This window comes from Helianthus annuus, chromosome 13 (genome assembly GCF_002127325.2).
Source record: "Helianthus annuus cultivar XRQ/B chromosome 13, HanXRQr2.0-SUNRISE, whole genome shotgun sequence".
NCBI classification, from domain to species: domain Eukaryota; kingdom Viridiplantae; phylum Streptophyta; class Magnoliopsida; order Asterales; family Asteraceae; genus Helianthus; species Helianthus annuus.
The window spans coordinates 91,342,609-91,414,697 of NC_035445.2; the positions used below are offsets into that span (position 1 = coordinate 91,342,609).

At 35.9% G+C, this 72,089-nt stretch overlaps 5 protein-coding genes across 15 annotated transcripts; 2 read left to right on the forward strand and 3 right to left on the reverse strand.

The window, feature by feature from the left end:
• Nucleotides 1–19,757: 19,757 nt before the first annotated feature.
• LOC110898584 lies at nucleotides 19,758–21,700 on the forward strand. Its single transcript, XM_022145382.2, has one exon. It carries the CDS (start codon nucleotides 20,187–20,189, stop codon nucleotides 21,498–21,500), a length of 1,314 nt encoding a protein of 437 aa, XP_022001074.1. The 5' UTR covers nucleotides 19,758–20,186; the 3' UTR covers nucleotides 21,501–21,700.
• Nucleotides 21,701–27,728: 6,028 nt separating this feature from the next.
• Nucleotides 27,729–29,703, forward strand: LOC110898582. The gene is made up of 2 exons (XM_022145379.2): nucleotides 27,729–28,756; nucleotides 28,834–29,703. Exons 1-2 carry the CDS (start codon nucleotides 27,784–27,786, stop codon nucleotides 29,577–29,579), a joined length of 1,719 nt encoding a protein of 572 aa, XP_022001071.1. The 5' UTR covers nucleotides 27,729–27,783; the 3' UTR covers nucleotides 29,580–29,703.
• On the reverse strand, nucleotides 29,635–32,002 carry LOC110898583. 2 transcript variants are annotated; one of them, XM_022145381.2, is made up of 5 exons: nucleotides 31,761–32,002; nucleotides 31,079–31,136; nucleotides 30,785–30,990; nucleotides 30,582–30,707; nucleotides 29,635–30,105 (listed from the first exon to the last, which is right to left on the reverse strand). In XM_022145381.2, the coding sequence occupies exons 2-5, from the start codon at nucleotides 31,116–31,118 to the stop codon at nucleotides 30,013–30,015; spliced, it is 465 nt and encodes a 154-aa protein (XP_022001073.1). In that variant the 5' UTR covers nucleotides 31,119–31,136; nucleotides 31,761–32,002; the 3' UTR covers nucleotides 29,635–30,012. The 2 variants fall into 2 exon arrangements, with proteins under 2 accessions (XP_022001073.1, XP_022001072.1); XM_022145380.2 differs by having other exon boundaries at nucleotides 29,636–30,105; nucleotides 30,782–30,990.
• A 10,394-nt stretch (nucleotides 32,003–42,396) lies between these two features.
• On the reverse strand, nucleotides 42,397–47,868 carry LOC110898581 (beta-galactosidase 8). Its single transcript, XM_022145377.2, has 16 exons — nucleotides 47,626–47,868; nucleotides 47,408–47,503; nucleotides 46,745–46,857; nucleotides 46,587–46,653; nucleotides 46,407–46,499; nucleotides 45,912–46,055; nucleotides 45,631–45,825; nucleotides 45,310–45,516; nucleotides 45,074–45,235; nucleotides 44,272–44,471; nucleotides 43,985–44,094; nucleotides 43,791–43,900; nucleotides 43,496–43,705; nucleotides 43,210–43,418; nucleotides 42,801–43,128; nucleotides 42,397–42,703 (listed from the first exon to the last, which is right to left on the reverse strand). Exons 1-16 carry the CDS (start codon nucleotides 47,794–47,796, stop codon nucleotides 42,596–42,598), a joined length of 2,523 nt encoding a protein of 840 aa, XP_022001069.1. The 5' UTR covers nucleotides 47,797–47,868; the 3' UTR covers nucleotides 42,397–42,595.
• Nucleotides 47,869–59,907: 12,039 nt separating this feature from the next.
• Nucleotides 59,908–63,817, reverse strand: LOC110898610 (myosin-6). Of its 10 annotated transcripts, XR_004877486.1 has the most exons (13): nucleotides 63,710–63,816; nucleotides 63,548–63,634; nucleotides 63,211–63,321; nucleotides 62,863–63,041; nucleotides 62,403–62,466; nucleotides 62,203–62,292; nucleotides 61,780–61,836; nucleotides 61,264–61,406; nucleotides 61,010–61,155; nucleotides 60,774–60,930; nucleotides 60,554–60,649; nucleotides 60,372–60,425; nucleotides 59,924–60,133 (listed from the first exon to the last, which is right to left on the reverse strand). XR_004877486.1 is itself a non-coding variant. In XM_035982060.1 (10 exons), the coding sequence occupies exons 5-9, from the start codon at nucleotides 61,796–61,798 to the stop codon at nucleotides 60,611–60,613; spliced, it is 504 nt and encodes a 167-aa protein (XP_035837953.1). In that variant the 5' UTR covers nucleotides 61,799–61,836; nucleotides 62,203–62,292; nucleotides 62,403–62,466; nucleotides 62,863–63,041; nucleotides 63,211–63,813; the 3' UTR covers nucleotides 59,924–60,133; nucleotides 60,372–60,610. The 10 variants fall into 10 exon arrangements, 3 of the variants coding, with proteins under 3 accessions (XP_035837953.1, XP_035837954.1, XP_035837952.1); XR_004877485.1 differs by having other exon boundaries at nucleotides 59,908–60,133; nucleotides 63,211–63,634; nucleotides 63,710–63,817; XR_004877487.1 differs by lacking the exon at nucleotides 63,211–63,321 and having other exon boundaries at nucleotides 63,710–63,815.
• Between the last annotated feature and the right edge of the window lie 8,272 nt (nucleotides 63,818–72,089).

Here is a 72,089-nt window from a genome sequence, read left to right on the forward strand (position 1 = left end):
AAACAATAATAGGCAAGGTTTTATTTAGAAGCTATTACAGCATTTAATATTCTATTAACCATGGTTTTAAATAGCCATTGCTGGTTAATTTATTAATCAAGTATTTATTCAGGATCTTTATTATAATCCTATATTACTATTAAGAATTAACATATAACTTAGTCACGAAGACAGTGTTAATCTATAACCTGGATTCTTATAGGATCAAGGTATTAGGGTCTGAATCACAGTTCATTACCCTATTCTAGACAGTGAGTTGCAGACTCCAACTGTCTCTTAGTCCCTAGGACACACACACACACACACACATATATATATATATATATATTACCCGTAGGCACTTCATCCCCAAGGGATGGCAATTTACTTACAGGGAATTTTAAATTAACCCAATTTTCAAAGATGGCCTATGTGACTTTTACTGCGTCACAGTTTGCCCAACATGTCAACATACTTACAGATGTCAACAGAATTTGGAATCTTTTAGACAGGTTCTACCATCTTGGCCATGTCTGCGACGATACGTGGCTAGGTTTTACCCCTAAGATTCTCTTTTTAACGCAGATCAATCCTAAGTTGAGACGTTAATTATGGACCCGAATCTAATTATGGAGATACCATCTTGGCCTTGTCTTAAAATGACACGTGGCTAGGTCTTGTCCCCTTTTAGATTTTGCCATTTTATATTAATGGTAGGTCTTCTTTATTTTAGGAAATGTTATTTTCATTTTACTTTTTATTTTAAGTTTATTCATATACTTATTTATAATAACAATCATGAAAATTTAAATGCAACATTCCACTAATAAAGATTTAACAGTACAAACACTTGCCCTACACGGGACTTCTACAAATAACATGCCCACGCAGGGGCGAAATACAACAAATAACAAACACACAAACAAACCCACGCAGGGGTCAACTGAAAGACATGCCCACACAGGGGCAGAATACTAAAAGACAAGCTCGCGCAGGAGCTGAGTACAGAAACATAAAGTCCACGCAGGGACTGATTACAACTAAGCAAATAAACAACAAAGGTCTTCAATGACCCCTTCTCTTGGACTTCCCCTTTAGCAAGTCTGACAGACCCTTGAAGAAGCCTTGCCGCTCCCTGCGGTCTTCTCGAACTTCTTGTTCGACCTGGTTCAACCTATCAAGAACCTCCTGCTGACGTTCCGGCGGGATAAGCTGTGGCTGCGGCGGCTGGTACAGTGGTTGAGGAGGTAGTGGTTGCTGGTACACATATGGAGGGTACCCGGTAGTCCATGGACCACCATAGGGCCCTTCAGGGTGTCGAGCGTTGTAATCCCACGCCTCCTGGTATGGGTCCACATTAGCATAGTCGAACTGGGTGTGAGCCGGCTGCTCAAAAGGGTTGTATGCCGCTGAGCCGACGTAAGCAGGTATTGGGTTGTCAAAACCCAACGGAGGTGCCATAGGCACTGAGTTGATCTCCGGAATGGGGTTCGATGGACCCCCCATTTGTGGTTCCTCTTCTTCTTCCTGGAGTGGCGGATAATGACTGCCACTCGATGGTTGGGGAGTGCTGATGCGGACTCCTCCTCGCACGGACATCCGTGCGTTTGACCTTCTCCGCCTCGGTGGCTCCGGAGGTGGTTGTTGCTCTACTGGTGGTGGTGGTGGCGGAGTGACTGCCACGAAACGAGAATCCTAAGAAGGATCCTGTTGCTGTTGCTGCTGCTGCTGATACGGAGAGGAGTGGTGAGAGGGGGTAAAATACGAGTCAATGTTTCGGAACCTCTCCTCGTAGCTGTCCGGACCACGATAAGGTGATTCGTGAAATGAAGACCCATCTGAGATCTCGATGGGGTGGTTTGGTGTTCCGGATGCTGGTTCCACGGGGTCCGTGTCTTCATCCATATCATCAGCATGGTTTCCTGAGAAATGATCCTCAGGTCCTAGTGGGTTGAATCCCTCGGGTTCTTGAAAGATGTTGGTCGGGTTGAACCGGCTTTGGAAGACTGGGGTTGGGTCGTCAAAGGAATGGTGAGAATTGGACCTTTTCAATGGTATGAAAGAGGGTGGTTGATCATTGGGCTCATTCTCTGATTGGGGCCCAAAGGAATGTAAGTATGAAGGTGAAGAGCTGAGGGAGACTAACCGCCTCCCGGGTTCAACATAGAGCCTCCACGGCTCTTTTGGGCTCGTACTCATCGTAATGGAAGGTGTTCGCCGGTGTGAGGGCCCGGCTTCATGATCGTGGCTCGTGAAAGGAGCCTTTCCTCGTCCGCGTCTCATACGTGGCGGCATGATTTAGACCTGTCAACAAAATGATACAACAACACATATATATAAAAAATAAAATAAAGACAAAATGAAATAAAACAAAACATAGTTTGTCCTATGTTCTTTGTCTAGACTCAGAACTCGAGGAATGTGCATTTATTTAACTGAGATTAAACACAGTAGGCTAGTGTTTAATTCACTCAGCGTTGGCTCTGATACCAACCTGTCACACCCCTATTTCCACGTGTCACCGGTGGGCCCGGTGGGGGATTCCGTGACGTAGTTGATATCGTCATAGTCAAACATACAAAATTATATATGCACAGCGGAAGCAAAGAAAGATTTATTTCAACTAAAAAATATTGTAATATTCAAGTATCACAAAATAGTCGAAATAGATCCACAGGCAGATCCAAACAAAAGGAAACTTCATTTCAACAGACTTTATGCATCCTAAGCTTGCGAGACTTCTATGGATGCTAAGGAGTGACCAGCCTATTATGCGTAGTACCTGCACTTAGCCTTTTTGGAAAATACGTCAGTTTACACTGGTAAATACAATTTAGAGTTAAACGCCATTTTAGTCCCTGTGGTTTGGGCCATTTTGCCAGTTTAGTCCAAAGGTTTCATTTTTAACCTGTGGGTCCAAAAAGGTTTCACAGTTGCCATTTTAGTCCACTGGGTTAACTTCATCCGTTTTTCTGTTCACGAGAAGGCCAATTTGGTCATTTTGTATGTAATTCTGTTAACTAAAAGGGCAATTCAGCCATATAAAATGACCGAATTGGCCTTCTCGTTAACAGAAAAAATGGATGAAGTTAACACAGTGGACTAAAATGGCAACTGTGAAACCTTTTTGGACCCATAGGTTAAAAATGAAACCTTTGGACTAAACTGGCAAAATGGCTCAAACCACAAGGACTAAAATGGCATTTAACTCTACAATTTAACTGACTCATTTTGAAAATGTTTAAAATTGATTTAAATGCTCGTGGCATAAAAACTTTTTATAACTTGGGATAATTATTTGCTTAATAATCTTGTAAAAGAATTACATGTTCATTATGCGTTCAGTGGCCCGGGTCGTGCCGGGTTAAAGATTAATAGACACACCACTTAATATAATTCCGCCGCAAGACCTCTCTCGACCGACGATTATACTTTAATGAAATGCACTACGGGTGTACGCCTACACCCGTGTGCTAAGGTCGTGACCATTCTTTGAATGATGCCAAGGATATCCGGGACATGGTCATTAAACCCCCAAAGGCGTTAAACAAACAAAACAACATTTTTAAACGGGTTAATTTGACAACACTTAGCCATCAACTGGTTAAGGTCAATTCCCCGACCAAGCGGTATTTTATATACCGTACCCCAAGCCCGTATAGGGAAAATAAGTTAAACGTATTTACCTGAGCAAAGTATAAACCAAATATAGCGAGTGCACGTAGCTTTTACTGGGCTCCTAGATCTGGAAATTAAGGTTTTAATAACCTATTAGAATTCTAACGGGTCTTAAGCTTAGACCGGTTAGTTATAAAGGAAGATTACGGTTTTAAACGCACAATAAGGCAAAAACCGTTTTAGAATGTGGTTTTGACCCAACAAGCTTGCATGCTTGTTTAATATGGGTAACATAATCACATTCTGGATTTTGAGACCAAAAAGATATGGTTTGACCCGTTTCGGCTAAAATGGCCAAACTAGTCACATAAGCCGATCCGAACGCGTATAGTGCGTAACGAGTAACCATAAGAGTCAAATACAAGTTTCTGAAGTCAACATGCTTAAAATATGTTGTGGTATCAGAATGATACCTTCCATTATGCCCCAAATGGTTTTAAACCAAAACTATGCCTCAAAATGGCGTTTTGGTCATTTTATAAGGTGTAAAAAGGGTTAAAATAATAACCTGAGTTACAGGTCTGATTAAATTAGTAAATATACTTAATTTACTAAGTAATAACAGTAGGGTAGCAAATCTATGTGAAATTTATTACCTTTAACCTTACTATGCACCGTAGGGGCATTTTGGTAATTTCACATGTGCCTAAAAGGTAAATTCTGGAATTCTGAGTTCAAAACATTTGCCTACTGTTTAAAATATAAAAATTCACTGATTACATCAGTCGGTTCAATCCCTTAAGCTTAATAGGGTTCTAATGCACACTTATGCGTTAAAAATGCTTAAAAGGCGATTTGGAGCCAATTCCGGGTTTTCTGTAAAAAACTGATATTTTTAATATTCCAGAAGGCTCAAAATAATTTATTTATCATAACAAATCAGTAGAAATTTGTTTGAGGTCAAAAGGATTTGTAAAACTCATTTTATGGCTTAAAAGGGCAAAACCGGCATAAACCGAATTAATCTTAGAACACTAAGTTATGCTCAGCCTAAAAATAAATAAAAATCTCCAAAAATCCCAAAATATTATTTTATAACAGTAGGTAAGAATTTTGGTATAAAAATTTGGGTTTTGATAGGCTATATGTAATTTACGCCATTTAATTAGTAAAGAAGCTTTTAATTACGCCATTGAGCATAACTCTTAATCTAGACCTCAAACTGACCTCAAATTTTGGTTGCAAGTTTATAAATCAGTAGGTAAGGTGTCTACTCTTTTACATTTTCAAAAATCACATTTTAATGTCAAATGGGCATAATGGTCAACATATAAGCGCTTAACGGAAACATGCATGTGAATATGATATCTAATGAACCAAGTTGTATAATCTCAGAGAGTTATACTAACATGCAAATAGGTCCAAAAGAAGCTCTAAGGCAATCCTAAACTTGGCTTAAACGGGTCAGACTGATAGTCAAAGCAGAAGTCAAACTTTGCGACTTTCGGTTCCAAACCGAGCCTAAACTGAAAATTGTCGAGTTGAACATGTTGAGACATGTTCTTACATCAATTACCAAGTTATTTTACTGATCAAACAGGTTGCATGTAACCTACATTGCTAATTATGTATTAAATCGCAAATAACCTTTCTGTTGACTTTTTATAATAAGCTTTGACTCGACAATTAACATAGTTAGAGTGGGAATCTGAAAATACCCTTTTAGGGGTTTGTTACCCACATAATTACCTACTTAAAGGTACTTTTAATTCGTGATTTGACAGAGCACATTTTAATTAATCACGAAGTCAAACCTTAATTACGACGGTTTGACTTTTAGCTAATTAACTAGGCTAAAACGAATTAGGAAGGGTTAAGGACACTTACAAAAGTCCTAATTGAGATTAGAGATAACTAGGAAGATGGCTTGAAGTCCAGAGAGCTCCAGAAGTGAACTTTTGAAAGTGGGTGTTCAAATGGTTACAACATGAAGTTCTTATATAGGCCATTTAATCTCATAAGATGGTGCCACAAGAGTCTATGATTGTTACCAGATGAAGACAAGTGCCCCTATTGCATGAAAAACCATTGGAGAGGCCTCTGGTATAAGAAAACAAGAGCTTTAAGTCGGTTAAACAGGCTGGACAGACACCTGCATGTGTTTTCTGTCGCTGGCACCCTGACGCGGCCCCCGTGAGCCTGTAAGGGGGCTTACGCGGGTCGCCTGACCTGTCTGAACCAGCCAAACAAGTTTTAAACTTTGCATTTTCAGTCCCTGGTCCTTTGTAACGTGGTTTTAAGCTTCTAAATTGCCATTTCAGCCCTCTAACTTGATTTTTAAGGGTCTTGGGACTTTTACTAACTTGGTTAAGTCCTTTACTAACCTTGTAACCACTCATAAGGCCTTAGAATTCAACGTTGACGCTTTTAACTCCTCGTACACGAATTTGATCATAACTTTCTCATACGATAACGAAACTTTATGAAATTTTAACCATATATTCTAGTGAGTATATTTTATCGTTACAAAGCTTTGGGTCTGCCAAATGGTCACTCAGAGGTATACTTTGCACATGTTGACACTTTTAGCCCCTGTAGTTTGTAATTCCCCACTTTATTTCATCTTTAGCTTCGTATGATCCATGATTTATTCATTGGAAGGTATAAACATTATGTAGGGCTATTTTAGAATATATTTATCCATTGTTGACACTTTGGACCCTTATATTCACATAGTTTCCCCGTTTGTCAACTTTAGTCCCTCCAAAGCATTCTTTCTCACGTTCAGAGCTTGTGACACGTGTTTATACATTATTGGGCATAAATTTTCAAGGTGTTACACGTAAACACTATCGAAAGGAACTGTCAAACTATAAAGTGAAAATTCTGAAAAGATCTTTATACAGTGTAGTTATTCTCGACCCACGGTTCTAGTATATCGCAGTTCGAATATATATGTACTATTTTTGCTCATCCATCAAACTACATCCATAAGATGTTATATGGATAAAATTCATTTGTTGAGTACGCTAATGGTTGTCGAATTGCTTGACATATGGAAAGGATTTTATTGTCCCTAAGAAGAGGATGGATAAATAATTGGTCCAGAAGTACCATACTTAATTGCGAGCAGAACAATGGTGTATCTTGTAAACAAGACGACACCTGATATTGCGTTCTTGATAGATGTATTGGCAAGATTAGAGTTCCAATTTAATATGTTGCACTTTTTTTCCCTTTACTAAGGTTTTCTGTTAGACTTTCTTAGTAAGGTTTTTGATGAAGCAACATATAGCATCAGTTTATCTTATATACACTGAAGTACCGACTTAACATCATCCTGGAGGATGTTGTTAATTATGTATAATGCGCAATGCACTCTTTTTCTCTTTGCTACGGTTTTGTCCCATTGGGTTTTTCCTAGCAAGGTTTTTAACGAGGCATAATTACAAAGCATATTAAATGATATGGGATTCGAGACATTATATTTTTCATGGGAAAATATGGAGTCACAACTATCGGATTATGATAATGAAGGATATCTATTAGACCCCCACAAAGCTCAATCTCAATCTAAATATGTTACTAATGGAAGTCAATGATTTCAACATATTTAAGACAGGTGAAGACTAGAGTCAATAAAAGGAAGCCGAATTGTACTATTTGAAGACAGTGCAAGCTGAATCAGAAGAAGTTGAGTTGTACTATTTAAAGGCAATGCAACTTGAATCAAAAGAAGCCTAAGCAAAGAAAACTACATCAAAGATCAAGTCAAGCGATTATTACTGAAGATTGAATTCCACAGACTAAGAGCTATATGTAAAATTGAGGGGGAGTAATATACATGTACTCTTTTTCCTTAACTAAGTTTTGTCCCACTAGGTTTTCTTAGTAAGGTTTTAATGAGGCAGTATAACTGATCCTGAAGTGTCAGTTAATATCGGTCCTGAAAACCGAGCCAATATCTTCCAATGTATAATGTTGATAGTATATAATATAAAATGTTTGAGTGGGAGTGTTATGAATGCAATCATTTTATGGCCCAACCCAATGTTTATGGGCTTTAGGCTTTTAGGGATTCTATTGTACTAGTTTATATATACGATGCATATGTCAGATGAATGAAATGATTGAATCAGTTTCTCTCTATTTCTCTCTTGTTTTATCACATTAATCAATTTTTTTAAACGGAAAAGTTTACTTCTACCCTATTTAAATAAATGAAGAAAATATTAAGTTCATTAGTAAGAAAAAAAAAACAATTTTCTCAAATAAAGCAAGTGTCCTAATAAGGTAAGTAAATAGCTAATTTGGCGTCCTAGTTGTAAAAAAAGTTACGTTTATGCCACATCATCAATTTTACGTGAATGAGACGCTATATTAGTTATTATAACACAGCTGGCATGCTATATCAACCTACATAACATGATGGTATTTTTAATTTACAATTTTATTACAATATACTTCTTTTGTTTTTTGGCAGGATATAAATGTAGGCGAATACCTTGGTGTTCATTATGCATAGATGAGTGTTATTTGTTTTACTAATATTGATGATGCATGGATGTATGTGGCTTGCCAAAGTTAAAAGCAGAGACATAGTTAAACTTAGATAGAGATAACAGTGTGACAAGTAAAATAGCAAATGGTTATAGATAGATAAATATTTAGACATTTATCAATTATTTGTATACTTTACATTTTAATATTTTTATACTTAAATTTAATTATTATTGTTATTTTTTATTTAGTGTCGTACATAATTTAAATGAAATTCATAATATAAAAATATTATAAAATCAAAAAGAGTAACTTGTCTACATTGTTCAACCGTTGTTTGCATCATTTAAATGGCTCAACCCGCAAAGTTCGCGGGTGGATACCTAGTTTTCTTAGATAACAAATCCCATATCGATGAATTTCGTAAATCACTTCCTACTATGCCTATTATTAATATGTGGGCCAAAATTGTGTTGGATTAATCATTTCTAAATTGTATATTTGGTGGGTTATCATATGCTTACAGGCCCATTTAGATACACATGTTGTGCTAGAGTGTGCTATTGAAAAGCTTGTGTGTTCCATGGCCATCCAACTCTCAATTTGTCCATCTGGTTTTGTACCCACTGTTTCTAATGCCAAAGCCGAACCACAGAAACCACAAACTGTTGAATGATAATTACTTATTTTGAACGCCAAAGTTAAAATCAATAATTTATTTATTATTATTATTATTATTATTATTATTATTATTATTATTATTATTATCAGAAGTAAGGGCAATTTAGTAATTTTACATGAACTTAACTGAGCAAATTAACAGATATTCACTCAGGGGACTATCCGAGTAACAAACGAGCAAACCACAGGAAACATGCATGTAATTTTAAAAAGTTTGGGACTTGAAAAAATGGCAAACCACAGGGACCATCCGGGCAATTAACCCTTAGCAATATACTTAGACAAATAGATATTGTACTCAAAGCTTTGAGAGTTTTTAAAAAGAAAATTGATATTACACTTTTAACCCAAATCTATTAGACCTTTTATTTTTAACCCAAAAGTTTTCATATATTCAATAACCTCACAAATTTTTTACTTTCAACTTTAGTCTCTCACACTTTTCATATTTCACAGATTTTTCGTTTACGTCTCATTTTAAATTTTACAAGTTAACATTGTAACGCCCTGCTCTTTTGTACTTTCAATTTATAGAAAGTTTTGTTCGTATTTCTATTTTTGGAAACTTTGTGTTCTTGTAATCGTTCCTTTCTTTGTAATCATTATCAAACCGAGACTTGGATCATTAATGAAGCTTGTATTTTGTTACATTTATGTTATACACACTCTATGTAGGCTCGTATGTTCGACTTCGTGAATCAATCAATGTCTAATCGTTATTTTTGGAAACTATGTGCTAAACTTGAAATTAAACTAAACTTATGCCTTGAACGTGTTTTGAACGAGAATGATACTTGGTTATGACATTTATACGCTTAAATATACTTTGGTTATGATCACCATGCTTAACTACACCTTATACTATGCTTTTATATCAAAACAAGTCCCTAAACTCTCAAGTTTGCACCTAAAGGAACCAAATACAAACTTCAGGGACTAAAGTGTAACAAAACGAAAGTTGGGAGACCCATACCCGCCGCGTGACGCCTAGGACCCTCGTGTCACGCGAGGCCCTTGTTTCGGAAGATTGTGTTTTCTTGAGTTGTTGTGCACGAAATCCCATTAATCTAACCCACCCAATCACCTTTAATCCACCTCTAATCACCTCCAATCACCTTCTAACTCTTCCATTATAAATACCCACCTTCTCCAACCCATTTGACACTTTCACAACTCCTAAATCTTCACTAAACTACTCTCTAATCAGCTGAGAATCTGAGTTTTGGACAGATTCGTGAAGACTTACAAAAGTGAGTGTAAGTTGCTCATTTCTCAACCAAACCACTTGGTTCTTCTTCCTATTGCTTTGTTATGTCCTTGGGTTTGAATCCTTGGTTTTTCCTTGGAATAATCATGCTTGGATTTGCCCTAAAATGGACTGAAACTTTCTGTTTTGTTTATTATTAATCAACAACTTGTTATTTCTCATCCAACTTATGTCTAACACATCTCACACCAATGTCCTAATGCTTACAACCTCTCTTATGGTTGGTTAAGCTTAAAAACATGGTTGAGACACTTAAATCAGAGGATTAAACGTCATAAACTTTCTGTTTTGTTAGGGTATTTAACCCACGAGTCATGTCAAGCTTAGACTTTGATGAATGAGTGATTGTGGAACAACTTGGGTCGTTCCAACATGAAATCCTCACATGATTTGATGATTTCTTTTAGTTTAGATTATTTACATACTTGTATTAATCCTAGTTCTTGACCTTCCTTGGTTGTCTTTACATCAAGTGAAGTGGTGAACGTTCAAGGGGTCCCTAAATGGAAGCATGTTCTTCCTACCCCATACATGACATTCATGAATAACTCGAGGTGACTAAACGAAGATCTTAATCTTCTACCTCCTACTTGAATTATTGAACTTAATAATATGTAATACTTAACTTAAATATATATACACTCATTCGAACCTTTAATATTAAACTTGTGTTTATATGTTAAGGTAGTAGAATACCATCTAAGACTTAACACTCCAAGTATGATTCTAATGGGCTTACTACCCATGAAATACGATATAACCCTAGTGGTTACGTAGTGTCATATAAGAGTGTAAGTTAAAGATGATTATTTTGATATCATACTTTATGTTATGTTAAACTCCGAATTTATAATCTTCCGTTGAACGCCAAACTCACACACCTACGTTTCCTTGTGTAGAAGGACTAGGTGCTCCAACTTAATCCATCCACCAAACTCGCTCGCGGGATTTCAAGTGGGAAAGCTTGCAACCACCGTGAGTATACTCGATCCCTTTTTCCCCTTTTACACTTTGGGATGCAACATGTATGACTATGCAAACATCCTTAAACTAAACTAAACTAAACATACTCAATCCTTATACAAACATGAAACTAATGTGCTTTACTTATGATTCTTGTATGCTCTATTTGAACGATTTGGAACGTATATGCTCATTTACTTTGCTAGCCCACCTTGACAATTATAGCGCTATAGGATTTACGCACCGCCCGTTAAACTTGGGGTATTATTAAGTTAAACATTTACCATCCCGCTATCAATTGGGATTAGGTTATTTTATGCGTTGGATTCTTGGGTTTGATCATAGTGTACGCCAAAATTGCATGCTAGTAATTCACATATTATGAATCATGTTGGATTTGAGCCTTTTATTCTATTATGCTATGTAAACAAACTTGTATACTCGCTCATTGCCTTTGCATTGAAACTCTATTTTAATACATGTTGCAGGTTGATTAATGAAGTATGGATGATTGATGAAACAAGTTTAGGGTGGACTAGATACACACCTTTAATCTATCTATCTTTTGATGTTATGTTGAAATTTGAACAATGTTGTTATTTCCATTTTACATGTTGTATGACAATTTAGCAATTGCAATGAAATTTGAGCTTAATTAAATATTGTCACATAGTGTTATGAAGTCTCTAGCAATCTATACACACTTCGTCTCATCCCGATATTTCCGTCATCGGTTGGGGTGTGACAAACATGAAGTAACGTGCATGTGTGGTTCAACGTTTTTACGATTCGTTTTGCGCTTCGTACTACATTTTGCAAGTTAGCACGGCTCAACGTACGTGTGTAGCTTAACATTTTTACGTCATCTGTTTCTTTTCTAATTAACATTTCTTAGAAAGCTCAAGCGGGAAAAGAAATTTATCTAATTAACATATTAGAAAGCTCAAACCGAAAAGAAAAATATTATTTATGTTGAAATAATAGTTTGACATAAGCTTTCTAATATTTATCTAATTAACATATTTTTAAAATGATGGTGGTTATTTGGTGCGGTATAGTGTAAAAAACAAAGGAAAGTGGTGGTAGTGTTGCCTGATGAGAGGGGGTGTATTTCAGAAACGATTACTAACAATACCAAAAGGGGTCTAAAGACTCGAGATCCTTTACATCAATGTTTCCATATACTTTCGAGCTATGCAATTGAACCACTTTGAGTTATCTATTTATAAATTCTGCACCTACGTTGGTTCCAAATTAACTTCCAAGTGAACTTTACTTAACACATACACACATGTTCACTTGTTGTTGTTGCTACTGCTGTTGCTACTGTTGTTGTTGATGTTGCTTTTGTTATTGTTGTTATTATTCATATGTTATATAGTTCAGACTCTACACGTTCACTTTTTATGAAATTACATATATTTATAATTTTACATATTATAATTATAATTACAATTAATATAGTTGTTTAACTCGTTTTACTCTTATAACTTCTAAAATATAACATTTTATAAAATGAAGAATATATAACATTTTATAAAATGAAGAATATATTGTTACGGCGAGCTTATTTTTTCTATAATCTGACCTAAGTTTCATTAGAAACGGAGTCTTGTCGAAATATAATATATTTTATTATTATCATTATCTTTATATGGTCTCTTATAATATTAAATACTCGTCTAAATACTACCAATTTCCAATGATCATCTTACTCGTTATTTGCTTCTTAGACAATATATGAAATATAGATTTTATATATTATTAGTTTTGACGGGTGGTAGGTGGCATCGGATAATACCTAATCTCACCCGTTCACGGGTCTCTTCGATACCGTTCTTCTTGCTCGTTGTTCGCAAAATACCCCAAAAAGAATTGGCGGGGTCCCACGCGTTTTGGTTATTGGTAAACATCGTGTGAAGTGAATAGTTTGTATAAAAATTGTAGAGAAAAAGAGGGTAGAAATGGTATGATTTTGTTAAAATGAAGTAGGATGTATATATTTTTAAAATTAAAACTTTAAAAGTTATAATTTTTTAGAGTTGTTACAGACGGATAGGATTTTAAAGGGACTCACAAAAGAGTCGTCAGCGCTTGTTACTGTGCTAACGAGCCATCAATGGCGCCTAGTAAATGGGGCGTGGGGCGCCAAAGGAGTTAAGGTGGCAGGTGCGCTGAGCCACACCACCCAGCCTAAGCCTCTACAACCGTTTTTTTTTTGACACGTGGCGCAAGCTGTTTGGTCATGGATAAGAGGATTCTCAATGAGGCGTCAATAGCCTTGGTTTAGATGAATTGGCTCAGGGAGACACGCTTCAAGTAGCTATTTTTGAAAATTTGTTCGGCCAACGGCCAATTTCGTTATTTTCCATCTTTTAAAATATGCGAATCTAAAACAGAAATCGATTAACTTGACTTGTGCACAGTGGCGGACATACATATAGCCCAAGGTGGGCGGGCGCACCCCCGGGAAAAAAAAATTAGTGCTATTTTCCGTTGAAAATCCCGTCTGCACCCCTTGGATTTTTTCGTCCGCACCCCTTGAATTTTTTTATTCGCACCCCTTTGAATTTTTCGTCCACATACCTTAGGTAAAAAATGTTTTCGATTTATATTTTAAATTTTTTTAGTAAACTCTAATTAAAAAAACTACCTAAATTATATAAACTTATACTACCCAACTTAACCCAAATACCCAATACCTTAACCCACTATTTCATTAAACATAATTAGCCCACTAATTACTAGCCCATTAACCAAACTCAACCTAAGTTCAAACTATAATAATTAAAATAAGCCTAATAGTCCCTTAGAATTCATTCCGCCCTCCCTCACTTGGGTCGTCTCCTACCAGCGATCATCGACCACAACAGCACGTCATCAGCAGCCACCGTCGTCCGACACCAAATGGTAACAAAATTCTTATATACCTAGGGGCCTAAAATTTTTAAAAATGTTTTGCACCCCCATGGAAAAATTCCTGAGTCCGCCACTGCTTGTGCATCATTCATTTTAAATGACCATGTGAATTGAACATAACTTTCTCATTTATTAATACGGGACACAATACCATGTTTAATATTGTACATTGACATGTTACATGGATGGCATACATGAAGCAACCCCTCACGAGTGCATTAAATAATGAATGTAATTTTTCTAAACAACAAAGAATTCCATCTAGAATAATGGAACTCTACATTTTCATTAATTAATGAATGTAATTTTTCTAGACAACAAAGAATTCCATCTAGACTAATGGAACCCAACATTTTCATTGATGGAATGCAATAAAATTATATTATAATAATAAAAAAAATCATGAATATGATTCACATCTCTACATTTTAGATTGTTTATTCCTAAAACATATATAATTTTTTTAACTTCCAACAAAGCCCGGCTACTTGGATACATGCATAGGTAAAAGGTCACATACGCCCGTAATCACATATATTGATGGTACCTGACTCGTCACCAATTTTTGGGAAACCCACCGCCCGAAGGATAGGCCCATTGTAGTAAAACCCTCGTCTCACGCATGACATTTTGTCACGAACTAGACTTCAACCGACGACCTCCCATAAAGAAACTCATCCGGTACCGCTAGGCTACTAGAGCAATGCCCCATACTGCACAAACTTGTGGTCACGTAGGTTACGATCACATATGTGAAAAGATTCTAATATGAGCATTCACCAGTGGCGAAGCTTGAGATTTCCGATCGGGGGCGGAAGTTACCAGACCTAAAAAATTCTATAAAACCGGGGGGTCGAAAACGTATATACCAAAAATTTCTATACGAAAACTACATACTCTCCAATACTGAGCGAAAAGTTCAGGGGGTCGGCCGCTCCCTAAAAACTTCAACGTGTCATAGTTTTAAGGTTGAAGTGGAAACCAAACTCCAATTATTTGACTTGCTAATACTTAAGAGGGTATCCATTTTCCGAGTTATGATTTAACTATATGATATGTTTACATTCTTTTAGTATGCTACGTGTTGCATCAATTTAATTTACAAAAAAACTATTGTTTAATTATTACTCTTAATATTTGATAGGACTTTTTACCATATGTTTGATTGAAGTTTGATTGGTGGACACGTGGGTTCCCCAACTTAAACGGCTAACTCCATCCACCGACGCTCCTTCATGGCTTCAAGTCAACTCGCCCAAAACTCACCCAATCATATGGAGGGGCCATCTTCTATATTATATTATACGTTTTGTATTATTGTATGTATTGTATGTATCATTCTTAAATGAAGCATCTAAAGTTTAAAATAATGGTTTAAAATGACCGATTTGTTTGGTATAAGGATTCGATCTCTCTCTAAATTATGTTAAAATAATGTTGGGATTAATGAAATTTAATGATACTTCTCGAATAATGTTCAATTGGATGATTCATAGAAAATAACATGAACTAGGGTTAAGACCCGCCCGCGTTGCGGCACGGATACATCGTAAACATTGAATGGATTAGTCCGAACGTTATATGATGCATTAACCATATGAAAACACACATTTCGACGTATCCAGTTGAACTCGGTGTAACCTGTATAAGCATTGTGATTGGAATAAACGTAAAGTAAATGAAATTCATATCGAACAATCATAACGTATTATATGTGATCCAACTCATACATAGAAAACGTAACGGGTATAAGGAAAATATGCACATGTAATCGAAAGGGATTAATTAGAGCTTTCGGAAAAAAAGGGGAGAAAAAAAAACCATAATTTGACTCCACTCAGTTAGAAAAAAAACTTTACGAAACATACATAAAATAAAAACGAAAACATATTATATTTGACCTGAATCATTTCCCAAAAAAAGTTTACGTCGAAACGTAGAACAACTTGAATTTATACCAAAACGTACATAAAAATATGCACGTAAAAATGGTTTCTTTAAACGAAAACGTATTATATTTGACCTGACTCGTCTATAAAAAAAGTTTACGTCGGAATGTAGAACAAATCATATTTATACATACCCGTACATAAAATATGCACGTAAAAAATAGTTTTTAAGTAAAGGAAGTATAGGGGTAAACCGAAACAAAATATTAGTAAAAAATTTAATAGGTTAAAAACGTTCGTAAAACCGTGCCAAGTAGCACCAATGCCACAACGACGTCGACTCTCAATATCGTAAAAATAAAATAGATAAAATGGTAAAAATTACACTGAACGAAAAGGAGACTAAAATCGTTGAACCACGCACACCCGTTACAGTGTCTTAATGCGAAGAAATTAACCAGAAACGTAAAACGTATAAAATAATAGCTTAGTCGATCTAGGACCCACCCGTTGCGGGGAAGTTTTCAAAAGGGAAAAAACGGACGCGTTGCGACGGGTCTATCAAATATAAAAAACAGAGCAAAAACGTTGAATCACACATGCACGCTACGACATGTTAACTCACAAAACTTAGAACGAAATGTAAAACGAAAAACTTGCGAAAGATAAAAAGTATGGAGGGGCCAAAGTTGTAAATAATAAAGTGTTGTGTTAAATTACAAAATATGAAAAACTTTGAGTTAAAAGTAAAAATTTCATATGGGTTAAAATGTAAAAGAAAAAACTTTAAGATTGAAAGTGAAAAATCAATTTTTTTTTTTTTTTGAAAAAGCCCCCAAGCATAGGGTACAAGTGATGATGCACAAGTTGCAAATTTATATATGGAATAATAACTACACAAAAAAACATGTATCAAAATTCCACCAAAGACTTCTTTATATATGGGACTAATATTATGATGTTTCATTTGATGGTTATATTATCTATAGTTTGAGAGGTACATGAGTAGGAAAACCATTAGGAGAAACTTTATTAGTAGTAAGACCAAGTTCTCACTAATAGGGTCAAGTTATTTTACAAAGGCTTCTAATTGTAAGAAGTGTAAGAAAGATTTATAGAGTGACAAGTGTCCAATAATCTAAAACTAAACCCACTACATCACCACCAAAAACCTAAACACCCACCCTCACCCCACCCCACCACCACCCAAAAACCTAACCCCCCCCCCCCCCCCCCCCCCCCCCCCCGGCAAAAAAAAAACTATACCTCACCAAAAAACCTAACCCCCCCCATCCCCCAAAAACCTAAAAAAAATCTAAAAAAACTAAACACCCACCCCCACAACCACCACCACGGCACCACCCAAAAACCTAAACCCCCACCCCCTTGGCAAAAAAAAAAAAAAAATTGGGGTGGGTGATGTGGGGGGGGGGGTGTTTAGGTTTTTGGTGGTGGATGTTTAAGGTTTTTTTTTTTTTTTTTTGTGTAGTGGGTTTTTTTTAGGTTATTAGACACTTGTCACTCTATAAATCCTTCTTACACTTCTTACAATTAGGATCATTTGTATTTGATCCTAATCCCTCACTAATAATCGTGACCACTAATGGTTAATTGCTACTCATGACCATTGGCCACTAAAGGACCAATTTTCCACTGAATGATTCACTAAACATTAAATTATACCTAAATAAGTAGGACAAATCTTTAATTTATAGATGTGTCATTACGATAGTGATCTTTGACCAATGCTATTTAGTTAGACAAACATTGGTTTATTCATTATGGTGTTGTTGCGTAAAGGATCGTAATAACTGTATTAATACAGTATCTAAACATAGTGTTGGGGAAAAAGATGAAAATGCGTTTTTTCACTGACTTTTGACACATATAACTATATATAATTGTGAGTAATATAATTATTGTTTATTGAAATTATGTTCTACAATGTGAGAGTATCGCAAGGAACCAAACCGTGTCCAAAACAAAACTAAGATGAATGAGATATCATTGCTTAAAGTTGTGTTTGAAATTGTTAAAGCTGCAAAAACTTAAAAGTTAGGATGAAATTGTCACACATAGGAAGGGGACAAGCCTTGGAGTGGTTTATAAGAAGTGGGGATCCTAAGAGTGTGAGGCATCCTAATGAGCTCGACATGGCGCTTTGATGACGCACTTGACACTTTATCAATGATTAGTTGCGACTGAAGAGCTAAAACAGAACCTAGTTAACTAAGGCCTCAAAGATGTTTAATACCTCAATAGAAATCAAAACATTAAACAAGGTACTTGTATTGAAGACGTTTAATACAATTAATCTGATGACGGGGATTTTCAACTTTCTAGCGTTTTCAACCATAAAACTAAGTTCTCCCCTTAGTTGCAAAGTACTAGAAAAAAAATTAGTCATTATTCTATGACTTTGTTTAAAAACTCTCTAACACACATTTTCCCATACATGTATTGACATACAATATAACGGAAACGTGTCAAACACAAACCTCAACTTTCTCTTCGTTTATCCTTTCCTCGTATCTTCTTCTCAACTATAACCCGTATTTCATTTCCTTTCATAACATTACCAAGTACATCAATTATGTTAGGTCACACAGGGCACCCACACGGTAACACCGATGCCATCCCTACGGGTAGACCATGTGAATTCCGTGCACGGGTAGATCTTGTTGCGCTAGAAAGTGTAAATATTTGAGGATTGGGGTGTTTAAGGTGTGTGTGATTGATGGGTGAAGTAAAAGAGTGAGGTCCATGGTTGAAGGGTATGGTCCCATATACCGCGCAAGCTATGCACGCACATGACCATACCCACACTTAAGCACAACAACACTAAACTTTTCACGTGGTTCCTGCGCATGTCAGCAGGTATCATCTGCATACGCACAACCAAGACAACTCATAAAAGTACCACCAGTACAAGTGGCAGGAGTCTGCAGCCAATCAACGTGCTCCAGGTCCTGCCCATACAACTTCCATGATGATCAATTGTGCAGGGGACAAATAGTACAACTGGACATTGATGTGTAGCCAATCAATGTACGCTATTCACTGCTCCATGATCTCCACTCTCAGCTGATGACACACTTGACAACAAGTACACTCGGTAGGTCACGTGGCACCTACCATCGTGTGCCAACGTTTCTCCACCTATGCAAGCAGTATCTGTCATGTCAAGTGGGACAAAACAAATATTCCTTGTTGGAGACGTCTGGCCCAATACCCCTCTGCCCCATTCCTTCTTCACACTATTAAGTTATAAATACTAACCTTCAACCACGGGTTTAAGGTTTGGAATTCTCACACTCTCACTCGTAACACACACCTACTTTATTCATCTTAAAGCGATACTTATTCTCACCTTGAAGGGTGGTTACGAGAAGAACCCCCCCCCCCCCCCCACCTCTCCTTCTCGTAACGAGCTTCAAGATATTCTTGTTTTGTAGATTAGCTCTCAAGATATCCTCAACCATTGATGTAGAAGTGATTAAGGATTAACCCGTGTCAAGACTACCTCTTTGGTTCTATGATCTATCCCTTGCTGATTAGATCCGATGTTTCTTCAATGGTTCCAAGGTACTTGTGAGTGGACGCCGCCAGTATTTTGTGGTACTTTAGGTGTAGAATTAACATGACTACACATGATTGGTCGAGACCCTCATGTACCCCTTTCCCCTAGTCATATTACCCGAGACAATAGAACAGCTACAAGATTACTCTTTATTTTGAGATGATAACGTTAAAATCTAGCATGTGAACGAACCTCCAAAACGAAAACGATGTTTTGTTTGAGTTCTCCATCCACACCGAACCAACTCACCAATCATTTGACAATGTACAATGTTCGAGTTGAACTCACCCCGAGTCAACTCAGTACTCAATAATTCACAGTGTCACATGCAAACAATATGGGTTAATGGGTCCATTAACTACTCAATTGTATAGGAACCTTCCCTTTACATTACATAACCCACAGATTCCCACTCTCTTTCACTCACCCCAACAACACTTTCAGATCCATATTTTATGTTGTTCTAATCGGTAGCCCCTTTCTCTCAAATTCACTCACCAATATTCGAATTTGTTATGTAAATCTCTGATTCAACAATCATGTAAGGCTCCATCATGAATCACATCCTCTTCAATTCAACAACAATGGGGAAAAGAATTCCAATTAGGGCTTGGTTAGGGTTTCAAAGCTCAATAGTATTACTCGTGGGTGGAAATCACACATCCTCCAGGTTTTGCACTCGCTAGATCTTTAATTTCATCTTCCTGTTATTCAATTTCATTTTCACTCTTGAATTTCTAGAGTTTTAAGCGTATTTTGTTTCACAAAATTTGGGGATTTTTGCCCTAAAATGGATTTCAAAGCCCTAAAATGGCACATCGTTCGTGGCTCGCTGACGTGGCGATTGATCCTCCGAACTATGTTCTTCGTGTTGGCTATACTTGTCCTCTCGTTCACTCGTATCGCTAACGAGATCCGTACAACTGATCCGATGTTGTTGAATTTCGATAAGTGTTCGATAAAAATGTCGTTGAATATCGGATCGGTTTCGTGTGTGAATCGCGATAATTTCACTGTTAGTGTGATCAGAGAGGTGATGAATCATGAGATGTTATCATTAGATGCAAGTACATTGTGTGTCGGTGAGGGATCGGAGTCGATTGTATCGACATTGAGAGAATTCGGATTCTCTAACGCGTTCGTTGTTCATCGGAACCCGATATTATCGCTTTGGAACAAGCCGTTTGAACACAAACTTGACTTTGAGTCGAATTCGTTCGACTTTGTGTTCTCTAGAACTTTCGATAGGGCATCGGTTCCGGCCCTTGTTGTGTTAGAGATTGAACGCGTATTGAGACCGGGTGGTGTTGGCGCGATCCTTGTAGGTCCCACGAATTTCCATACGCGTAGCTTGGTAAGATCCGCAACACCTGTCTCATTGTTGTTAAGAAGTTCAGAGATTATTCATGTTTGTGGGATCAGTTCGTTTACGTTAATCGTGTTTAAGAAGCAGTTGGAGAGCGTAGCATTGTTTGATAACTATAAGCTTCCGAATGACTGCCCGGCTGTATCGAAAAACAAGCCGTTTATGCAGTATCTCGAGCCGGTTGTAGAGCATAAGTCGACGCAGTCTCGTAATCTTTCGTATTTGCCGAAGTTTACGAATATCGCAACGAGAAACAGGTTGATTTATATCAACATGGGAGCGGGAGAGTTTGATGTTGATTATCCTATCCATCCTGATGCGTTTAACGTTTATGTGGTTGATCACAACGTGTCTGCGCTCACTTCGCACGTTAACAAGGCGGGTGTCACTTTCGTTTATCATCCGGGGCTTGTTGAAGATGATAAAACGGAGTCCAGTCTCATGTCGGTTGATTATCTTGAAGCTCCATTGCATGAAGAACAGTTTGAGTTTATCGATTGGTTTAAAGAAACCGTAAAAGATGGAGACTTTGTGGTTCTTATGATGAACGCTGGAGTTACTCAGTTGAAGGTTCTGAATGAGTTGTTTGCGAGTGGAGCGATATGTCATGTTGATGAGCTTTTTCTTAGGTGTTCGGATGGTGTTGATTGTCGAACGAGTTACTGCAGGGACTGCGTGAGTCTCTTTAATGGTCTTCGAAATGCTGGTGTGTTTGTGCACCAATGGTTTGGGGAGTGAACCCGACCCGTTTGCTTTGATAGCTATGTTATCTGTTGTTGAGAATAATTCGAGGTTAATAAGCCGTATGACGGTATGAACTATGAAGTATGAACCTCGTGTTTGTGTTTGTTTATGTTGTTTCTTCATGCCAAGAGGACATGATTGTGTTTAAGTTGTAATGTTTTTGTCTAAATGTTATGTGTGTTTGTTTTAGTGTCTAATTGTTTCTAATACCGTATGAACCGGCTGGTTATATCCATAATACCGGACACGGGGCCCGGTACGATAAATGCCGGTTAACCTGAAATCTGGTTCTACTGGTTCAACGATTATCTTAAAATTTAATTTTTACTTTTAAATAAAATACGATATTAATTTTTACTTTTATCAACGATTATCTTAAAATTTAATTTTTACTTTTAAATAAAATACGACATTAATTTTTACTTTTAAATAAAATACGGTATTAATTTTTACTTTTAAATAAAATACGATATTAAGGTAATTCTGACCTTCTATATTTTTCGGTAATTAACCTAGTGCCTTCCATTTCAATATTCTATACGTGTTATGTGAAACTGAAAAACCAAACCTAGTCACTAAAACTCTTTTTCTTCCTAATAAGGTGTAGGGAGTGGTTAAACACTTTGGAGTGGCAAACCAAAAAACCGACCAATCAGGGCGCGCCATGTCAATTAGTCAAAAGTGTTTAAACTTTGGTGAAAAGTGTTGGCAATGGTTTAAACACTTGGTGAAGTGGTAAACTATTTTTTTTTTTAAAAAAAAGGAAAAATGTGTGATTGGTTGAGATAGGAATGGACCCCACCCACAATACCCTCTCTCTCTCCTTCCTCCCCTCACCGAATCGTCAAACCATCACCGATTTGGTAAACTTTGAGTGGCAAACTAGTGTTGGCGGCGGTGTTTGCCGAGTGGTAAACTAGTTTGCCACTCTTTGCCGATCTCCACACCGTATACCCTAAAAACTAAATGCTTAAAAGTTACCATTTCAACCCCTCAAACTTCCATTCCAGTTCTCACAAAACATTTACTTAAAGCTCACAAAACAAGCTCTTTACTATACAAAATAACCCCAAACATCATACAAAATTTTTCTTTAGTCTGTATCATTAACTATTTGCTCCCTGTTTAACTTATTACGTCTACGCCAACATACAAGTTGAGGTATCGAGCCCACGTCTCCCACAACCATGGGTGCATTGCGACCGTCTCTAGACTAAGGGGGTGTTTGTTTTTTTTCAGAAAAAACTCTTTTGACCTTTTGCATTTGAAAAAACAAACACCACCTAAGTCTTCGTGTCGGGTCTACTCAATATATAACAATCGAATATCAACAGACATTTTAACTAAAGCTCAAAGTATCTTCTATTTCCAGCATTGTTAGTGAAAATTTGCTTACCTTTGCAGAGAAGACCCTCGATTAGGTTCTTGAATCGGGGATTCATACCCACGGGGAGCCATATTTGATCGTTAACGATCTCGGAAACAATCCAAGACATTTAAAAAACAAACTCTTAAAATGCTATTTTCGTCACTGGGGTTTGGCCAGTCTTGCGACTTTCGTCCAAAGGTTTGTTTTTCCGCATCTGGATCCAAAAGGTTTAAAGTTTTGTCATTTTCATCAGGCTCGTTAACTCCATCCATTTTTCTCTGTTAAGTCAAGGGTATTTCCGTCTTTTTTGTCAACTTAAAGCGCAATTCAGTCTTTTTCACTTTATGTAAAAAGACCGAATACCCATGAAAAAGACCAAATTGCCCTTTAAGTTAACAAAACGAACATAAACACCCCTGACTTAACGGAGAAAAATGAATGGAGGTAACGAGCCGGATAGAGATGACAAAATTTCAAGTCTTTTGGATCCAGATGCGGAAAAAACAAACCTTTGAACGAAAGTCGCAAAACTGGCCAAACCTTACAGAAGAAAATAACATTTTACTCTAATGGCAAATTTTTTATATGGTTTCTGTATGCTTTTGTTTAGGTATACAAGACTACAAATGAAAGTATCATGAAAGTGCAATGACAGTTTTTCTTTATATTTTTTTCATTATCAAACAAGATACACTTAAGTTCAAACAGAAAGGACAATAGTTAGATGTAACATATAGGCGACAGCATGATAAGGTTTATTAATTAAAAACACATGGTATCCTTTTGGACGTATTATAATTATATAAAAGGACCGAAAATGTACATATTGAGAGAAGATATTAGTCACCTGGCCTACACTGAAATCACCAATCTTTATTGTTCCAGTGGCGGTAACAAGAAGATTATCAGGTTTTATATCACCATGCACTAAATTCTGAGATTCGAAAAAGGAGCTATGAGAAAGTAAAAGTCTTATAGGCGAAGGGGAGCGGCGCTAAGGGGCTTTGTCGAGGTGGCTCCGACAATTTGTCTAAGACAATATTTCACATTACTACAATATGGCATTCTTCTAAGAATCTAAGTATGATTTGTCCTTTAATCATGAATATTCAATACAATTCTCATGTTTTAAATATGGTATGAACTCACCTCCATCTGTAAATTCGTGCTTCTTGATCCTTGTTCCCTCTTGACTTCTTAATAGTCAAACTTGTCATTAGTTTGTGTGTATCATGGTGTATCATACTATCATGCACACAATTGCATATCCATTAACCATTTGTTTATTTCACTATTTAAACATTCAAACATATGTTTGCTATGATGTTAGGATCCAATTGATTCAAATTAAATACATATTGAAGAATAAGAACCCAATGATTCTTAGCTTGATCCACTTGAAAACTAAACTTGCATAATTCATTTAGATACTTTAAATTCTACTTGTTATACTTCGAACACATTAATATAAATGCAGGTGATCTTCTAAAACTAACCATGAGTAACTTAACATGCCAATTCACCATTTTACCATTTTTGAGGTATAAACATCTTTCTAGCAAAATTCACAAGTTATCTTTCTAATACTCATTCTTTGAGTGTAAGCACATATATTTGATCATTCTTAGAGGGTGTTTGGGATTACGTTTTGAAGTGATTATTTGATTATTGCGTTTGTAAAATATAAATAATCTAAAAAAGTGTTTGGATGAAAAAGTGATTATCGGCCTCCAAAATGCAGTTTTGGAGAAGCATGTACCTACATGCTTTTTCAAAACGGAGTTTTGAAAACGCAAAATCCAGGGCCGGCCCTGAGAATTCGTGTACCTTGTTCAAGCTCGAAAAAATGTGCCCTTAGGCCTTAACGAAATTGGGTATTGGGCTCACTAAAGGTCTAAACCTAATGCCAAATGGATTAATAACTAATCTAAACCATAAGAATAGTTTTGTAAGGGGGCCTATGTTGGTGTTTGTATGGGTGTACCCTATTAAAAAAATATTTTACATATACATATCGAGTTTTTTTCATAAAAAAATGTGCACCTCGAAATATCGGGCCCTGGCCGGTGGTCCTCCCCGCCTACCCCAGGGCCGGCCATGGCAAAATCTATTTTGAAAACACATAATCTATTTTGAAAACGCAACACCAAACACCCCCTTAGTGACTCGTGTGTAAGATTAAATATATTTATTTTATATTTAATATAGTAGCCATTATAATCATTTACATTATATGGATCAAAATTTATAACAACCCTATTAAATAATTAGTTGGTAATTGTTGATGGACCTAATTACCCTTATTAACTAATTAGGGTTTCCTCCTGGGTGCATATATAAGGAGAATAATGTGGAGGTTAAAGGGTTAGACAATTACACAAAACCCTAATTACTCATAACATCAAATCGCCTCATCTCCATAGCCGATTACCCTTTATCGGTTCTCATCATCACCATCATTAGATTGCACCCTAAAGAGGAACCAGACCAAGCTGACAATCATGTCAAACACTGTTGTCGCGTCTCCATCTGGATTCTCTGCTGACCTGTACTGCTGCAATCAGGTATGTTTTCATGTTTTCCATTATGCCTAAAACAGAACTGATCAACATCGTGATGGTAAAATCATCATTTTGTGAAAAAAAATCCCTTATGGGTCAAATTTTGGTCAAACCCATCCATAAAACACACATATCAATTTTTACGATTATTAGTGTTAAAAAGTAACATTAGCCGCTAAAAAAATCAATTTCAGGATTTTGGTCATGTATTCATAACCTTGAATTCCAACTAGTTATAGCATCATTTATGATGTTAACTACACATATTCTCAAATTTTTGGAAAATGGTTTTGGTCCATATTTCACCAAAAGCACACCAAACCTCAATAATACGATTTTCAAATGGTTTTACTAATTTTAATCATCTACGGTGATGGTTAGAAATTGTTTTACATCATATAAGGTATAATTTTGTAGAAATTCACCATAGTCTCACATGTTAACTTTTAACCTAGAATCGAAAGGCTTAGGCTATCAGACATGTTACCGAAGCGCCATGTCACTTTTTAAAAGTAACTCATAAAATAATACAAACAAACTATAGCCGAGCTATTAAAAAAATGAAAACGTAAAATACAAAAAGTTAAATGTCTACCCATCTTCGTTGAGTAGTCGAAATGCGTAAACAGGTATTATCAAAGTTACTGTACAAGCATGTGCTAGATCCATATATGAGACCGAAAAATACTTAATTTTGAAATCAACTCGGGTTTTGATAAAAGTTTATGGTGGAATGCTCATAGAATAATGTGACAAAATTGTGTATTTGAGGTTTATTTGATGTTAACGAATACATGTTATTACCGAATAATCAATTGCCAGTGTTTTGTTGTTTATGTGGAATATTCCATGCCAAATCCACTCATCATCTCACGTCGTGGAGACACAGTGTGCACGACGTGAAACAGTGCCAAGTCAACTTACACGGTGAGCCGATGAAGAGGGCCGGATAGTCTTTAAGGGTTGGGAAATTCTCAATTTGAGTAATTCCATACCCATCGTTAGTTCCGAAAATCCCAATTAGAGTATGTATTCAATTTAGTAATTCCATGCCTATTTTTGTTAACAACAAAATTACTCCTAAAATCTACACCATGCCACTTTGTGAGACTTAAACCCGTGTCACTTTAAAAATAATAAACATCATATACCACTATAGTATAAGCCATTAGGCCCATACCCGTTATTCCATACCACTTTGAAAAGGATAAACATCAAATACCCTAGACTATTCCATTTGGCCCATACCCGTTATTACTTCCGAAAAACCCAATATGAGCCATGCAAGAAATTTGTAAAGTTTGGGAAACATGGCCACTAGACGTCTTGAGGTGGCATTAGCAAACCATTTTTTTTTCATTTCTACTTTTAGTTGCCCGGAAGAAGTGCATGAATGCATGGTGACTCAAAGTGTTTAGATGCCTTCACATCCCAAGTGAAATATGCTATAATTGTATATCACGTGATTCCATTGATTTGTATACATATATAATCAATACATAAATTAACCATCTTATTAAAAGTTGCTCAAAATTTATAATCTTTTAATTTAATTTATTATATAGTATTTAATAATTTTTTTATTAGATAATAACCTTTTTAATCATATATAAATTAGAGACTAGAGTATTGCTTGGTTGAAGAATGATAAAATCTAAAAATTGTAAGCTTTTTTCGTAATGAAATTTGGATGGATGAAATTGAAAACTAGATTTCATTTCTTATGTTGTTCATTTTAATATAAGGAACAAAATATGTATTTCAATTCCATCAAGATTTTATTTTATTATTTAAAACAAGCACACCTAAATTTCAAATGAAGTTTTAATTCCTATGCAAATTCCACTTTTAGCATTTCATGAAACGAACGTTACCTAAGATTTCTTGAAGGAATTGAAACGTAGTATTTTCAATTTTGATAACAAAGTTACCAATCTAATTGTTGAGCACCACATATTACCTTGGTTCCAAATATCAAGTTTATTTTAGAATTTCAACTTGTAATTTTGTTATTTTGATAAACATAACCTAATGATTTATGAAACAGAAAACATGTAATGGCCAACCAAACAAAATCTAATTATTGTTTTAAACAATGTCGGTATTATTAATATCATAATAAGTCAAGGGGTATGTTTGCTTGACTATGAATGCTTGTTTATTTCAAAAGAAGGTAAACCAGTTGACATCATGTATCGTTAAGTAATGCGAACTCCATGCACTCTCCTACTTTATCCTCCTATATATATCTCTACCTTTTATGTTCATTTCATTCATCCTTCTTTCACTAAACACTACATAGCTACAAACTATATATATACATTTATAAACATATAGAGGTTATAATATGGGGAAGTCACCTATCATTTTGGTGGCTTTCCTGCTCATCTCCGTCTCCATCGGAGCAACCGCGGCTTATGACGCTACCAATGCCACCAAGACTCCACCACCAGCCCCTAAGTATCCACCTACACCTGTGCCCGCGCCTAAACAGACACCACCTCCAGCACCCAAGCCCATGACACCACCACCGGCCCCAAAGCCCAAGACTCCAGCGCCTGCCCCAAAGCCAAACACACCACCACCTGCCCCAAAGCCCAAGACTCCAGCGCCGGCCCCAAAGCCCAAGACTCCAGCGCCGGCCCCAAAGCCCAAGACACCACCACCGGCTCCAAAGCCCAAGACTCCAGTGCCTGCCCCAAAGCCCAAGACACCACCACCTGCTCCCAAGCCCAAGACACCACCACCTGCACCGAAGCCCAAGACACCACCACCGGCTCCGAAGCCCAAGACACCTCCACCTGCACCGAAGCCCAAGACGCCACCACCGGCTCCAAAGCCCAAGACGCCACCACCGGCACCGAAGCCCAAGACACCACCACCGGCACCGAAGCCCAAGACGCCACCACCGGCTCCAAAGCCCAAGACACCACCACCGGCACCAAAGCCCAAGACACCACCACCGGCACCAAAGCCCAAGACACCACCACCGGCACCAAAGCCCAAGACACCACCACCGGCACCAAAGCCCAAGACACCACCACCGGCTCCAAAGCCCAAGACACCACCACCGGCACCCAAGCCCAAGACACCACCACCTGCACCCAAGCCAAAGCCTCCCCAAGACGACACCACTAACTACGACGAGTTGACACCAGAACCAGGAACAGGACGACAACGAGCTTTTTGCAAGTCGAAAGTTTGTTACTACAAAACACTCACTTGTCCAAAGGAGTGTCCGGAGAGGAAGCCCAAGAAGAACAAGAGGAATAAAGCGTGCTTCATCAATTGTGGTAGAAAGTGTGAAGCTACATGCAAATGTAAGAAACCTATATACATAATCACATAACTTATAACTTATGTTTAACTAAAATGTAATCGAATTCAAACTTCGCAGGGAGGAGGCCGAAATGCAACGGATACGGCTCGTTATGTTACGATCCAAGGTTCATTGGCGGTGACGGAGTTATGTTCTATTTTCATGGCGGTAAAGGACGCGATTTCTCTCTAGTTTCCGACACCAACCTCCAAATCAACGCTCACTTCATCGGAAGCAGGCCCAACGGTAGGCGCCGTGACTACACATGGGTCCAGTCGGTGTCGACCATGTTCGACACCCACACGTTAATCATTTCAGCCAAGAATGTAGAACAATGGGACGACTCAGTGGACACGCTTCTCGTGAAATGGGACGGTGAAGAAGTCACCGTCCCATTTGATGGAGAAGCCGAATGGAAAACCGACACTGGAGTACGCCAAGTGGCGGTTGAAAGAACCGATGACACCAACGCTGTTAAAGTCACTGTTGGTGGGTTGGTATCGATTCACATGAAAGCGGTTCCTGTGACCAAAGAAGATGATAAAGCTCACAACTACCAGTTACCGTCAAATGACGCTTTTGCACACTTCGAGTTGCAGTTTGAGTTCCCGAATCTTTCTAACGAAGTGGAGGGTATTTTGGGGAAAACGTATAGGCCCGGGTATGTTAGCCCGGTGAAGAGAGGGATCGCAATGCCGATAATGGGCGGGGAAGACAAGTATGAAACTCCATCTCTAACATCCACTAACTGTAAACTATGCAGGTTTCAGTCAGCTACAACTTCAGCAGCTATCGTTACCGATATCGGTATATCGCAATACTGATCAATTATTGTAATTTCACAATTTCATCTGTTGATTCACAACTGAAATGTTTTAATAAGGAAATAAAGCATCCAGAATTTGATTATCATGCAAATAATAAAACTTATCCATTGTTAGTTGTTCATTCATACTTTAGACAAAGACGATCAAGGGCGTAGGATAGTGGGGGCGGGATGGGGCGGCCGACCCCTCGAACTTTTCGCTCAGTAGTGGAGAGTATGTAGTTTTCGTATAGAAATTTTTGGGTATATACGTTTTCGACCCCCTGTTTTATAGAAATTTTTGGGTGGGTACGTTTTCGACCCCCGGTCGGAAATCTCAAGCTTCGCCACAAAAGACGATACCAACCAAGTATTTGAGTCTCCACAAAAGCGAGTCTATAACATCATCACTAGTACCAACATCAAGCACAAAAACTTGGTCCTTAACAAAACTAGAGCGGCAAGCGTCTTTTTCTCTCCACTCGAGGCATTGCTTTCAGTAAGCGTCGTTTCCTCTCCACTCGAGGCACTGCCTTCAGTTGACGCTGTAAAAAAAGCATGTCCGGTTTATACAAATGTTGTAACGGGTCAAAGGGGTTAAAAATTTAACCAAAATAAATAAAAAAAATCGTTAATTTGTAATCATATTAGAAAAGTGTGAGATGCTAGAATCCAAGCAGTTTTAGATGTGTGACCCAAACCTGTAATTGGCAACAGCTTGATTTAAAAAAAAATAGCGTTTGATAGGACTTAGGGGGTGTTTGGTGTTGCGTTTTCAAAATAGATTTTGCGTTTTCAGACACTTTTTTAGATTATTTATGTTTTACAAACGTAATAATCAAATAATCACTTTAAAACGTAATCCCAAACACCCTCTTACTAGTGCGGTCCCTCCAGCATGAGAGGGTGTTACTACAGTTTCCTCGGCCTGCGATTTAGATGATGGGTGCATCATCAAGTAAGAAACAATACTTGGGATATTATTATTATTATATTGAATTAAAGGAGTTTGTAAACTCACAGTTGCAGGATCCTGACTGGAAGTAGGATGTAAAACGACATCAGTTAACGGTATAACAGAGAACTTATCCAGAAAAGTTATTGGGTCATCATCATCATCAGAGATCATGCTAGGAGGAGTTTCATCCTGAAATTTATAATAATAATTTTATTATAGGATTTGAATAAAAGAAGAAGAAGAAGAAGAAGAATATGAGCAACCTCCTCCACTTCGGGTATGGACGAGGAAGAGAGATCAGGGAGGTCTTGAACTCTAAGCAGGTATTGAGGATAACGCCATATATCATCAGCGAATTCATCTTCAGAAGACGGAGCACAAGTCACGTTCGTTTTCTCTATCTTTGATTGCTGCTGCTGGAGTGCTGCTGCTGGCATGGAGTTTAATGCTTTCGTCTTTACAACAGCCGCCCCTGATGCGGAAATTATATTATTATTATTATTATATCATTTGGTCTATAATAATAATCAAGAAAGCTTAGAGCAAAATGCGCATAATACCATCATCAATGAGGACACTTGCATTCTGAGTAGTAGCCATTTTTGGTTTGATTTACTACTGCAAGTGCAGGCAAACATAAGTTTATGTTCGTGTTCGTTCGTTAAGGAAATTTAGTCGTTCACAAACAGTTCGTGAACACTGGTCTCTCGAACACAAACAAACAAACGCAAACCAACATTTAACTTGAAAATAAAAAAATAAAAAGACATACATATATATATATATATATTAGTGCATACATATATTAACAACAATAGTGATTGATTACAAAAGACACTGACTGAGCATCACATGTTATCAAATATATATACATACATATATATCTGAACACACACAAACAGGTATGTGTGTTCAACAAAACAAATCAAATCAAATCGATACTTACATCTATTATTAACAACAATTACAAAACTAGGGCTCACAGAGATTCGGAGGGGACAGAGTCAGTGAGCGATCGGATGCGATTAGGAGTAATAGATTAGATTATTTATATTGTTTGTATTCTTATAGATAGATAACTATGTAAATTGGTTCATGTATATCTCTTCCCAAAATAGAGGAGAGATGTTGTAATATTAATAGGGATTGAGAGATCAATGAAAATCACTATTTACAATCTTTCAAGGAGGGATTTCAGTTTTTGATTTTGAAATGTTTTAATAAGGAAACTAGTAGAGATACCCGTGCGTTGCGGCAGGTGCGTCTGTTTTTTTTTTTCACTTCGTATTTGTTGTTGCGGTTTATGGTGTGTGTATGGCGCTTGTGAATTATCCGTTATGGTAATGTGTGAAGTAGGTATGAAGCAACAATCTCATAGTAGGGTGTGGCTCATATATACAGATTATTAAATTTGAAGCTCACAAATATGGGCTATGGAAATTTTAAACAAGTACATCACAATTATTACAAAGTATGAGTCATATAATAACCGTGTATTATTTGGGTTGGAAACAATTTTTATACTATGGTAATATAGTGAATGTTGATGGAATGTGTATATTGTACATTAGTGCTCAAATTTTTTTCTTCTATCATATAAATAGATACATCATACATTTTATTTTCATTTTTTAACGGCCAACTGAATGGGTCAAAATTAGCCCAACATGAAATTCTTTAAATTGTTTTATTAGAAAAAGAAAACTGAATTGTTATTATAATAACATAATTCTTTTGATCTTATTCGACACACTATTCATTTATTTATAAACATTTTGGGGAAAGTTTAATCTCGGACAACACAATTTGACCTGGATAAAATTACTCGGTTTTGACCCATTATAAAATTACTTGTAGAATTCTGAGTTTATGTAGACTTGTGCAAAGTTAACTCTAAGGGTTGTTTCTTGGCCTGTTGAGGTAACATCCAAGTTGCGGGATTATAATCCTCTTAAATTTCACTCGCTCCATTGATTCCCTTAATTATAAAAAGATCAGTTTAATGTTATTTTTTAAACAAAACTCAAACCGACATATATTTCTTCACCTCCTCTTTTCGAAATAAATAACCATATTCCATATATAATATTGATTAGTTTCCGTATAATTTCGTACAAGTTTAAAGTGTTTTATCTGAAAAAACTAAACATCAAGTCCTGATGTGGGCTCATCCATGAATATTATAGACTTGTTCACAAGAAAGCCAATTTACTCCCGGTAAGCCCACAAGTGTTTCCTTTAATGGAACCATTTCGAACAGCTCCATTACCTCCTCCACAAACATCTACATGTAATTAAACATAACCTCAAATAATTTCCTAATATAATCACATAAAACTGTAATTATTTTTTACAAAAAGAAAAAACAACTCATAAGTAAGATATTCACCTCTCGGGTTGCATAATCAACTTCGGGTGGTAACCCGAACCATGCAGATTATTGCAAGGATTCATAGCCATGCTTTGTTTCCGATAGAAATGCCTGTGGATTTCCAAAGGCTGCAACAAAGGTATTTGACAATTTTACTTCTTTATGTTGGGGAATTTCGGTTTGCCGGATGACCAGAGAGGCGTGTAATCACTCTCAGATCAAATTATTTCGGTGGTTCACCCGAATAATTCAATCGGATACAACTCTGATTTTGAGAAACTGAACCAGTGTATGTTGTTTGTGCGAATTGTCTGAACCAGAATTGTGTCCAAAATCTCTATACGAATTTTGGGGTTTTCATGCAGATAACTGCCTTTGGCAGTTATTTTCGAATTTTAATAAAACTGCATTAAAATTTATGATAAATTTTCATAAATTTTATTTTCTAAGCAGGGGCAGACTTATATGTAGCCCAAGGTGGGCGGGCGCACCCCCGGGAAAAAAATTTTTAGTGCAATTTTCCGTTGAAAATTCCGTCTGCACCCCTTGTATTTTTTCGTCCGCACCCCTTGAATTTTTTCATCCGCACCCCTTGGAATTTTTCGTCCACACACCTTAGGTAAAAAAATGTTTTCGGTTTATATTTCAAATCTTTTTAGTAAACTCTAATTAAAAAAACTACCTAAATTATATAAACTTATACTACCCAACTTAACCCAAATACCCAATACCTTAACCCACTATTTCATTAAACATAATTAGCCCACTAATTACTAACCCATTAACCAAACTCAACCTAAGTTCAAACTATAATAATTAAAATAAGCTCAATAGTCCCTTAGAATTCCTCTCGCCCTCCCTCTCTTGGGTCGTCTCCTACCAGCGATCATCGAACACAACAGCAACCACAACAACACGTCATCAGCAGCCGCGAACCACCGCCGTCCGACACCAAAGGGTAACAAAATTCTTAAATAGGTTTGAAATTTCATGTGTTTTGACGTTGTTTATGGTTGTTTAGATGATTTTTAGGTGATTATGTTGTTTAAATGATTTTTAGGGTGATTACACACGATTTCTAGGGTTGAAAATTAAAATTGAAACATTATGTTATGGAGCGATCAACTTATGCATCAATTTGTTTGTGATAGGAACCATGAGTAGGGACGCTATGGCGCAATTTCTTTTGTTTTACATGACCTGACCTGAACCGACCCGATACGAACCGATTTTTTTTACTTATATACCTAGGAGCCTAAAATTTTTAAAAATGTTTCGCACCCCCATGGAAAAATTCCTGGGTCCGCCACTGTTTCTAAGGCATTTTATTTTCGACCCCAGCCAGGGGCTCTGCCCCTTGGACCCTGCTCCCAGGGGCGCTGCCCCCTTGGAACCCCCGTGGAGTACGGGCTCCGCCCGTACAGTTCGAATAATAATAACTCAAACAAGCGTGCACTCCCGCACCTCCTAACTTGCTTGATGTGTATTATTATTCGCTTTGATCACCAAATCAATCCCCGATTACACTAAAATATCTAACACTTTAGAGGTTATTAACTTAATATTGTATACACAAAAAACAATATGTTGGAATAATTTTAGATACTTATGGTTGAGGTATTTAAGAGTAGCAAATAGTGAACAGAGACAAATAACCAATTGATGTATATATCTTCTTTGATAAAGTTGTGTATATATTTTACCTTGTGGCAAGATAAATCCACCAAGAACAAAAAAATAAACAAACTCAAAGAAAAAAGAATATGTTTTTAATTATAACAAACAAGAAAAAAAGAAAGCTACAAGTCGATCTCCAGCATTGGGCATGCATTTGTTCTTAGAGCAGGCGGGGTGGTGCGTGATACCACCCCATCACTCGTTAATCTATCACTCTACATCGCCGCCACCCCTTTCTATCACTCGTTGAGTGTATAACGCGTTGCAAATCAAAAAATGGAACATGTGTCTTGTACATTGTGCATTAATATTTGTACATTGGAATCCCTATCACTAGTGATACCACCCCCACTACATTTCTATCACTAGTGATAGAATATTGGGTGCTGACATGACATGATTTGATTGGGTGCTTCCATCACTAGTATCTATCACTAGTGAACCACCCCTCCTCCTCTTAGACCTTTAGTATGTCATCTTAAAATAAAATTTGTTGGAAATTACTTTTAAGGCCATCAAATTTGCATAATGTATCATAGTGGAGAACCTGCTCTATGCGGCGGAGTCGACAATACGAGTCGAGAACATAATTCAATAAGAAAAATTATACATAATAAGTTGTGTACACATATGAAAGATTTGAAATGTTAAGAATTTCAACCAATTGCTGAATAGAATGATTTGGGTCATGTTCTATCTTTATCGGATCAAACAACCAACAGATTAAATCAATATTTAGCTTAAAACGAAGTGGGTCAATAGTGTGCATAAACCCTCCAAGATTATAGATAACATAAATCTTGTAATGTTTGACACGGCGACCCATCCCCATTCAACTCGTCCCAAATTAAGAGCTACCACTTTTTAGTTGTTACCTGAGCCTCCTCACCCATCCATTTTGCTACATGAAAAACTTATCATGAAATTAATGTTTGGCATACCTTGTGAGAGGTATAGGCATTGTCTAACATAGTAATCAGCCGATACTGAACAGGGTGTAGTGGTGGTACATGAAGTTTAGTTGAATGGCAGCATTGAGAAACAAGAATCACCTCTGGATGCTTTAACTATCCGCATCAGTGAAAGGCTATCCTTTCTACAAACAGCCTAATCAGCATGCCACATCAGCTTTTCACTTATTCTTCCCACAAACACTTTTTACCCACAACAATAACATATATATTCTTCTCACAAACAACCTTATTATAATTATTTTATTAAATTTAAACTAAATAAAAAAAAAGAAAGTGTATGATTGTAATTGAAATGGCTTGCCTCAAATACAGAGGAAGCATGAATATATACATAAATCAATGGGTACATCAACAAACACAAAATAAATATACTAAAGAATACATAAAGGACCCTATTTATGTCTATCATCCCCCCTCAAGGTGAACGGTGGCGGACGAACTCCAAGCTTGTCACGGAAAAATTCAAATTGTGGTCGTGGAAGACTCTTGGTGAAGATATCAGCCACCTGAAGCTTGGTTGGAATAAAGTGAGTGTGAAGTTTACCGGCAGTAACCAGCTCACGAACAAAGTGGTAATCCAAGTCAATGTGTTTCGCACGTTTGTGAGAAACCGGATTTTGTGAAAGAAACAAAGCACTTTTATTATCACATAAAAGGGTAGGTCGATGTGGAGGTAAGGCATGGAGTTCACGAAGAACATTCATGACCCAAATAATCTCAGCAGCAGTGTTGGCAAGAGCACGGTATTCAGATTCACAACTTGAACGAGCCACGGTTGGTTGCTTCTTTGCACTCCAGGAAATAAGATTACCACCAAGAAATATGGAATAGCCATAAGTGGATCGACGAGTGTCAAGACATCGAGCCCAGTCCGCATCAGAGTAACCAATAATGGAGATATTGGGCGGTCTGGAAAACGAGAGCCCATACGATAGAGTACCCTTAACATATCGAAGGATACGTTTGACATTCTGAAAGTGAATAGTTGTTGGAGCTTGAAGAAATTGACTCACCTGGTTAACTGCATAAGAAATGTCAGGACGAGTGATGGTCAGATACTGGAGGGCGCCAACAAGAGACCTGTACATAGTGGGATCTGAAAAGGGTGTTCCGTCAGCAATAAAGGATTCGTTTGCAGCTAAAGGAGTGTTAACTGGTTTGCAATCAAGTAGATTAGCCCGATCAAGGATATCATAAGCATATTTAGTTTGGCTTAGGAACAATCCATTAGAGGCAGGAACAACCTCTAAACCAAGAAAATAATTAAGAGCACCCAGGTCTTTGATAGCAAATTCAGAGTTCAGTTTGCGGATGAAGTGTTCCATAACATGAGCCTGGTTACCTGTCAAGATTAGATCATCAACATAAACCAGCAGGTACATGAGACAGTCATCTTGTTTAAAGACAAACAAGGAGGTATCGGCCTGACTGCATCTAAAACCAGTTTGAAGCAAAAAGGAGCTGAGGCGATGAAACCAGGCACGGGGAGCCTGTTTGAGACCATAAAGGGCCTTTTTAAGTAGGCAAACATGACCAGGGAAGTGAGGATTAACAAATCCTGGAGGTTGTTCCATGTAAACCTTTTCAGTGAGATGACCGTGAAGAAACGCATTGTTGACATCGAGTTGATGTAATTTCCAATTGTTTATTACTGCAAGTGAAAGTACAATGCGAATAGTGGATGCTTTGACAACAGGGCTGAAGGTGTGGGAGTAGTCCAAACCAGGCAATTGACTAAATCCTTGTGCTACGAGACGGGCTTTATATCGCTCAATAGTGCCATCAGACCTGTACTTGGTTCGAAACAACCATTTAGACCCAACCACATTGACATTCTGGGGTCTTGGAACAAGCACCCATGTTTTATTGTTATGAAGAGCCTGAAGTTCTTGATTCATAGCTTCAACCCAATGTACATGTTTGGCAGCAGATTTAATGCCACGCGGCTCAGTAGACGCAAATAAAGCAAGGTGTAGGTCATTGGGATTTAGAGATGCAAGGTTAGCCTGGTGTTTTGGTTTAAAAATTCCTGCTTTCGCCCTAGTTATCATGGGATGTGTGGACGAAACAGAGCCATGTGGAACTGGATCAGGTTGAGCTTGGGCCTGAGCTGTAGAGGATGGAGGTATAATCGGAATGTTCTGGGCTGGAATAGTGGATGAATCTGAGGGCAAAGGGTTAGGCTCGGCTGGTTGAGGGGTGGGTATAGGCGGAGTGGGTGGGGTGGATTGGGCCGTGTCAGTATGGTGAGTCAAAGAGGTTTGTTGGGGAGATTGAGGAGTAGCAACTGTGTCGGGTATGACGTCGGGTTGAGGTTGAGTATGTTGGGTAGAGGAGTGGTTTGATGGGGCGGTTGTGGGAAAGGGAAAATCATCACAACATACAACATTTGGGATGGTAGGTGGTGTAGGAGAAGAGGTTGATGTTTGTGGAGAATTTTGTTTAGGTAAGGGTGGTGACGGAATATTGTCGGTATAAGTATGCCATTGAAGTGAGGATATGTCACATGAGACATTGTTATCTTTAAATGGGAGTGAATTTTCATCAAAACGAGCATGGCGCGTGATGTAGATACGTCCAGTACTTGGTTCAAGACACTTGTATCCTTTGTATTGTGAGCAATAGCCCATGAAAATACATGGTAGGCTCCGTGGAGCCAGCTTATGTGGCGAATAATCACGAAGATACGGGAACACCCGACATCCAAATACCCGAAAATTATTATAAGATGGTGTTGATAAAAATAAAACCTCGAACGGAGATTTTCCATCCAATAACTTTGTGGGAATCCGATTGATAATGTATACAGCCGTGGTAAATGCTTCAACCTAATAATTGGTTGGTACATGACTATTAAAGAGCAATGCTAAGCCAGTTTCAACTACATGTCGATGTTTACGTTCCGCTCGACCGTTTTGCTGTGGCGTATAAGAGCACGAAATTCTATGAAAGGTGCCATTGTTGTCAAGTAATTGTTTGACATTTCTATTCAAAAATTCAGTTCCGCCATCACTCTGAAATACTTTGATGGAACAGGAAAATTGATTCTGGGCGAATTTCATAAAGTTAGCTAAGATGACATGAAATTCTGACTTAGTTTTAAGCGGATAGAACCACGTAAATCTGGAAAAATCATCCACAAAGATGACATAATAGCGATAATTATGAACCGAGGTGATTGGAGATGGACCCCATAGATCACAGTGAACCAACTCTAAAGGAAAAGAGGCACGTTTTTCATTAATATCAAAAGGTAGGCGATGCCCTTTAGACATTTCGCAAGGGGTACAAATTATTGGTTTAGGTAATAGAGAGGTAAGTTTTAACAACCCCTGTTTATTCAAATTTAAAATAGTATCAAAGGCAACATGCCCCAACCGAGAGTGCCATAATTCAAATGATGCTTTATTTGAGGTGCCATGAGTAGCCAAAAAAGCTTGAGGACCGGTACGAAGAACATAGAGACCATCTTCACAGCGCCCTTGGGCCACCACTTGTTTCGTTGTGCGGTCCTGTATATAAAAGTATGGTTGGGAAAATAGAACCTCCAAGTTATTGTCAGTTGTTAATTTGCTAATAGACAAAAGATTTCTCTTAATGTGAGGCACTACCAAAACATTTTTTAAATGAATGTTATTAGGCAGTTTCATGCAACCAATATGAGAAATAGGGAGATAGTTACCATTACTGAAAGTGACCTTGGCATCTCCCGTATAAGGGGTAGCCTTGTGAAGATTGTTGGGCGAGGGAGCCATGTGATCAGTCGCACCAGTATCGGATGTCCAATCAGGGTTTGACTGGTTCATATTGCATTGGGCTAAAAAGGCTTTAGCTAAATCTGATTCGGAGGCAGTGGATTGTTGAGCATATTGTGCAAGATTTGGGCACATATTAGCATAATGGCCGTCAACGCGGCACAGTTGACAATGGGGAGGCCTTCGGGTTCGGCCTCGACCACGAACACTAGGGGTACCACGTGAAAAACGGCCCCCACGGCCACGAAAGTTGGGCTGATTTCTGGAGGATTCAGCGCTAAAGGCAGCAGCAGGTGTTGAAGGAACATGTATGGTCTTCTGGAACAATTCATGGGATTCAGCGAGAACAAGTAAGTCCCGAAATAACGGAGTTGATTTGGATGTGCGAACAGATGTAGAGAAAGTCTCGAACGCGGCACCGAGACCACAAAGAAACCAATGAATTTTGTCGGTTTACTCAACCGGTTGACCCACCGCTGCAAGTTGATCACAAAGAAATTTGAACTTTCGACCATATTCAGAAACTGTGGCAGAACCTTTTGTGGATTGGCGAAGTTGATCACGAAGGTGATGAACACGTTCAATAGATGTGTTACAGAAGGCACTCTCAAGCGCAAGCCACATGGAGCGAGAATCATTGACACCGATTACTTCAGCAATAGCTTCTTCAGAGAGAGAAGCATTCAATATCATAACAGCCTTTTGATCATTAGCAAGCCACTCGGTGAAATCGGGATTCGAAACTGTTTTGTCACCCCGAGTTATTTCAGCCGAAGGCGGAGCAATGGTACCGTCGGCATGACCAAGGAGACCTTGGCAGGAAAGAATCGGCTTGATTTGGCTTCTCCAATAAAGGTAATTGGTAGAGGAGAGCTTAATGGATATCATATGCATGAGGGTGTTCATTGAGAAGGTGGAATCATTGGAGGATGAGGCCATGGTAGTGGAGGAGAGACAGAGGGTTTGGGAAGAAGATGAACAGAAAACAGGGAGGAAGAGGGAGGGCCGATGAGAGTGAAGGGAAAAAGATTGGGGAGGGGAAGGATCTTCTAGCTTGATACCATGTATGATTGTAATTGAAATGGCTTGCCTCAAATACAGAGGAAGCATGAATATATACATAAATCAATGGGTACATCAACAGACACAAAATAAATATAATAAAGAATACATAAAGGACCCTATTTATGTCTATCAGAAAGGACCCACCATTCCTCCATTTTTCACCATTCTTCCCCAAGAATCCTTAAGAATGAACACCCTCCATGTCATCCTCTACAACACACACTAATCCATCCCTCTCACAAATGCCCTCCACATAGGCCAAGAATCACCTACAAACATCCTTGATGTGGATAGTCTTATGATGTTAGTGAGATGTATCCGAAAACATGAAAAATACGAACCCCCTTAAAATATTAATGTTTGTACTTTGTAATTATGTTTTGTATGTCATGTAGGATGACGGGTATAATGTGAGATATTGGTGGCTTAGGTCTTAGGGAGCTGTGAGCAGTTCATATGTCAAGGGCTGGTAAGGTTTTGCGCGTTGTATCGAATTAAACCACATGCTCCACCGCTTGTGCAGGCCCCCGTCAATTCCTCGATTACTTAATTCCTCTTCCCTGCTAGTATCCCAGCCCACCTATTAAGGTTAAATTGGAACGGAACTGAAAGAAAGACAGCTGGTGAATATAGGTCTACTTTTTTTTCAGCTGGCAACCCCTGCTTTCAAAAGGAATGCGCTGTGAGGGAGAAGACAGCAAGCTACTGACATTGTGAATGTCCAAGCTGAAAACATGAAAACATGTGGCTTTTAGATAACATTAAGGTTATTGTTGTAACCTTTTATCTTTAAGTTGCCTGCAATAATGTATTTGGTAATGTGAATTAACTAATAGTATAGTTGAAATGGTGAGCAAGTTTTACTTGCAGGGGACACTCCTTATCGTGATAGCACGCTCGCTCATATTCTTTAACATGCACTTGGTGGCAATGCCAAAACTTCTATTATTTGTAGTGTGGCACCATATGAGGTATAACCACATCTTTTTCTTATCATGTTGTCCTCTTACATAGTCAATGTAGACCCATATGTGGTATTATTTAACTTTTAGTGGTGCTGATATAGGTGCGTGCGTAGGGATGGTACCGAATTGGTACCGAATTTCCCTGAACCGGTACCATTTTTGGTACCGATTCAGTACTGACATTTAGCATTTTCGGTACCGGTTTTTACTTCCAAATACCAATGTGTACTGGTACCAAACCGTGCAGAACCGGGTATTTTCGGTACCGATATGAGTACCCGTTTTTTGGGATTTTCGGTATCGGTTGGTACCGAGCTCATCCCTACCGATGCGTGTTTGTTGTGTTATTATTTCTTTTATGGAACTGGTACACGATAAACAAGATTTTGACAGATCATATGTGTTTTCAAGGATGGACCTAAAGCTAAAACAGATGCAAATGGAAATACTGCTTCTTTTTTTGTTAACACCATCAAATTCTAGTAATTTACTTTAGAGTTCATGTGGCATGGTGTGAGCAATGGTGGTGGCTTACGAATCAGCAACAGGTAGCAAGCCTGCATCAAGGGGAGGCATGTTTCTTTTCAACTGAACTAAACACTCGCAGCCGTTACCGAATGCCACGAGTCCTTTGCTTGTGATCTTGAGGTAGTGGCTGACATCCAAGACTATGAGATTTGGTAGTGGTTTTATGTTCTTAAATACCATTTGGTCAGTAATATCTGTTATTAACATTTGCAGCGGTTTTTGAAAAATAAAAAAAAAAAATATTCCGTTGAAATAGACATACAAAAAGAGAGTTTCAAAATATTAATCGAACGTATAGTTTTTATAATCTAGATTCAAACACCAAATATGTTCTTTATAACACTATAAATAAATTGTGCTGGACAGGTCATTTTAACCTGACCCGACTCGTTTTAAGTCTGTGTTACCTAGCTCGGCCCGTTTTATGCCGGTCTAACCTGGATCAATCTATTTTAAGTCGGTCTAACATGGCCCGGCCCGTTTTATCTACCAGAATAATGCTACCATAAATATTATACGAATTAGAAAACTAACAGAAACAAGTGCCATAATGCAAAGTGTCTCCCCCGCCCCATCGTGCGGGCACCATACTAGTAAGGTATTATCGATAAAGCATCCAGAATTTGATTTTTTTGAAAATAATAAAACTTATCCATTGTTCAAAAAACATAAAAAAAAAAATTAAAAAAAAAAAACTTATAATACTATGAATCTATGATCATGTGTCCTATTTTCGTGTTGTTCAAGCACACGAAGCTTCTACGGCTAAACTTTTAACTACGCCTATACACGGATCACCAAATGTGCTTGTCGAGACGTCAACGCTGCAACTTCTTGACCCAATGCATGCCTGTAATGTACATACATCATTTGTAAGCTAAAACTGTATTCAACAAATTATGCATGTTAAAAGCATGTTTAAAAAAGTCAAAGTTGAAAGAGTTGACCTTTTGTATAATTGAAAGTGCATCAATACTCTTGCATTCACCATGACTGTAGTTTCCACATGTCCCTTGAGGAGTTCCAAAGCTAGCAAACTTGATTGAAGATATCACTTGATTAGGATGAGGGCACTCAAGCGAAACGCTCGCCTTTGACTTTGACTTATCTTGACTCCATGCTTCCATTGGGAGCGGGTGAGATTCCGAGACTTGCGAACACACACTTTCCAATTCTTGTGTTGCGAAAGAGATTTGTGTCGGGTCTCCACCTTTTTCCTCGAACAAGACTAAAACGTTCCCGCTTGATTTCAACCATGATCTCGGTACATGGTACCTACAAGATTAATCCGATCGTTAAAAAGTTTCGAACTTTATGAAGTACGTTGTATAAACGTTGTGTAAAGAAGTCACTTACAGCTTTTGTGATGGTTCTCCGCAATTCTTGAGGCATTTTGTTGGGCTATACGACCCTTTGTAACTACATTCCGAGCAACCTGTAGTTGGAGCGATATACGTAGGCCAATAACGTCCGATGCTTTGACCGTTGACCCACGCCTCGCCTTTGCCCATTCCGGTGAAGTCTATTGCAATTGGATTATCACCCGAAGGAGCATCGAAATTCGTCTGTTTCAACATACTTTCATGTTAGACATATAGAATTCATATCGATGTTTGACTTTTCGGTTTGACTTTGATATTACCTTGTACCAAGTCAAAGGTTGACTTTTGGGCGTTCCCGAGACCCAAAGTGTTGAACCACCAGTGTGCAGGCCTAGTGATTCTCCTTTGAGTCCAACTTGATATGTCCATCGCTGAGACGAAAGGTCAACGACCGACCCGTTTTTTAATCCGTCGAGCTTCACTGGGCCCGTAATACCCGTACCCGTTTTATCAAAAAACGCACCATAGTTCTGTACAAAAACATAACAATATCAAACATATTCACTTGTTAGTTGTTACTCATATCAAAATCTTTGATCTATACGAAAGTCAAACCTGAAGTCCGACGGTCAAACTCAAGAGATCGAGTTTGTTCTTTCCGTGTTTTAACGTGACCAGAAAATCCTTCGAAAAATTAGGGTGGTCATAACTGCCAATTGCACTACCTACATGTTATAAACAACAAACATTCATCAAGAAAGAAAACACAAAAATTCATTTTTCGTTCTTTGTTATTCACTCTCTTTTACCTTCGAGTTGACCGTTAATGAACAAATAAAGTACATGACCAAGCGATTTCACATGAAGAGTTGTTTGCGATTCATCGCGAAGCAACGGCTTGTCACCTTTAAAGTTAATGCTGCAACATAGACATAAGAAAAGCTTTAGAAACGAATAACAGATCAAACCAGGTTCGGGTTAAAAGTTAAAACACGCTTTTCGTTCCTTTTATTAGATTAAACATTTAAACACAACCCAATGGGCCGAAACATACGATGATTAGCTCCTTTTAAAACTAGAAAGTATTTTTTTTTACCTTATTGAATACCATAAATAATCACTTTGATCAGCTGTAGTGTTAATTTGCTCCACTAATCCCTTTTTATCAAATGCGTCATTACTCGAGATCCCAACGGGCTCGCTAACATAACTCCAATCCGAAGAAATCGCCTTTGAATCGCTTAATTTATCAACACTTGTAGCTACAAACCTTCTGACAGTAGCCATAGAGTTTATCTGTCAAATCTCAAAATCGTCAACAAAGTTCGCCCTTTAACAAATTTTGAACTTTAGAGCAACATATACGCTAGGGGTGTGAATTTCTGACACGACCCGAAAACACGACACGAACCTAACACGAAATTTGTGGGTTTGGGTTTAGTCTAAATGGGTTCGGGTCAGTTTCAGGTTGAACCCGCGAACCCATTTAGCTAAACGGGTCAGGTTCGGGTCAACCCAGTCGGGTTGACGGGTTGACCCGTTTAACCCATTTCTATTATATTATATTTTTTAAAATATGTTTTATGTCATAAATTAAATTGTGTGTGTATTTTATGCTATAAATATAACTTAAAAATGGAAGCTGACATAAATTTTTATGATTTTAATATAATTTTATTATATAAATTTGGTTTTTTTGTAGCAATGTTAATTTTAATATATTAATTTCCTGAAAAAAAATAAAAAATTCGGGTTGAACGGGTCGGGTTCGGGTCAATATGCGAATATTGGAGTCGGGTTCATATGTATGGCATGATTTTCGGGTTCGGGTCGGGTTAAACCCGCCAACCCGCGAACACGACCCGTTTAATAGGATTGACCTTAAAAGTAAAACTAACCTTTGCAGTGTTGAACGCTACATTCTTGCAGTCGGGCAAGATGCTAACAGACCAAGCAGGTAAGCGATACGAATTGCCGTTGAAGTTAACGGTTGCATCGTTTTGCGTATCAACATTTGCCAAAAAAGCGGCACATGTTGATGATGTGTTGTAAACACTAGCCTAAATCGCCAACAAAGTTCGTATTAGTGAAAGTAAATCCTCAAAAAGTTTGTATTAATTAGTGAATACTTTACCTCTACGTTTTGACCGAGAGAAGTAGTTGCCGGATCGGTTGCCACCAACGCCTCTTCACAAAGCTTTATCGCTTTATGTAAATCTTTTAAATGGCCAAACTTTGGTTGTCGAGGCGCTCCATACTCGTCAAGTGGAGCATCATAATCGTAACTTGTTGAAATGAACGGTCCACCAGTCGTACGACCAAAATTAGTCCCACCATGATACTGCACCACCCGTCGTGTGACACAACATATCACATACGTTAAACACGTCATGATTAAGTTTTGTTGAATAAATTAAGTTTGGCGCTAAAATAACGCAATACCATATAGACTAACCATGTAATAGTTTTGAAACGTTCCACCTCGTTGGTAAAAACGTGCAACCGCATACGCAACATCTTCCACAGGTCTATAAGGCACGGCCCCACCAAACGTAAGAAACCACCCAGTCCAATTTTCGGTCCAAATGGTGGGCTTGTTATCAGCGTTCGGCTTATACCCATCACAGTAGAACCCATTGCAAGTGTCGATCTACATATTTCATAAACGAAAGCGTATGTTAATCCAAGTAAAAGATTAACTTAATTTGTATTCGAGTCTTTGTAGTTCATTATTACAATTGGGTCAGGCGCGTCTTTTTGCTGACACATCACCCATGGGACTCCTGTATCCATAGACGTAGCCATACTCGCGGCCCATTTGATGTAAGATTTAGCTGCGGGACCGTAACTTTCGGCAACGTTACCGTATTCGTTCTCGATCTGCATCAACGAGGCACAAATTACACTTCATATTCATGTAAAAAATAAGGGTAAATTACTTTTTGAGTTCCTGTGTTTTAACCACTTGAGTCCAAAATCAAAAAGTTTAACGCCCTGAGTCCCTAGCCATTTATTTTATAACGTTTTGAGTCCAATTATGTTCATTTTATAACAAAAAATTGGACTCAAAAGGTTAAAATTTGGACTCAAATGGCTAAAGAAAATGCTTACAGGGACTCAGGTCGTTAAACTTTTTGTTTTTGGACTCAACTAGTTAAAACCATAAAACACAGGGACTCAAAAAGTAATTTGCCCTAAAAATAATAATGGATGCATATATGATTAACTAACCTGAGATAAGATAATAGGTCCACCTTGAGACGCATATAACTTCTCGTCCTTCATCATGCTAACGATCTTGGCTGTAAACCGTTTCATTTCGGCCTAAAATATACGTGATTTAGTCAAGAAACAGTAGACTATGTTGACTATGTTGACTATTTTGATGTTTACTAAAAGATAATAATTAACCTTAAAAGGCTCGTTATCTGTCCGAAGCTGAATTCCGGGTATGAAATGTAACCAGACTGGAAACCCGCTGTTTTTTCGAAAGAAAATTATGAGCGTAAACATAAATAGTTGCGGTAATGTGAATACTGAAGAGCGAAAGAAGTGGAATTGATACTGACCCGTAATTCCATTCGGCGCATACATAAGGACCGATTCGAAGATGAACGTAAAGACCAGCATCAGCTACTAATTTTATAAACTTCACTAAATCTTTTCTTTCTTCAAAGTCATACTGTTGAGTTTCAAGATTTTGTTAGAGCATTAGTTTCAGTCAACATAATACTTATTTTCTAGAACATCAAAAAAAAAAAAAAAAAAAAAAATTGCCCACCAAAAATTGCAAAAGGGTACTCCAAATATCTTGAGATAAAGATCTCATAAACCAATATTCTTGATAATCAAAAGAAAGAACACCAGAAAAATAAACAAAAAAAAAAAAATCATTTTATCCATCACCCAAACATCAAGAAATATTTCCCACCAAAAAAATTGCAAAATTCTTAAAAAAAAATCATAAAAAAAAAAACCAAAAAATTGGAAAAGGATACTCCAAACATCTTGACATTAATTAAAGTTCTTATACCAAGAATCTTGAAAATCAAAGGAAAAAAAAGTAAAAACACTACCAAAAATATAAAAAAAAAAAATATTATCATCTTATCTAACACCCAAACACCAAGAAACATTTCCCACCAAAAAAAAATCCAGTTGGGCATCTAAAAATCCAGCAAAAAAAAAAAAAAAAAAAAAAAAAAAAATTTAAAACACACACACACACACACCTGGTTTCTAACAGGTTCATGCAAATTCCAGAAAACATAGGTTTCAATCACATCTAATCCTCCTTCTTTTGATTTCTGAATAAGCCCAGGCCACATCTGCAAATATATTTAAAAAAAAGTTAAATCTTTTAATAACAGAAAATAAAAATAAAAATAAAAATAAAAAAAAGGAATGTATCATGTATGTGTGTCAGTGGGGTGTTAATAAGTGTACTTACGTCAGGTGTACTCCGAGGATAGTGAATTGAGCCGGACACCATCACCCGCCGCTTGCCGTCGATCACCACCGCCCGGTGATCATACGTCACATTTACTCCGATCACCGCCGTAACCATCGCCGCCAACAGAAACAAAACACTCAACAGCCTCTTCATTCTGTTTCCTACCATAAATAAAAATAATCAAATGAGTGTGTTTTTGTAACTTCAATTTATCTAAAAAATATATTGCTTTTTCAGTGAGAGTTTTAATGAATTTGATATTATTATTATTATATATATGCTAAATAAAATATTGTTTAAATTGTTTAATAAGTTACGTACAAATTGGACTGCATGAATTTTTTGTTTTGGGTGGAGAAATTGTTTGATAAGGTTACATGGAAGGATACAGACTTTAGAGTAGATTTACAAAGAGGTTACTTTGGTTTGTGAAAATGCTTTTGGACCCCCTACACTTTAATTGTTGGACATATTGCACCCCTTGTATGTGGATACGAATATAGTGTAGGACTCCAACTTGATTAGGGACGACGAAGACGTGTCACTTTTATAGAATCAAATTATATATATTAATGGATAAATGCCTAAATGTTACATAGCAATAATAACATTTAAAATTAGACAGATTCTTTTCAACTCTTTTGTTTAACGTGCATGAAAACAACAAAACGAAAGCACCTGAACCTACGATAAAAACAATAAAGCACATAATGGTAATTATAAACGTGTAAAAATCGTAATCATAAAAATATATAATTTGTAACTTGAGCATGTAACATGTATTTATGAACTTGTAACTTAAACACATAATGGTAATTATAAACGTGTAAAAATCGTAAAATCGTGAACATGTAAAACCATGAATTTGTAAACATAAAACTCATAATATCATGAACTTGCAATAATGGAAAACTTGTAGAAAAAAGCTTGTATTTAACGTGCATGAAAACAACAAAACGAAAGAAATACGTTACTATAGTGTATAATAAAAACAATAAAGCATGAAAATAAAAGCATATAAACTTTGAGAATGTAACTTGTAATCATATAATTTGTAACTTGAGCATACAACATGTATTCATGAACTTGTAACCTATGAACATGTAAAACCATAAATTTGCAAACATAACTCATATAATCATGAACTTGCAATAATGGAAAACTTGAAGAAAAAAAGTTTCTCGTACCTGAAATTGTAGATCCAAATTGTGGGTTCAATAAGAGTTTCAATTCAGGCTAAATAGAGCCGATCGATGAGTAGATGGTAGTAAATGTGGATCCAAATCCCAATATTTTTGGGTTTGTTGCATATAGGATAAAGCAAGAGGAATTAGCTAAATTAAAAATTAAAAAAACAAATTTCAAAATTTAAGTTTCCTAAATGCTTTACGAATTCATATTTTATTCAAATTTGTATTTCTTTTTTCGAAAACATTTATATGTTATAACTCTATCTAATATAACTTTAATTTAGATTTATACTAGGTTAGTTTCCCGTGTGTTACACGGGTTGAACAATCTAAACTATATAATAAATATTTCTTGTAAATGCAAGCCAAAGATGGAGACGTTTATATACCAAATTGATATAAATGAGTTAATATATTTGAGTGTGTTCCCTTTTCGTCAAACGAAATTTAAAATTTATGGTTAGATAATTTATTAAAGAGTAAACTGCCATTTTAGTCCTTGAGTTTTTGTCCAAATTGCCATTTTGGTCCAAATAGTTTTTTTTTCCTCTGGGTCCCTGACTTTTCCTTTTACTTGCCATTTTGATCGTATTGTCTAACTTGGTCTAAAAACTAGGTTATAATTAGAGGTATTTTTGGCATTAAATTATTATGAAGTTTATAAATTATGTTGTAAACTACCCCTGGTTATCACTACACAATAGTTATGCCAAAAATACCCTTGGTTATAACCAGATTTTTAGCCTGAGTTAGTCAATGTGATCAAAATGGCAAGAAAATGGAAAAGTCAGGGATACGGAGGAGAAAAAAAAAACTATTTGGACTAAAATGGCAATTTGGACCAAACCTCAGGGACTAAAATGGCAATTTACTATTTATTAAAAAAATATGTTTCGTTAATAAAAAATTATGAATTTTTTTCTAGAAGAGATTAAATTAAAATTAAACTAAATAATAATTATTTATAAGAGATTAAACTAAGTAATATTTAATATGAGAGTTATCTATAATTAATTAAAAGAGATTAATTAAACTAAATAATAATTATCCATGAGATATGGCCTAATATGATGACAAGTGTCCAAAAATTGGTTTCTTTTATTATATAATATAGATATAGATGTTATAAATCTATCTAAAAAAAACTATGATTTAGATTTATGAGTTATTATTATCTTAATATAAATATATTTAGATTATCACATAAACAATATAAGAATAGGGCATATTTTATATTGAACAAGTGTTTTATGCATGGAAAAGTTAGTTATTTATATATGGAATAATGTAAGTATTTAACAGATTTACATAATCCAAAAGGTCAATCTAAATCATTTAATCCAACATGTTTATGATTACGCTATTGAACCCCCTAGACTTTGATTGTTTGACAGAGATTGTAGCCCTGTAGTTTTTCTTTGTGGTCCCACCATAGTTGTGGCTCGAATAGTACCAACACTTCATCAAAATGATGTTCGGCCGTTCTAAAAAAATTCAAAATGATGTTTCCCTAAACAATATATAAATAGTCGAATATAGTAAATTTAATGCTTGACTAGTTTTTTTCTACGTCGTGCGTTGCGGCGAAACCGAACAAATAATAATGTAAACAAACGTGATTTAAAAATAAAACATGTTGTTTAAAAAGCCAGAGATACAAAATAAATACTTTATTTTGAGTACAACTTTGTTTTTGACAAAACTCATAAGGAATGTCGAGGGAAAAAAATCAAACACAACCACATGCTTAAGTTTTTAGAATAAAGTTATACACGTAAGTTATTAAAGAAGTATCAAATTATTTGATAGATTAATATATGTTTTAAAAAAAGAAAAAAATATTAAAAAATGGTAAAGGAAATATTATGGCTTTAATAAAGAGAAAAAAATAAAATATGTTATTAAAATATATATAATATATGAAATAAAAATAATAATAAAAAGCTATATATTATTTTAAAAATAATGTTACTATTCATCATTCTTGGCTAAATATATATATATAATATATATATAATTGTTGTTTAGGATTTTGTTTCTTTACTTTACTAGAATTACCACCCGCCGCAATGCGGCGGGGGGATTCATTAGTTATATATCATGTTAGATGAAAGGCAAATGTTTTTCACATGATCACGAGCCTATGTGTAAAACCGAGAATCGATCTCAGACTCGCACGTTGCGACAGTCCTATCAAACGGGAAAAATTGACGCATTGCGACGGACATGTCAAATAGGAAAAAATAGATGAAAAAACGTTGAACCCCACACGCACGTTGTGGCGTGTTAACTTGGAAATTTAGAACGACACGTTAAACGAGAATCTTATGAAAGATGAAAAGTATATAAGAGACTAAAGTTGAAAGTAAAAAAAGTGTTGAGATTAAATTGCGAAAGATGAAAAGCTTTGGATTGAAAATAAAAAAAAATTAAAGGGGTTAAATTGCAAAAGGTGAAAACTTTTGAATTAGAAGTGAAAATTCAAATTAACAAATGGGTTAAAATACCTGTAACACCTCGAAATTTTGTGTCCAATGATGTGTTAACACGTGTCGTTTGATTACACGTGGCATTTATATTAAATAAAGGACTAATTTTGACAAACCTTGAAAGTATGTAAATTCGAGGGTTATAAATGTCAACAAGGGTAAATATACTGTATAATAACCCTAAAATAATGCTTGTACCTTCAAACGAATAAATCATGGATCGTACGGAAGCGAAACACGAAAGAAAGTGAGAGATTACAAGCTACAGGGGTTAACTGTGTCAACATGTTTAATTATACCTCTGAGTGACCATTTAACGTTCCCAAAGCTTTGTAACAGTGTTATACACTCACTAAAATATAATATATAAATTTCGCGAAGTTTCGTTATGAAACAGGAAAGTTACGATCGAATTCGTAGGAGAAGGGTTAAAAGCGTCAATAATATAAATTAAGGCCTTCTGAATAATAAATAAATTAACCAGGGGCTTAACAATACGGGTAAATAACGCGAGGTCCTTAATCGTAAATTAATCAAGGGCCTTATCGCAAAGTTACCCCTTCAAACCCGAAAGACCAGGTAATTAATTACCAAGATTTTTAATCATTACAAAAAGATTTGAAAAAGATTTAATTTTAACCCCTTACGGACCGTAAAGGGTATGCCTTACGGACCGTAAGGAGGGGGAATGATTGCTGAGATCCGCCTATGACTTACGGACCGCAAGGCCGAAGCCATACGGTCCGTAAGCAGCGCCCAGCGACAGAAAAATGGCTGTTGGCATTTTTAAGCGGTAAAACACTTAATGATGGGTCTTTCAGAGGTATGGTTGCCCCCTACTCGACCCATAAACCTCTAGGACACATGCCATTCATCCCATATCAGTTGTAGAGTGTTGTGTAATGATCTAAGGGCTTGGTCTTGGCTATAAATACCATGCTCATGCTCACAACTTTCACCACAACACAAACTCACTCATCTGATCATTCCAAGAGCTTTCAAGTCTTCTTCTCTGCTCTATAATCAAGTCTTAACTCCTGTAAGTCATTAGATCCTTTGTGGTTTGAATTATGCTTAGTATATAGCTAAAAAACCAAACCGTCGTAAATACGGTTTGACTATTAAATAAATCCGAGATGGTTCAGTCTTATGACGAATCAAAAGTGGTTACGAGTTGGTATTTATGTGGGTAATAAACCTCTAAAAGGGTTCCCTCTGATCACCACTCTAACTAGCTCAAATGTCGAGTCAAACGAACGGTTAAAAAGTCAACAGAAAGCTATTTTTGCGATTTATGCATAATCTGTAATGTATACACTATGGAACCTGTTTAGACACTCATAAAACATGATAATAAGTATATAAACTTGTTTGCGCTCGTTTGAATCGACCATTTGCTATATTGAACCGGTTCGGAGCCGAATGTCGCAAAAGTTTGACTTTTGCTTTGACTTCAGTTCTGACCCGTTCTAGTGAGGTATAGATATGCCTTAGGACTCTCTTAGGATCAGGTTACATGAAGGTATAAACCTCTGTGATCGGTTCATGAATTGTCCGAGTCTTTTACGCATTTCCGTTAATCGCCTAAAAGTTGACCGTAACGGCCTTTTAAAAAATAAAACGAGTATTTCGGACACGTGAACGGACCATAACCTTTCTTACTAAATTATAAGCATGTCCGTAAAGTTTCACGTCAATCCGAGGTCTAGAATGAGAGTTATGCTAAAAAGCGCAATTAAAGTAAATTTTTGTAATTAATGGCGCAATTAGCATAACGCCCATCTAAACCAAGATTTCGTCACCAAAACCTTTACCCACTGTTATAAAATAATATTTTTGGAATTTTAAATATTTTTAATAATTTTTACCTTGCTCATAACCTGCGGTTATGGCTACGGTTCGGTAAATACCGAATATGCCCTTTTCGGCCAAAACTTGAGTTCTACAAGGTCTTTTGACCCGATTCCAGTTGCTACTGATTTTAAATAATAAATAAAGTATTTTAGACTTTATAAACTGTTCGGGAAACTCAGATTTCCTGTAGAACTCGAAAAGCTCTTTAAAAGTCTTTAAAATGACCGGAAAACCCCTACGGGGCGTAATATTAACTTAAACTCGTTACGGGCATCACGGAAGGTATCCTACTGATACCACAACCTCCTTAAGGCATATTGACTTAGGAAATAAGCGTAAGACTCTCATGGTTAACCGTTTCGCCTATTGCGCACACGGTTCGGCTTATGAAACTAGTTTTCATAAAATAGCCGATACGGGTCAAATTATATTATTTGGACCCCAAAATCCAGAGTGTGAACCTTGAACCCATATAAAACAAGTCTCTGAACTTGTTGGGGCAGAATCACATTCCATTCTCGGTTTTCGCCTTTTCGCGCGATTAAACCATATTTATATTCCGGAACCAACCGGTCTAGGCTACGGCCAATATAAAGACCCGTTAGGATTCTAATAGGTTAATTAAAACCTTCGTTCCAGATTAGGAGCCCAGTAAAAGCTATCGGTGATTTAATCAAACTAAGGAATAATACTTGCAAAGGTAAATACTTTAACTTATTTCCCCTATACGGGCTTGGGTTACGGTATGTTAATACCGCTTGATTGAGCATTATATTTTTCCATCGCTTAGGTGGTTAATTAAATAATATGATCGGCTCATTTAAACAGTTTTGTTTCTTAAAAGCCTTTGGGGGGTTTAATGACCGTTGTCCCGGATATCCTTGGCATCATTTTACGAAATGGCCACGACCATCGACATCCCGGTGTAGGCGTACACCCGGTATACATTGTCGACATTAAATTAAAAGACGTAGCCGTTGGTTTTTATACTACGGTTTTACGCAATGTGGTGTGTCTATAAATCTTTAACCCGACACGACCCGGGCTACTGAACGCATAAAAGAACATGTAAAACGTTCACAAGATTTTAATAATTTTCCCAAGTTATAAAAGAGTTTGTGCCTTGTGCATTCAAATCAATTTTAAATAAACATTTTCAAATGTGTCAGTTGAATGTATTTACCAGTGTAAACTGACGTATTTTCCCCAAAAGATTAAGTGCAGGTACTATACGAAATTGGCTGGTATTAGCTTCCTAAGCATCACGAATAGTCTCGCAAACTCGATGCCGTATCTGAATGAACAATATTTTATTATTTTGATCCGCTGTGGATAGATTCGACTTCTGTAATATATATTTGATATTACCACCAGAGGTTGAAGTATATATTTATCTTTAAAGCTTCCGCTGTGCATTTATATAATTGTGTGGTTTGACTATATTGTTGCCAACTACGTCACGGTAATCCCCCACCGGGCCCATCGGTGATACACGTGGAAAACGGGGTGTGACAATACCAAAGATTGAAACTTTAGACTTAAATTGCCAAAAATTGAAACTTTAGAGTTAAAAAAGAAATCAATTTCAGATTATGAAAACAAAAGAGATAAATAGATTTAGTTAAATTGATGTTTAATATTATTATTATTATTATTATTATTATTATTATTATTATTATTATTATTATATTATTATTTAATAAAAGAGATAAATAAAAAATAAGGGTGAGAAATTACCAGAGAATGACACGTGTCCAAAAAAGATTTTTGTTTATTAGTATAGGGGGTTAAATTGCAAAAGGTGAAAACTTTTGAATTAGAAGTGAAAATTCAAATTAATCAAAGGGGTTAAAATACCAAAGATTGAAACTTTAGACTTAAATTGCCATAAATTGAATCTTTAGAGTTAAAAAAGAAATCAATTTCAGATTATGAAAACAAAAGAGTAGGGCTGACAATTTTACACGAATACACGAATACACGACACGAACCTACACGAAGTTAACAGGTATCGTGTATGGCATTAACAGGTATCGTGTACCAAACAAGTAGACACGAGATTACCTGTTAATTTTCGTGTATAAACAGGTTAAATACCTGTTTACCTGTTAGTACCCGTTAGTACACGATAAGAAATTAAATTAAATAAAACTCATCAGCCATGTGCGTATGGGTTCCTTAATTCCTTTCTATTTTCATTCCTCATTCAATTCAAAAAAAAAAAAAAAAAAAAAACCCCTTAAACTCCCTCTGTAACTCTCAGATAGCATGTCATGTTCGTGTTAACAGGTATTAACAGGTAATTTTCGTGTATAGCAGTCGAACAGTCGTCTTAACAGGTATTAACAGGTAATTTTCGTGTATATCGTGTCGTGTTCGTGTTTGAAAAAAAGGACACGATAAGTTATTGTGTCGTGTTCGTGTATGCGATTTCGTGTATCGTGTCTTATCGTGTCGTGTCTTATCGTGTACGGGTATACACGATATGCCAGCCCTACAAAAGAGATAAATAGATTTAGTTAAATTGATGTTTAATATTATTATTATTATTATTATTATTATTATTATTATTTAATAAAATAAATAAATAAAAAATAAGGGTGAAAAATTACCAGAGAATGAAACGTGTTCAAAAAATATTTTTGTTTATTAGTATAGAAAGATTATTATTTGTCACATTCTTATTATCATATGTTTACTAGCAGACATAATTATTTTTTTTCTTAATATAAACATACAAAGCAGTTTATGTTTAATTAAACTACTAGGTCAAAATCAACGCATTGAAAAACAAATTTATTAGTCATTTATAATTATAGTTAGGGTAGCGGAACCTATCCCCTCCATCCCGATCATGATCGAGGATCTACGTTTGGAGCGGTATTGATTGGCACTGAATCAACATACCAATCATGCCCACTCCATCTACGTTCTAATCTCAAAACTTTTTGTGTTTCATAATACTTCTTGATCAGGACACTCATCCTCGTCCCAATGAAAAAATCAGTACTCAACGCCTGGGATAGTGTTTATCTCGGTACCCAACTCGAAAACACTCATAAAATTTTTTCTTTTTCATTTCCTTCAAACTCGAAAACACGATAGTTGATTAAATATTTTCCTTCCACTCATTTTCTTTTCTCTCCTTAATTCATTGTCTCCTCTTTTCTTTCGTTAATATAAACTCGGGAACACATTGTAAGTTGTGTATACTTAATATATACACGTACAATTATACTATATTCCCATTTACTGGTTATAGTTTGGTCTTTAAAATTCACTTTAGAAAAATTCTTAAGTTGATCAAACCGATTCAATAAACACGCAAGCCTATATTAAGCTCTAACACCACATTATCGTGTAAATTATGTATTCTATATTATATTAACGAGAGAGATTATTTATAGGGGAACCAAAAAAGGAACCAGGAAACCATTACTATTGAATATTCGACACACCAGGATTCAGTGTTGTGTCAATTTCAATACTTGTTCGGATTAGATGACATGCTCGGACACATGTTAGTAAATGATGTGATATATATCTTTCTTCTTTTCAAGTTTGCAATTGATCAACAAAATCGTTTAAAAACTATAATACAAAATTATAGATTAAGGGCTTAATTTTTTTTCTTTCATAAACTAACCATATAAAAAAGTATACTTTTTACAAACTTTAGCTTTTTGAAATAGACATCACAAGCGGCACATTCTTTAATCTTTACCCATTTTACACTACACTTTTGACTATGACTTTGCCTTTTTTCATCATGTCACTATGACTATGTATCCTTATTATTTACTCTGTCTTTTCCTTTAGATTTTCCATTCTACACTTTTGACAATGACCAATGACTTTTTTCATCATGTCACTATGACTATGTATCCTTATTATAGTTTGGGTAAGCATATCATAGGTCATTCTAATACCAAACTTGATTTTTTCAAAGGGTATACGATTTACGTCCTTTAGGTTTCAGCAAAATTTCTGACGTTATCCTTTAACTAATGAAATTAAAGTGGATATTCTTTATGTTTTAATTTCCTTATAGGCGGTATCTTTTCTCCCTAAAAATGTTACAAAAATAAAGGATATCCGCCATAATGAAATTAAAACATAAAAAACATCTGCTGTAAAGAAATTACAACATAAAGGACATCCTTTATAATTTCGTTAGTTAAAGGACAACGCCTGAAATTTTACAGAAACTTAAAGGATGTAAAATGCAATTTACCCTTTCTTAAATCCCACTACTTATGTTCGGTTCTTGAAGTGCATACGATATGAAGCCTTACATTCGGTTACCAAGACCTTGATTTGGAACGGGCCAACTTGGGTTTATAATACAAAAGACGAATTTAAAAAATTCTTTGGTAGAATACTTGGCTCATAAACGAGAGTTGCCTAAAATTTAGCTTTTTAAGCATAGTTCTCAACAATTCCTTAGTTAAGGTCGTATTATTTGCCTATGTTGTGCGGTTAAGTGGATTTTGATAATGAGGCGTTTAAAAGTGAATTGGGCTCAATAACTAATTTATTTATCTAAAAATATGTTGTGTATCTTTATATCAATTTCGTGGAAACACTATTCAGTGAGTTTGATTTAGCTCTCACGTGATAGAACTTATACAATTTGGCAAGAGATCCTAAGGATTCAACATAAACGAACACCTTACCGAACGTTCACAAACGTAAATGAACAAACGCGACCTCTATTCATGTTCGTTTGTTTAACTAGACGAGCGAAATTTCTTGTTTGTTTTCGTTTGTTTAATAAACGAACGAACACAAACAAACTTTCCGTCGAACGGTTCATGAATTGTGTGCCAAAAGTTTGGTTCGTTTGCAGCCCTATGTATATGTTAATTTTTTTAAGTAGTATGCTAACACCAATTCCAATATAGGCTCATTTACAAATCAATCTTTATAGTCTAGAAGTTTACCCATTAACATCAAGTTTAGCGAGCTCATTTTTTATGAATTAAATAGTAATTGCATTGTTTTTAGTTAAGGCTTAAAGACATATTTTTTAGATCTCGAACATGATATCTGAATTTTCAGAAACGCCACTAGTTATTATAAACGAATTTGATTAAAAAAAAAGGAATAAGAAAAACTTCCAAGTCAAACACACCCACTACTAATACAATTAAAAGTTTGGCATTGACTTGAGAGGAGCAAATGTTGGGCGTGTAAAGTCTTTGCTCTTTAGGCGGATGGGGCCATAGCCGTTCTCTATCCCGGTTTTCCTCACAATATGTTCATTTCTACTAATTAACAAATTTACGCTTGTTTCTTGATTATATCTAACTAGGTTATCACCCGGGATTGCTTCCCGGGCTGGAGAAAGTTATTAAGATACTTATTATTTATGATTAATACATACTTAAAATGAGACAACATGTATGACATATTAATGTGTTGGCTATAATTAGAGTTATAAAGTTGCTCTGTGATCAAAATAATTATCTATCCAAAAGAGTGTATTCTCTCTCGTTCAAATTTCGCTTACCAAATGTAATCTTTTTCTACTTCCCGGGTTGGAGAAAATTATTTAGATAAACATTAAGTATATAAATAAAATAAATACAAACAAAGTACCTTATTACATAAATTAGTGACAAAATAGATGCTGACACACTAAATAGGTTGGCCCAAACTATGAAGCTGGTTTACGTAGTAATATAGATAATTGTAAACAAAAAAATCACAACTTTTTATAAATATCATTGAAAAAGTTTAAGAACTTTGACCATTTATTGTTTATGTACAACACCTCCTAAATTAATTTGTTCGAAAAATCAAAATTTACCACAGGTTAAATGGCTCGAAACTTGCATAAGCTAATCTAATGTTTATACCCTCCTGATTCAATCTACGAAAAAACAAATGCAAATTATCACTCTTATAATTTTGTAAGCTAATTATTAATAAAACATCACATTTTGGCGCAATAATTACCATTCATATATTATATTTATTTACTATCATAATGTAAATTAATGTACTTAAGTACATTTTTTTACCATATGTTATAATATAGCAGTGTAACTTTTATCAAATTTAGATATAGCTTAATTTTTCTAATAGCATTTTATATCAGCATATATGATATATTTATGATATAATAGAGGCTTATCTTTGTTATTTTAAAAGTATACAAACACTAAAGTGTTGTATTTGCAACCATTATGTCTATCTTTAGTCATACATCGATCATGATGCAAAACAACATCATGCCATAGTCCATATAGTGTCCATGCATGAGAATGAGTTTCATTTTCCTTCCCAGTATAAGTTAGACGTGAAGCCTAGTAATGGGACAATGAGATCCAATTTGTCGTATTGACTCTTTACCCAACTCGCTTATTCTATTTGACCCATTAAAATAAAATATGACCCAAAACAAAATTAAAAAAAAAAATACTTCGAACCGCCATTAAGCGGGTTGGGTAAAGAGTCAATACGACAATGCGAGTTAAACTTGAAATTTGTCATTTTAATATGATTCAAACAGGCTGAGTCAGACAGGCCTAACGCAATTGACACAGCCTACATCAAATAGATCTAATCCGTTCCAGCTATATAATCCAACTTACCAAAAAGTTTGACCCACCAATACAATAAGCAACATTTCTTTCTTTCATACAACATGTAAGTATAAAAAACCAAATATATAAATCCCAATGCTCTACAAAGAACTTTTAAACCAATTTATCTCTGTTCATTGTATAGCACAATCAACATACTTAAAACTCACAATTAGAAAGAGACTGAATCAATTTACATAACAATATAAGAGATTGTATCAAACACTCATGTTTTAAGCCTCAAATGTATATACATATTTCGGTTTAAGTTGTTACTCATAATGAAATGAAATTAACATAGAATCAAAATCATATAGCTACGCTAGAAGAAGCAAACTCACTGTTATAGGGTCTTCATGGTGCTAAGTTATGCGTCATTCACCTGTAATAATGAAGGAAACAGTTTAGTGAAACCCATGTTCCAAAAGAGATTAGAAATGTTCAAAAGAGAGCACTCTAGTTTCAAAATTTTTCAAAATTTTAGTGAGGCTACAAACTAAAATGGGGAGTTTGATCCTAACTTACGATGACTCCTACAAGTCAACAGGTCAACTTATCCAAACTCAAACCCATATAACCAGTCACATAAAGGCAACATAAAGTATAGTGCAGTAGTTTACCTTCACGGTATTAGTGTCCTCCCTTTGATTCCTTTTTTGATGACCAAGATGCTCCTATACCAGCTCATAAGAGCGAAAATAGAAAATATAATTTCGATGCTACCAAAAAGCATTCCTTTTAACAAACCTTGTGTAATACCTAGAGCTAAAGTTGGTATTAACGCATCTGAAAACTGACTCACCATTTTTTCTCTCCAACGTAAGAATGAATTGTTTTAATCGAAGAAACGCATGTTCTGCTATCCCACCAGCAACTGTATAAGCTTCTTGTAGTTTACCTTCACGGTATTAGTGTCATATTAGTCTCGGTATAAACAATAGTTTAATTATGATTAATACTTATTTTTTAGTTATATGAAAGTACATTAAATAATGAAAAACTTAATGTTTATAACTAAGCACCTCTAGAACTTTATGTTCAACACTACTTCCGTCAGTAGAAGCTCTACCTCCCATGTAAGCAAGATAACGCATCAGCTGGTTTGTGCTTCCAGTTTTACCAGCCCCGCTTTCTCCACTAACCAAAATTGACTGACTTATATCTTCGTTGATCATAACTCTACACAAATGTAATAAATCGTTTAACTTTTTTTAGCGTAAAAATGTAATATACCGACATGTTGAATGTGAAACAGTACCTGTATACTGCATCTGCAACTGCAAAAGGATAAGGGCTCAATTCCCCAAATGCTGCCTCTTTGTATTGTGCCATCATATGGCTATTACACAAATGTGCCAATCTTGTGAAAGGATTTACGGCTATTAATATACTCCCTGTGTAAGTCTGGTAGCACCACTTTAGTTCGTTAGCTTCAGCTAAATAGCATCGTGATATACTGATATTTGTAAAAAACGATAAGAATACAGGGGATAACACTATAACAGAACTCACATAAATCTCGTTAATATCGTATCTGGATCTCATATTATTTAAAACCCCTGGTTCATGCAAATAAGCCAGCTTTGTCATGTCATCAACTCCAAATGGTGGTGCTTCGGCGTCTTTGGGTATACATTTGATGACTTGGTAACAACCTGGAATTAGAATCAAGGTGAAACATAAAGAAAATAGTAACCACTTGAATACAAGGCACCCATTTATTAAAGTTGATCGCTCCTGGTCCTGCTTAAGTAAAAGATTAAAAGCCCGTTAACATTTTACTTGAACAGAGTGAGTTAACCGGGTGTCGGATTCGCGTTTTGGATTAATATAATATGTTTCTCTAATCATCTGATTATAAAAGGATCTAAATAATTAGTTTGGAAACCAGTCTAACACATCCAAACACTACCTTTCACAACTTACATTAAACTTTATATACAGTTAAATAGTGAATAACACATAATCATTTTCAAATCACGCGTCCACAAACTGGTCGAAAATACGAAACCAAAACTAAAAACTTACCTCCATTGCCACAATCCATTGAGGGCAGTTTGCTCCATAGATTCCCACTTTACAGCCCTGTTAGAGTCAAAAATAAAACCAAAATTATTAATTTAGTTACACAAAATCTTTATTTATCCATGATCATCTTCCTAATTACCGAAATCTATATTATTATCCATGATTATCTTCTTAATTACATTAAAAGATTATAATTATACATGATCATCTTCCTAATTACATAAAATCTTTATGATTATCTTCTTAATTACACAAAATATTTTTGATTATCTTCCTAATTACACAAAATCTTTAACACTGTCCATGTCTATCTTCCTAATCACATAAAATATTTATGATTATTAATCATCATCATCAATTTATCATCTTCTTAATTACATAAAATCTTTATTATTCATCATCATCATCTTCCTAATAACTTACAGGTCCAATTCCTGAAGACCACAAGGCTGCAGCAGCATTCAAAACCTACTCATACACAGTCTTGTAACTCTTCCACAAATATGGCCCCCACTGTACATCAAACACAACACACAAATCAACTTCAAAAACTAACACAATACCCACATCATCATTCCAAGAATCCACAATAAAACCATCAAAAAGTGAAAAAAGTTTATTACTTTTCCATCAACAAACTCTCTCCATCCCAGCATCTTGTTGTGTGGATACTTTTCAACTGAATTCCTACAAATTCAAGATTATTAATCTTTACATAAAAATCATTAATTTTTACATAAAAATTATTAATTTTTACAAAATGACAATAAAAGAAAGAATCTTGAAGTACCTACAAATTCAAGATTAGTAATTTTTACATATAAAAATCATTACTTTTTACAAAAATAACAATAAAAGCAAGAATCTTGAAGTACCAACAAGTTCAAGTTAGTAATTTTTACATAAAAAACATTATTTTTACATAAAAAACATTGATTTTTACATGGAAATCATTACTGTTTTACAAAAATAACAATAAAAGCAAGAATCTTGAAGTACCTACAAATTCAAGATTATTATTTTTTACATAAAAATCATTATACTTTATATAAAATAAGAATAAAAAGAAGAATCTTGAAGTACCTAAAGACATCCCAGGTGGTTTTTAGATCAGAATCAAATGGTGGGAACCCATCTTTTTGCAAGAAGATTGGGTAAATAGGACCAACAGAAGGCTCTCCATTATCTAATCATCCAAGCCTTCTCGTAGTATTCTATATTCTATGAAATTGTATAAAACTTTGGCAACCAATAGCAATGAACTGTTACAAATAATCTAATATTGAAATAACAAATATTATGCAACAAAATATAACGTGGTTCAAATCAAATATATAAATGAAACAAAACTTCTGAAAGTGGTTCAAATCACGAATATATAAATGAAACAAAACTGATGCCACAGATTTACACAAAAATTGAAGAACTTACTCGGTGATTATTAATGCTCGACAAAAAAATAACTGCTGGAATGTATTATTCTGAACTCAAATAATCAAATACACGAATTGCAAACGTATACGATCCTTTAGTGGGTCGAAACTGAGAATATGATTAAAAAAACCATGATCAAATATGAATCTGATGTTCTTTTCCCCAGAATCAAACACTCGATAACAAAAAAGCAAGAACATAAATAATAAAAAAAAACAACGCAAATTAAAGCACCAAATAAAAAATAAGCCTAAAGTAACAAAACCCTAAAACCCCCAAATCAAACCATAAACAAATGTGAAGTATAGAATCAATATCTACAGAATCGACATACCTGGAAGTGAATCGGTTTGATTTTGGAATCCTTTGTCAGGCGATTCAAGAAGAACGTGGGAGCTTTTAGGGTTTTTGATGTGTGCGTCTATTTGTTTATAAGATCGAGTAAAAAGCTGGATATCCAAGAATGAAAATACGGACCCGAAGATCAAGAACATACCTGTAATGGTTGATCGAGATCTTAATCTTATTTAGTGATGGTTGCGATGACTAATGTAGAAGAGGAAGGGGAGGCTAGGGTTTAGAACAGGGAATACAAAAGAAGCTGGTTTTAGAAGGTATTTATATCCGGGTTCAAAACCCGGATCCCGCGTCTGCCCGTATCAAGAAAAAGATACCCGAATTTTTGGAGCCAAAACCATTTCAAGAGTGCCTATGGTGATGCCACATCATTTTCCAAGCCCTTATATCATGACACATCAGCCCTTATTTATCATCTATTATCTATATTAAAACAAAACACTTTGGTGCCACTTGGCATTATTTTAATCCTCTAATTGCCACCTGGCATCTCCTTACGCCTCCTTTAGTACATTTAGGAGGGAAAACATCGCCTCTTTTTATTCCATTTGCTTCTTTAGTACGCTTTTGCTCTTACAATACTCTATCACCGACATTCAAAATTGAAACAAACCCTAATTCTCGCTACCTTCCTTTCTGTGATGAATCTTTCTACATCCGTCACCAGATCTCCTCCCTCATTATCCTAGCCACCATCTCCATCTCCTCCCTTTCTCTGTCATGAATCTTTCTCCAGGCGATTCTAGGGTTTCTTTCCCGGTCGCTTCAAGATCTAATTCACGTACCATCTATAACGATCGATTCATCTTTATTTAGGTATTCTTGATTTTAGGTATTCTTGATTTTATCTAGATTTAACTGATGATTATACCAGATTTTGACTTTATTTTTCTATGCTTTTTTGACAAGGTTCTTCTTTATATGATGTTAGGGTTTGTGGGATTATACCAGATTTTGACTTTCTTTTTCAAAATTTTAAACAGGGTTCTTCTTTACATGATGTTAGGTTTTGTGGGTGTTTCTTGAATATTAGATAGAAATATGAGAAGGTTCGGATTGGATTTTGATATTCGATTTGAGTATTTGGGAGAAAGGTCTATAACTTTATTTAAATTTGGGCAATGTTTATTGGTCTGGACCTCTTATTTTTGTAAATGATCAGATGTGAATTTTGACCTTTTCGGTCAAACAAAACATATCAAGATCTCAAATTGGATTGTGATACCAGATTTAGAGGAAAAGGGAAATATTTATGTTGTTATAGCTGCCATTCAGACTAAATACGTTATCAAGACGATGCAATGATCACAATATCAAGAATTAAAATATAGTTCAAGATTTGGAGCTCAGTCACGGTAATCTTATGCTTCATTCCCCTGTGTATTAAGTACTATGATTTTTTATATTAATTTAGTAGGAGTATATTGCGTCTTACGTAATTCTGTATTTTTATATTAGAGATTAATCGAGTAAAAGACAAGCAACATATAAATATTGGCTAGGATGATTCGTGGCGCTACACAGGCAAATTTGGTGGACTCAGGCATGTGACTATTTTTTTGAACTATATAAACATTATAAAGGATTCAAGTTTATGCTTTTACAAGGCAATCATGTATGGGAAAATATATAACACCTGTTGTTGTTGTTGTTTTTTTTTGTCTAGAAGTTATTAGATGGTTGCAATTTATGTGAAATTTATACTTAATTCAGGTTTGTTTGTGTTGAATTTGAGATTTTGTTTAATTTGTGCTGATTTGTTAGGGATGTTTGGTTTGGTTTGTTCAGAGACCCATGTTCCTTGGCAATATATCTTTCCGGCTAATCTAATGGCGTCATCACCAAGGTACAAAATTAATGTTTATCTAATTTGTTGGATTTAGTTAATTTTCTTTCGATTCTCTTGATTTCACGACTGTTGTATTCTTTTTTTTTAATTTTTGGGGTTAATATTGTTTTGTTTACTTTAAGTCAGATCTGTATGTTAGTTAGTTATCAGTCTTTGCTAGCAAGGCTTGCACTTTTTCTTCTGCGTTGTTCTCAGAGTCGGTTTATGGCGATTTGTCTTCTTCTTTGTTCATGGAGTTAGGTAATGGTTTAATTTCTTTTGTTGCTTTGTTAATCTTCGATTTTGGTGATGTTGATTTTGAGTTTGGATTTTGCTTCAAATGGCTTCATTTTACTTCTCAATATTTGTAAAAAAAACACAGTTACTGTGTGAAAAAGGGGCATTTTGAGTTGATATAAAAAAATTGTGGCTGCTAGCATAGGGGGAGTTTGACTGGTGTGAAACATGGGTTATATATGCTGAAAACAGTTTGTTGGAGTTACTTCTTTGTAATGTTTTAATTTCGTTTGCTGTTTCGTGGCAAATATTATAGTTTAATATTGGAAAAAAATAATCTGGAATCACAAAACCAGGAACCGAATAGGTCGGAATTAGTATTGAAGTTTGAAACTCATTTGAGTAATTTCATTCAAATATCTTTGGTGATGGATTCTGTTAAAGTTTTTAAATGATGAAGATATTATGAGTTGAGTGATGAAGATATTGTTAAAAATATGGGTTGAACTTTTATATATTGGGTTACAGGTTTATACTCACACAAAGGAAAGGGATACTTTTACGTTGAGAGCACAATGAAAAAGTGATGCCACTACTCTTTCTAACATATGAACTCTTATGATTCTATGATATAAATTATTGTAATAATCCTTTCTCTTATAAATTTTAAAGGAAGGTCTTTCAAAGAAACAAGCTGCTCAATAATCTACGATTTGGAAATTGTGGTTCAGTGTTCAGGTCCGCACTCTCACCAACAATTTGGTTCAATATTCACATCTCATTAGTATGTTTATTTAATAGTAATTTACGACTCTGTCATCTTGCGTTTTGTAGGTTTTATTATTTGTCCTCAGCTATTGAGCAACCAGAGCAAAAGTGTTAGATCAAGGAATGCCTCATTAATATGCCCCGTGTAGTACGTTAACTATTTAGTTTTAACATGCTTTTATTATATCTATTACTCAATTGTTCATGAGTTTAATTCTGTAGTTTTTTGTTTTGTTTGGTGGTGTAATTTACATCATGTCCAGTTGTTTCTTTCAGGAGGTAAGGTTAGGTTTTAAGCTAACTTCATTTCAACCTTTGTGTTTGTTAATGTTAGTATTTGATTGCGTCGGTGGGAGGATCGAATGGAGACTCTGCTTTTAGCTATGATGTTACCAGCTGTGAAACTAAGGTGTTCTCTATGATGATTTTCTCCCTGAGCTTAGCTCATTGTTTGTGTTGTCTTTTGATACAAAATGCAATTACTTTCTCGCACTAACTACAAACATGTTTTAAAGTTTTATGATTAGTACTCATTTCAACAATATAGTTCTTTGTTTTATTTTTTTGTTTACAGGAGTATGGTTTCAAAGTATTTTCAACCAACAAAATGCTTTTGCTTGGACGCTAAGGAAGCAAAACCTATAGAAGAGTTTGCACTCAATAGTTATCATCATATTGATTTTAAAGTTTCATATGTGTTGCACAAACTGTTGCCTTTATTTATGTATGACGATATTTGTAGTCATGGAGTAAAACGAATTATTAGATACTCTCTAGATTCTAATTAGAATTTTCATTATAGATTTGAACTTGACACCGTAATATAGACATGATGGAATTAGTTTTTTTCATAGTCAATTAACAAGTTCTTCATTATTTAAGACCAATGTTTTAAAAACCAGTCGGTTGAACAGGATGCCGGATGCTTGGTCGGTACGAATCATACCGTTAAACTAAGGAAACGACAAAGAAGTTTTGCCGCCGGTAAATTGGGTTATACCAGTTTAAGCCGGTGTACCGGTACCGGTTTATATCGGGTTAAAGGTTGAAAATTAAAACTTTTAATTTTTATGAGCCTAAAAAGGTGACTACTCATCTTTTAAATGATCATGAACTTATGAACTTGGTGCATTAAACACTCCAATGGATTAACTTGAAAAGGATGACGTTGATAATGAACTTTTTGGTTATTTTTTGACCATGGATTAACTTCTGGAATATTTATGTATTATGGAATAATATAGTTTGGATTATTTTTTGAGTTAAAATTATATTACATGAATTTATATGGTTAATTAGTCAACACGGTTGAACCGTCTGGTACAACCCGTTTAAACCGGTTAAACCATTTTTTGAATCTAATCTGGTATGATTTAAAAACCGGTTTTTAAAATATTGTTTAAGACTCATCTCATGCATATATCTATAATTGCTTTACACATTCTCATATATGTTAATATCATTAATAATAACAAATCTTTAATTAGCTTCTTAAATTAAATGTAAGAAATTTCTTAGTTATTTCCTTAATTTACAATCATGAAATTAGTCATTCAATCATTTTCATAAGAAAAATTAATAAAGATTTTGATTAAAGTATTTAAATCCTTAATTTACAATCACGAAATTAGTCATTCAATCATTTCCATAATAAAAATTAATAAAGATTTTGATTAAAGTATTTAAAGATACTCTAACCTATTTTTCAACGATAAAGTATTAGTGTTATCTTTGCATTGTATAACTTATATTTCAAAATTTTTATTTCTCTATTAGGCTAAGGGGCTGTTTGGTAGCCGCTGAATGGTCATTAAGAGGGTACCTCTTAATAGAACCATTAAGAATTTTACCAATGAGAAGGTAGAAGAATGTGACATGTGATGATTTACCATTCAGAGGTTACCTCTTAACCATTCAGACTTGAGGTTACCTCTTATTCATTCAGATGTTTAAAACTATTAAGAGGTAGCATCTGAATGGTCATTAAGAGGCTACCAAACAACCCCTAAATGGTGTGAGGGGCATCAAATAATCTATACTGTTGAAAAAGGTCAGCATCAAATAATCTGGGAACGTATTCCCAGTTTTACATAAATAGCATGCTCTTAATGTTACGTGATTTAGAAGAGTGAAATGTTGCCTTTGAAGTAAAACAAAATAACTTTATGGAACATATATATTTAACGGTATGTTTGGTGTGTTGTGTAGCTTATGAAGTTTAGTGGGGGAAAGATCATCATGGCATTAGATGATGTGGCAGCTGATGTAGCGTCCGAGTTAGCTTTTTTGATGATGTGGCATCTAGCTTGGCTTTTTGATGATGTGGTAGCTAACGTTGCACTGGTTTGGTGACATGGCAATTGATGTCAGCAAATTAGGTTAGTTTGGGAGTGCTATCGGCTAATAAGTTAAAAGTTGAGAGTGGTGTGGTACAAATCGAAAGTTGAGAGTGTTATTGACCAATTGATGAAAGTTCATGTTATTTAAATCCAATATTTCTTTTAAAAATGTATATACAATTGTGTTTGATAAAATTTATATGGTCCAACAGTACGTTCACTTATAATTCGCTATCCATTATCTTCCATAAACACAATATTACACAAATTTGCATCATCATGTATCTCGAGATATTACATTATTTGTCTCATTGTAGTTTACTAATTTATTATTACTTGAACGGTTATTTAATTCAAACGATTACTTCAATAAATTAAAGTTATTCATTTGTGTTTTAGTCCACCCGCGAACCTCGCGGGTTCTTAAACTAGTTTATATATATATATATATATATATATATATATATATATAGATTATTAATCAACTTCAATTACTATGTTTTGTATGGATTTCAGGGTTAGCTTGGGACAGTTGAGTTTAGTTAAGGGTAAAAGTCGAATCGATAACTGAGCGTAAAGTTATTAAACAAAGGCTCCTAAATATAAGAAGTGTACAAAGACACAATGGATCGCAAAATATAATACAATGCTGAATAATATAACACAATGTGTAAGAAAAAAGATACAGTGAGTCACAAAAAATACACAATGACACAAATATATAAAAAACACAATTATGAATAAAAAGACATAATGAGTCAAAAATCTACAAGCTAAACATTTAAAAACAAAAACCTAAAATCTCACATCGTAGAGTTCGATGAGACGGTTCCAATGCCGCTTGAATGATGTATATCGGAGTCCGTTTGATACCCTTCTTAGACCATGTGTGGTGGTTAACACCCCACCCTTGGGCGTTTTGCGCCATGTGGCAATACAGTCAGCAATGGGGCATTATGTGGCGTTTTCTAAAATGAGTATAGTGGGGATGTGAGACATTATGTTAAAAAGGGGTGTAAATAAAATTAAATAAAAAAAATCAAAAATATTTTATTGGGCATTATGTTTAAACCTGCATGTGATTGGTCAATTGAAAGTTCTCTCCAGCGTGGAATATTCACGCTCCAACCCAATTTTGGTTGAAAAACGCCCAAAGGGGCAGAGAAGTGGGCGTCGGGTGGCGTTATTTGGCTCAAAAACACCCAAATAAGGGCCACTACAGGTGGTCTTACAACTTCTTATTTTTAGGAGACTTTGTATTTGATCATATCTCCTATAACCGATATTTCAAGTTTCATATATTTTTATAATCAATCGGCTTCAGTTACTAATATTTGGTTAATTCGGTTATTAGGAATAATAAATTAGTTAATGCGATTATAGGAATAATAAATTAGTTAAACAAATGGTTATGAAAAACTAAGGTACCATTCACTCATTTGTATTTCTAGTTTTTAGAAGTCTTAGTTTTTCAATTCAAAAATAGATAGTGAAGCAATTTGTTTACCTGATTACCTTCTACTTTAATATAACAAGAAAACCTTTTGGTCCGATGGTGAAGTAACACATAAAAGTCAGACCAATCAAAAGAAAGCATAAAAATTAAACACTCATTCACTTCTCTTATTAAGATGTGTTAATTGGGTCGGAGGGTGTGGGGTGCCACCCAGGCCAACTCAGCCTTTATAGCGCCCCTAGGCGCTATACACTCACATCGAGCAATTCAGGGGGGCGCTATAGCTGGGGCTCCATGGTGATAACGAGCAGGAATCGCGTGGAATGAGGAGGAGTTATGACATTTTACCGTTGAACAATAACTTTAAAAAAAATAATTTCCTTTTTTATAAATTAACCTTATAAATACCCAACATTCCTTACATTTTTTTATTCCATTCCTTTTAATTTCTCTAAAATTTTTATACAATTCTCTACATTTTCTAAACCATTCTCTATAATGTTTCCCAACAATCCAAACCCATGGGACCCGAGCAATCCGTTGTGGCAAACTTTGCAAAACAAAGAGCAAGAGGACCGGTATCGGTAAGACTCGCGTACGGGTGAGCTTGGATATTATCCAATGCCACCAAGCACCCCCACTTCTCCTCATCCCACCACTCCACCGATGCCCGGTTTTTACGGGTATTATTCTCAATCCCCATTTTTTCCCCCAAACATACCCCCAAAACTGTAACACCCCCAAAAATTTCACCTGCGGAAACCCCGCGAGACGTGTTACGCATCAGAGTTCGAGCCACCAATCACATTGAACCAATGATAAATATCTAAATAAGTCATGACAATATTTTACCAGAATAAGTTATCAACATAATATTAATTCTCAAAAGTTGTGTAGCGGAAGCATGTAATAAGTTGTTTAGCAATTGTTTCATAGTAATGCTTAAAACCAATGTATCAAATGTAATTTAATCCAAGAGCCTCGATCCATGACCACTCCAGCACTCCCAGATAGCAAGCTTCCCAATACCAAGATGCCTAACGTCCTGCGAGCATGTAACACGTATATCAGACAAAGCTGGCGAGTTCATAGTTTTAGAAAACGTTTGTTACCCGTTGTATGTAAAACAGTTCAATAACCAATGCAAGTAATATTGTTAATATCTCATTTCCAAACACGGACGGCTCCTGAAATACATGACTGCCCTTCCCACGTACTCCTATCTAGTACTGGGCCAGACTGGGTCATTAGTTCACCTCCGTCCTCTACAGGCACGGGGTGAGGGTGTCAAACCTAAGTAGCGCTACTAACTAATACCCGATGAGGGACTTACAAAAGATGATAGGTGAGAATATTAACCAATATACCCGTTTTTACCCAAAGACTTATCCCCCCATGGAATACCCACTGACTGTCCCCAACCACTGGGACGCATGCTCGAATGTAGTGAACTCACCTGTGGTTTGCTCGGTAAGATTAAACACGTGTTCCCAGTTGGTCAATCACAACCCTAATGTGGTTACCAAAATTAGTTAGTTTCATACATACATAAAACATGAGTTCTTTGTATTCTTTACATAGGTTGCAAGTAAGTAGAGCACATATCATTACGTAAATCCTAGCAAGTGTTTGGGTCCTAGTTTCAATCACAACACAAGTTAATATCACACCATGGTACATGTCAAGTTGTTTGGTTCACATTCAGGTAAGCATATAAGTTGTGACAAGCAATCATGGAACGTAATTAGTCAATTACCAACACGTATTCGTCTAGCAAGTATTTGGGCCTCATACGAGTCTATATTTCAACCTCATGTCTCAGTAAACAATTTGCGAACCAATATATATGTCCTAAAAATGGACGGCCCATTTATCATGCAGAACCTGACCA

Coding starts and splice junctions, on each gene's coding strand:
- LOC110898584 (XM_022145382.2), top strand. CDS start 20,187: ATGGATTTCAAAGCCCTAAAATGGCACATCGTTCGTGGCTCGCTGACG.
- LOC110898582 (XM_022145379.2), top strand. CDS start 27,784: ATGGGGAAGTCACCTATCATTTTGGTGGCTTTCCTGCTCATCTCCGTC. Junction 28,757..28,833: donor GTGTGAAGCTACATGCAAAT/GTAAGAAACCTA, acceptor CAAACTTCGCAG/GGAGGAGGCCGAAATGCAAC.
- LOC110898583 (XM_022145380.2), bottom strand. CDS start 31,118: ATGGCTACTACTCAGAATGCAAGTGTCCTCATTGATGATG. Junction 30,991..31,078: donor AAGTGTCCTCATTGATGATG/GTATTATGCGCA, acceptor TTTCCGCATCAG/GGGCGGCTGTTGTAAAGACG. Junction 30,106..30,581: donor CCAGTCAGGATCCTGCAACT/GTGAGTTTACAA, acceptor CTTTTTTTACAG/CGTCAACTGAAGGCAGTGCC.
- LOC110898581 (XM_022145377.2), bottom strand. CDS start 47,796: ATGGTAGGAAACAGAATGAAGAGGCTGTTGAGTGTTTTGTTTCTGTTG. Junction 46,500..46,586: donor CAGATAACGAGCCTTTTAAG/GTTAATTATTAT, acceptor CGTATATTTTAG/GCCGAAATGAAACGGTTTAC. Junction 45,517..45,630: donor CGTTTCAAAACTATTACATG/GTTAGTCTATAT, acceptor CGGGTGGTGCAG/TATCATGGTGGGACTAATTT.
- LOC110898610 (XM_035982060.1), bottom strand. Junction 60,931..61,009: donor GTTGCAGATGCAGTATACAG/GTACTGTTTCAC, acceptor ACATTTGTGTAG/AGTTATGATCAACGAAGATA. Junction 60,650..60,773: donor TTGAACATAAAGTTCTAGAG/GTGCTTAGTTAT, acceptor AATACCGTGAAG/GTAAACTACAAGAAGCTTAT.